This window comes from Musca autumnalis, unplaced genomic scaffold, assembly GCF_047663935.1.
Source record: "Musca autumnalis isolate F117 unplaced genomic scaffold, ASM4766393v1 scaffold_2, whole genome shotgun sequence".
In the NCBI taxonomy this organism is placed as follows: domain Eukaryota; kingdom Metazoa; phylum Arthropoda; class Insecta; order Diptera; family Muscidae; genus Musca; species Musca autumnalis.
Window position 1 is genome coordinate 257,713,036 of NW_027411755.1, and position 72,089 is coordinate 257,785,124.

General features: G+C 37.4%; 6 protein-coding genes across 6 annotated transcripts; 2 read left to right on the forward strand and 4 right to left on the reverse strand.

Annotated features, from left to right (window-relative positions):
- Positions 1–8,443: 8,443 nt before the first annotated feature.
- Positions 8,444–9,311, forward strand: LOC141392577 (zinc metalloproteinase nas-14-like). The gene is made up of 2 exons (XM_073965508.1): positions 8,444–8,672; positions 8,740–9,311. Exons 1-2 carry the CDS (start codon positions 8,444–8,446, stop codon positions 9,309–9,311), a joined length of 801 nt encoding a protein of 266 aa, XP_073821609.1.
- Positions 9,312–13,794: 4,483 nt separating this feature from the next.
- On the reverse strand, positions 13,795–14,639 carry LOC141392578 (zinc metalloproteinase nas-4-like). Its single transcript, XM_073965509.1, has 2 exons — positions 14,411–14,639; positions 13,795–14,243 (listed from the first exon to the last, which is right to left on the reverse strand). Exons 1-2 carry the CDS (start codon positions 14,637–14,639, stop codon positions 13,795–13,797), a joined length of 678 nt encoding a protein of 225 aa, XP_073821610.1.
- Positions 14,640–28,895: 14,256 nt separating this feature from the next.
- Positions 28,896–29,387, reverse strand: LOC141392579 (zinc metalloproteinase nas-8-like). Its single transcript, XM_073965510.1, has 2 exons — positions 29,159–29,387; positions 28,896–29,092 (listed from the first exon to the last, which is right to left on the reverse strand). The coding sequence occupies exons 1-2, from the start codon at positions 29,385–29,387 to the stop codon at positions 28,896–28,898; spliced, it is 426 nt and encodes a 141-aa protein (XP_073821611.1).
- An 8,336-nt stretch (positions 29,388–37,723) lies between these two features.
- Positions 37,724–38,591, forward strand: LOC141392580 (zinc metalloproteinase nas-14-like). Its single transcript, XM_073965512.1, has 2 exons — positions 37,724–37,952; positions 38,020–38,591. The coding sequence occupies exons 1-2, from the start codon at positions 37,724–37,726 to the stop codon at positions 38,589–38,591; spliced, it is 801 nt and encodes a 266-aa protein (XP_073821613.1).
- A 2,550-nt stretch (positions 38,592–41,141) lies between these two features.
- Positions 41,142–41,908, reverse strand: LOC141392581 (zinc metalloproteinase nas-14-like). Its single transcript, XM_073965513.1, has 3 exons — positions 41,680–41,908; positions 41,263–41,615; positions 41,142–41,186 (listed from the first exon to the last, which is right to left on the reverse strand). The coding sequence occupies exons 1-3, from the start codon at positions 41,906–41,908 to the stop codon at positions 41,142–41,144; spliced, it is 627 nt and encodes a 208-aa protein (XP_073821614.1).
- A 29,161-nt stretch (positions 41,909–71,069) lies between these two features.
- Positions 71,070–71,474, reverse strand: LOC141392582 (zinc metalloproteinase nas-4-like). The gene has a single exon (XM_073965514.1). It carries the CDS (start codon positions 71,472–71,474, stop codon positions 71,070–71,072), a length of 405 nt encoding a protein of 134 aa, XP_073821615.1.
- Between the last annotated feature and the right edge of the window lie 615 nt (positions 71,475–72,089).

Consider the following 72,089-nt stretch of genomic DNA (forward strand, 5'->3'; position numbering starts at 1 on the left):
TTGTAAACAAGCTTAAGGCCGCAATTATGGACCGATTTTAACCAATTTTGTAACGGCTCTGTAGGTCAAAATAATAAATAACCCGCAAAATTTTAAACAAAGTTTGAGTTTATGATGAAGAAGAAGCGTACAAACCAACGTGAAGATCAGATAATACTTAGCGGGTTAAATGGGCTGAAACTTTTGTGTGAAATTGGTAAAAATTTCAATAACGTAGCGGTTAAACAACGGAAGTAGTAGTACTACATAAGTGGGTTTCATTACATTTTTCGTGAACTAAATTGTCCTTTCCTGCTACAGAAATGTCTTTGTCATGCTAGATAACTTTTTGGTTTTGGTCATAAGTATTATACATTACATCTCTGATATTTGATAATTAAATGTTCACAATCATTGAAAAGAGGTTCCGTGGAGAGCGATTGTCCAGGGATAGTGGTATAGGGTATCTCATGGTCGGCTCCGTCCGACTATAGACTTTTCTTACTTGTTAAAACATGTTTTGGCTCTATTTAAAAGTGCTTACCGCGTACTTTATTTACAAATTTTGTTCCATATAAATATTCAAATATTTGGAACGTAGCAAGTCAAATACTTTTTAATATGATGTCGTTCTTAATTATATGGCCGCCACTGTATATCAAAATGAATGTCTCGACTAGCTGAGTCGATCTGGCTATGTGTGTCCGTCCGTCTGTCCGTCCGTCCGTCCGTCTGTCCGTCTGTCCATCTAAACCTTGTAATCACGCTACAGGTCGCAATTTTGATCAGATCGTCACGAAATTTTGCATGTTGATGGGGGTCCCGGAGGGGAAGAAGCCTATTGATTTTGGTAATGGTCGGATAATATTTAGGGGTCGGAAAGGGCAAAAAACTTAGGTGGGTAAAAAGACAACGTTTTTTTCCAAAGCAAATATCTCAGCTTCTATAAGGGGTATACCAAAAGCAAAACCTGACAATGAAAGCAGAAAATATCACCTTTCTAATGATGTAAAGTAGGTGCTCGTAGGTGATCAAACAACGAAGATATCACAATAGTAGCAAATAAAACCCCAATTTTCATTTTTGCGATTTTAATTATTTTGACAAATGTCACAGCTTTGGTTGAAAATTTTCCAAAAGCAAAGCCTGACTATGAAAGTAGAAGATCCCGTCTTTGCAATGATGCAAACCAGGTCGGCGTAGATAACCAAATAACGGAGATAACGCAATAGTTGGTAATACATCCCATTTTTCTATTTTTTGGAAATCACGCCACAGGTCGCAATTTTGAATGGATCTTCACGAAAATTTGAGGGTTAATGGTGGTCTCACAGATGAAGAAACGTATTGATTTTGCTGATGGCCGGATAAAATTTAGGGGTCGGAATGGGCAAACTTTTTTTTGGAGAAAAGTCAACATTTTATTTCAAAGCCAATATCTCTGTTTGTTTAAGAGGTATATCAAAAGCAAAACCTGGCAAGGAAAGTAGAAAATATCACCTTTACAACGATGTAAAGTAGGTTGTCGTAGGTGGTCAAATAGCAGAGATATGTCAATAGTCGATAATGCATCCCATTTTCCGATTTTTTTTGTAATCACGCTACAGGTCGCAATATTAATCGGATCGTCACGAAATTTTGGGGGTTGATGGGGACCCAAAGAGAAAGAAGCCTATTTATTTTGATGATGGTCGGATAATATTCCGCGGTCGGAATGGGCAAACACTTATTTGGAGAAAGGTCAACGTTTTATTTCAAAGCCAATATCTCTGTTTCATTAATAGGTATATCAAAAGCAAAACCTGGCAAGGAAAGAAAGAAATATCACCTTTACAACGATGTAAATTAGGTTGTCGTAGGTGGTCAAATAGCAGAGATATGGCAATAGTCGATAATGCATCCCATTTTCCGATTTTTTTTGTAATCACGCCACAGATCGCAATTTTGATCGGATCGTCACGAAATTTTAGGGGTTATTGGGGGTCCCACAGAGGAAGAAGCCTACTGATTTTAATGATGGTCGGATAATATTCAGGGGTCGGAATGGCCAAAAATTTATTTGGAGAAAAGGTCTACGTTTTATTTCAAAGCCAATATCTCTGTTTCTAAAAGAGGTATATCAAAACCTGGCAAGGAAAGTAGAAAATATTACCTTTACAATGATGTAAAGTAGGTTGTCGTAGCTGCTCAAATAACAGAGATATCGCAATAGTCGGTAATGCATCCCATTTTCCGATTTGTTGGTAATCACGCTACAGGTCGCAATCGTCGGATCGTTGATTTTTGGAGTTGATGCGGGTCCCACAGAGGAAGAAGCCTATTGATTTAGGTTATAGTCGGATAATATTTAGGGGTCGGAATGGGGAAAAACTCATTTGGAGACAAATTCAAAGTTTTATTCTTTGTGAATATATTGGCTTCTAGTAGGGGTATTCCATGTCGGTAATGCATCCAATTCTTCCATTTTTCGCAATTAAGATACAGGTCGTAAATTTGATCGGATGGTCACGAAATTTTGGTTGCTTATGGGGGTGCCAGAGAGAAAGAGGCATATTATTTTTGGTGGTAGTCGGATTATATTCCCTAAAAGAAATGTTTACTAGTGAAAAGCTTATGCACAGGGGTAGTGGTGTAGGGTATCACATGGTCGGCCCCGTCTCGACTATAGCCTTTGCTCACTTGTTTATAGTATATTGTATTCTGCTTGTTGAGTCCTTTCATTTGATACCCATATGGATGGGATTGATAAAACCTACGTTATCCGCCATTTTGTAGCGGCGGCCATCTTGAATTTATAATGATAATGAATAAACATAATTGTATTGTCACCAAAATCCAAAGTGTATACAAAATTTCAGATTAATCGGTTGACAGGAAGAGGGTGAAATTTGAATTACTAAATTTGACCCAAGAATAAATAATAAATAAAACAAACGAGGTGAGCTAAATAAAACCATTTAAAAACAAATTGAGTTTTAATATATATTAAAATTTTGATTTGTATACCTTCAGTCTGTATGCTAATTGTGGTATCTACATCACGGAGCTCTTGAATCAACTTTAAATGAATGGAGCTTACACCTAGATAACTCGCGATCAAAGTTCACATGTTTAAGGAATTTTTTAAATTTTCACGATTTTGCCTGGAAACCGTAAGTCTTATCGAATTGGGATTGTACCATTTTTGAGATATATAAGTTTAAGTTGGGAAATTGCAGTCACGACATTTTTTATAAGGAGGCGATGCAGTCAGGTGTAAGCTCCTTTCATACCTCGCCAGTACCATATTTGATGTCGATTCGGTGAAAGGAGCTCCCGCGCCGAAAGCGATTTCTAAGTTTTTCTTCATACAAATTTTGATTTTATTTTTTAACATAGCAAGGTTATATTCAATATCAATCCAAATTTTTTTAAGAAAGATTTTCTGCCGTAATGAAGAAATCAAAGAATTAACTACAATGGTGTCGGAAAAAATGCAACTGCAACAAGTAAAAAAGTGTCAGTCGGAATTCCCGACAGAGATATACCCTCAGCCTGTGTGAATTCAAACTTTCTATTGACAATATCAAATCTAATAACGGCTAAGCAGACTTTAAAAGTATGAACTTGCCGGAAAAAACAGGTTTGGTTTGAAGCTCTAAAGTGTTTCGGACCACTATGTCGGGAAGCATGGACTTGCCCACGAAAAACATAATATCGCTGTACACAGGACCATAAGGAGTATAATCAGTATACATTTACAAAAGCATTTTCGAACAGATCCTAAACTGCACTTCAACAAAAATTTTGAACTTTTGTGTGTGAAGACCGCTATGGACAATTTCTGAAGTAAAACTACATTTGGACAAAGTACTAAGAGATCCAAAGTTTGGACGCTTGATCCGTTTAACAGTAGCATTTCAATTTTAGGGGGTAGGTACCAGAAGTTGCGCACCGATAGTACCTATCTTCGAACTTAAACAAAGTTTGAAAAAAATTATAACGAAAGCCAAACTTTGGACCGAATCGGCCAGCCACTATACATAATGCCATAGGGGTTTTTATAGCTTTGGGCCTATTTTCTCAAGAAGTATGGACTTGCCCCTGAAAAAACGTATACCCTCGTAATGGCGGCAGTGAATGCAAGTTGTTACAAAAAAGACAAAAGTGATTCGAGGGAAGGACTTAAACTGTTTTTTTTTCCGAAATTTCGTGTGGGAGTTATGCGAAGGAGTTGACATATATAGTCCATACTCAAACTTGATCTATGTCTTGTAGAAATATTACGACGTTCAAAGTACGGAACAAATCGGATACTTTCTTCGAGAGTTATCGTGCTCATTATTTTTGTGAACAATTTTGAACTGCAGACTTAAAGCAGTTTTGAACATTTGTGAGGAAGGCACCAAAAGGAGTGGACCGATATGATAAGATATTACGATTGTTTGCACATTTCAGGCTACTTTCCCAGGAAGTATGGTCCTGCCAATAATGAAGCTTTTACTGTCGTAAGGGCTGCAGTAAATACATGCTGCTACAACAAAAATCAAAGCGATTCCAGAGCAGGACCTAAACTGAACTATTCAGAAATTTTGTGTGGGAGTAAACGATTGAGTCATTATTGGAGCCTTATCTAAGTCTGATAGAAATTTCACGATGTGCAAAATATGGAACAAATCGGTTACTCTCTTCAAGAGTTATCGCTCACACAAATTTTCCGAATATTTTCGAACTTTTGTGGGAGAGGTACCGGAAGGAGTGGACTGATATAACCTTTCTTCGAACTTAAACTAAGTTTGGCCAAAATATGACTGAGGTCAAATTTCGTGCGCTCCAGCCAGACAGACGGACGGACATGGCTAAATCAACTCCAAATTGCCTGAACCGGATTTCGATGAGGCACATTTTGCCGGTATGAAAATGTATATACCCAGCAAACCAAATGTCGGATGTCCGACACGTCTGAACAATTTCGGAAGCAACGTCGTTCAGATTTCGTCCCGATTTCTAAACGATTTTTCGGAGGGGAAATAGTTCAGATTTTGTACCGATTTCGCTCCGATTTCGGAACGAATGTCGGAAAAAATTTCCTTTCCGAATTTCCCAAGGATTTTCTTCAGATTTCGTTAGAAATCGGACCGAAATCGATCCGATGTCGCTCCGACATTTCGTTCCGAAATTATGTCAACCACTTCATACAACTTTCGTTAAGATATCGTTACGATTTCGGATCAGACATCGGACGTATCGTCAGAATTTTGTTCCGATTTCGATACGATGTCGGTACGATTGGTTTGCTGGGTACTCTCGTTAGCATAAGTGCTGAGGGTATAAAAACCTATGAGCACCAACTTCAATTGATGTTTAAGTTAGTCCTGAATTGATCTGATCATTGCACATTATAAGTGTACATCCAAACTTACATCAAATTCGAAGATGGATTTTATCGGACTACATCTTCCGGTAGCTACTGAAAAAAGGTTCAAAGATTGAGACTTGCTCGCGGGTACATTTTAAACTTTATTTAGTATAGTTCTGTGACGTAGGGGATGAAAGATAGCAAGGAACGGCTTTAACATGGTAAAGTCCAGGATTTATCTTGGTCCCTCTTTCGTCTCAAGTGGACACTGACCTCCCCGTGGTGTCACCTGGGGAGCCGCCCTTAACACCCGTTAAAGGCAGTGAGCTAAATTGTGCAGCGCGTTTACCCATAAAAACGTTAAAAACTTGGATTTGGGCGCAGGGTTAGTAACCCTCCCCTAGAAAAAACAGCCTACTATGAAAAAAAAAAAAAAAACAAAATAAAAGAAAAACAAACCCCTTTAAAGTTGAAGCCCCTCGCAAAAGTTTTAAGGAAAATGATCGGCGAATCTGCACCTGGAATGTTCGCACTCTTTATAGAGAAGGTGCAGTTTACGCATTGGCAGATGTACTTGAAAAGTACAAGGCCGACATTACGATGGAATGGCAAAGGCGTCACAACAACACCTAAAGGTGACGCACTGTATTATAGCTGCCATGACACAAAGCATGAGTTTGGTTGCGGATTTGTAGTTGGTCGGAGGTTAAAACACCTGGTCTCCAGCTTCACACCAGTGAATGAAAGACTTGCAACAATTCGAATAAAAGCAAAATATTCAACATCAGCTTTATTTGCGCTCATGCTCCCACTGAAGACAAGGGCGAACTGACCAAAGGTATATTTTATGAGCGTATAGAATAAACATATCGCCCATTTACTCAAAGAGTGACACATTTCAAAAAACCTAGTTTCGAGAAAAATGCGTTTTAAGTTGGCGATTGAAATTTGAACTTCCAACTTAAAAAGATCATTACACAAAAAAAAATAATTACTTGGACCATATTTTGCAAACAGCTAGCCAGATATTAGTGCTAAATTTCTGTGCAAGATCAAGCATGATTTAAAGTGTTTTAGTACTTCATAAACTCAATAAACCTTTTTGTTGAATTATACCAAACTTAAATAGTAAATAAGCTGTAACTCGATGAGATATCAGCATAAAAATTTGACACAAGATAAAGTAGAAGTCGTAGAAAAAACAGAAATTGCTAACTCAGAAAACGCATTTTTTAGTTATGCCACTCTTTGAGTAAATGGGCGATATGACCGATGTCCTGCCCATGACTTTAAAATTATTCTAGGCAATTTTTATGCCAAAATTGGAAAGGAAAATATCTTTGGCCCAACAGTCGGAAAATTCAGTCTCCACAGTGAAACATCTGACAATGGTATGAGGCTGATAGACTTTGCCGCGGCAAATAACATCGTAGTCAGCAGCACCAAATTTCAACATCTCGACATGCATAAGGGCACCTGGCTGTCTCCAGATCAGAAAACAAGAAATCAAATTGATCACACTGTGATAGATGGAAGACACTCATCGAGCGTGTTGAATGTGCGTTCGTTCCGAGGGGCAAACATACACTCGGACCACTACCTTGTTGCAGCAAAGGTATGCACCCGGTTAAACAAACAAAGTACGAACAAACACAACACGAAAGTTAGACATCGGTAAGCTGCAATCACAACAGATAGCCACAGCATATTCCACTCAACTAGCTCAATTGCTTAATCAAAGCACTCCTCATCCCGATGACATATCAGCGCAATGGCAAAGTATTGCCCACTTCATGCAAACAGCCTTAAAATCCTGCTGGAAAAGGTTATACGAGAGGCAAACGTCAAAAGAAGTGGCACAATCTACACCAATAGCCACATGTTACTTGCTTATGGTGATGATATAGACATCATGGGACGATCAGTAAAGGAAGTAACTGATACCATTTTTGAAGGTCGAAGGCGAATCTGCTTAAGTGGGTCTGGCGGTAAACGGAGAGAAGACCAAGTTGATGGTGTCGACGCGCAATGCGTCCATTGAGCTCGGCCCAACTGTGGAAGGTGGTTCTTATAATTTTGAGGTATTAAAAGACTTGCCTCGTATACCTCGGCACCTCCGTAAACACAACAAACGTCATCAGTTGTGAAATAAAACGAAGAATTATATAAAACGAAGAATTGTTTAAGTAAGCAGTTTAAAAACAAAGCCACATCTCGTCAAACAAAAATAACGCTGTACAAAACACTGATACTACCCGTGCTGATCTATGGTTCCGACGTGGCAGTGCTTGGTGTGTTTGAGAGAAAAATTCTTCGAAATATCTACGGACCAATCTTCGTTGACGGTGAATATCGACGTCGCATGAACCAGAAACTGCTATATCTGTTATACAACGACAAAATTCCATTCATTCTCACTACAGGAAATAATTTTTAAGCAAAAAAAATGTCAAAAAGTCATAACCGTAGTGCACATACCATTACTCTACGATGTCAACTAGTAAAACTTGGTATTTAAAATCTTTGATATTTCCATACCAAATATCAAAGGAGTAGACTTATCAATCTACTATCTATATTGCCTTGTTTCTAAAATAATATGAAATTTTCGTTTTCAAAATCACACCACTCCCAAAACCAAATTCTGCAGATATTAAAAAAAAAAAACGGAGATGACAAAAATGGGAATTTTGGCCAACAAAATTAAAATGTTATTATCTGCATGACGTAGGCAATCAATCAATCAAGCTGGGTAGGTATCAACCAATTCACCCATCTCAATGCAGACTTCTTTGTTATTCTAATTTAATTATTTAAATAATTACATGGTCTTGACTTTTAAGATAAGATAAGAATCTTCTATTTAAAATATGCATCGATCGATAATGACTGATATATAGTAAAGATTTAGTACTGCTTGCATTCGGTATCAGCCAGTAACCGCATATAACCCCCTTTTTATTATTATGACCTATTTTATGTTGACTGCGTTTATTGTTGAGATAGCCACAATGAAATGCATTGTGGTATATAAATTGGCCAGCTTTTTCAAATTACATTTATAACAGAAACTGTTATTGAAGAGAAGAAAGCTTCCAATTTCAATTTGTTTTAAATAGAAAAAACATGTTTAGACCAATAATATTTGTCCTTTTGGCCAGTGGTCTCTTTTCACTGATCAATTGTGCTAAATTGCCTGCCAACCAAATAAGCTCCGTTTTGGATGTCGACTATGATCCCGAATTTGCCGGCGGTTACTTAGAAGGCGATATTATCCCAGATTTCATACGCAATGGCTTTCCTGGCAGAAAATGGCCACAGAATACCTTAAAATATGTGTTCTGCGACTATTTCAGTAAGTCTTTATCTTTACCCTGGATATTTTTATAATAATTTTGTATTTTTTCTTTTCATTTTAACAGCTGATGAGCAAAAGGAAATCGTACGTAGCTGTCATCGTGAAATCTCGAATAAGACCTGTGTAAAATTTCTTGAAACTGTAAAATCCGATTTCGGTTATGTCTGCATTACAAATGCCACAACAGGTTGTAATGCTCAGGTTGGCTATCAGGGAACTGAGACCCAAAAGATGAATCTATCGCCTGCCTGTTTTAATGTCCCTTTGAAGCCGTGCCATGAATTCATACACGCGTTGGGTTTTGTTCATGCCCATAGTGCCTACAATCGAGATGACTTTGTCAAAATTATTGAGGCAAATATAATCGAGGGTAAGGAGTTTGCCTTTGAGAAAAAGCCAAATTCCAAGGATTGCAGGGTAAAATACAATACGAACAGTATTATGCACTATGGACCGTATGCATTCTCTAAAAATGGTAAGGCGACAATTACAGCCCTCAATGGAAACAACGAAGGGATGGGCCAACGTACAAAGATCACTGAGGGTGATTTTAAGAAAATTAGATCAATGTATTGCTATAACAATTGTACCGTTACTACCAACACAAAGGCACCCACAATATTCAAATTAAATTAAACGAATGCTATTGTAATAAAGTGTTGTGATATATATTTAAATAGTATTTAAAATATTGAATAAATTATAGAATAACTGTAAATTTACAAAGTACTTAGCTTTTGAAGACTAATTTTAATTTTAACATTCTTCGTTTTTTGTATTGTAATGTGATTTGTATATTCCAAAATTACTACAAAAACCCACATGTGTGAACGAGTTATTGGGTATTTTAGAGGAGCCAGCAATTCGGTACGGCGACCTAGGGATCTTATGTATTCGGATATTAATTTTAAGACTCATGCCCTAGTTAAGCTGAATTGAGGCGCTCAGTGCCAAAACAGCCTAATCCACATGCCCAAAAAAATCAAACTGACTATAAAGATATATCCCGAACCTTTTGAAATGAGTACTCAAAAACTCCATATTGCATTGTACCTGCTACAATAATGCGATTAAATCTTCATAGACATTTTGATTGTTTTGGGCATGTGGGTTAGGCCGTTTTGTCACTGAACTCTTCAATGTTGGCTGATTAACCAAATACTAAGTATAGAGGTACGGTGAAACAGGGTGTGCCTCGCAACACGAGTTCTAGTATCTGCTTTGGAAAACAAGATGGGTTGTTGATGGCACAGCTTGTAGAACTTCTGTCTACAATTAAAAAAAAATACCATCACTATGGGCATTAACTTTCGAAGAACACACATTAATTAAAAAACAAGTAAAAAAGCATTAAGTTCGGCCGGGCCGAACTTTTCATACCCTCCACCATAAAATATTCATTCCTGTCCCCAACTTTAAGTGAGTACGTTAAAATGTCAGATAATGTACATAAAATGCTTTATTCGGGAGGCCTTTTTTTATGGTGCCTATATCTAACTGTTGACAATTTGTGGAGGGCTAGAAATTGGGAGGTACTGTTATATAGGGGTTATAATAAAACATGGGACTATGTTGACAGTTTTTGATGGGAGCCTTTAATGTCAAATAACTCCCAATTCGGTTAAAAAATTTAGCTAGAATCCTCAAAATATCGAAAATCGGTACATAACGTGGGAACTTCAAATGTCATTACCAGCTAGTTCGAAAGTATCTGGGCTATACGAAAATATGAACTTAAATGAACAATTTTTGTTGACTTTTAAATTTCAAATTACAGAAAGTTCGTCCAAAAAATAAAGCTAAGGTACGGGAAATCGGGAGGTTTGTTTTGGGGCTATACAAAAACATGGACCTACGTTCGGTTAAACATTTTAAGTAAAATCCTCAAAGTACCGAAAATCTGGAAGTATCGTTATATTGGGGCTATGTTGAAAATTGTCGATGCAGATGTGTGGTGACCACTACAACCTTCAAATGTCAAATTACAGTTAGTTCTGTTAAAAATTGTAGCTAAAATTGCCAAATTACTGAAAATTGGGAGGTACCGTTACATGGGAGCTATATCCGAACATGGACCTATGTTGAAAATTTTTGATGAAGAGGTGTTGTGACCACTAAGAACTTCAAATGTCAAATTACTGCTAGTTCGGTTTAATATTGTAGCTAAAATCATCAAATTACTGAAAATCGGGAGGTACCGTTATATGGGGGCTTTCTGACAATTTTTGGTGGAGAGGTGTGGTGACCACTAAGAATTTCAAATGTCAAATGTTCAAATTACAGATAATTCGGTTAAAACTTGTTGGTAAAATTCTCAAAATACCTGAAATCGGGCGGTAACGTTATATGGGGGCTATTCCAAAACATGGACCTATGTCCACTAGTTATATAAGTTTATTGACATTTAAGAACCCTAAATGTCAATTGATAGCTAAATCGGTCTGAAAATGTAGATGAAAACGTCAAAATGCCGTAAATCGGGGGTACCGTTATATGGGGGCTATACCAAAACGTGGACCTAGGTCCACAACTTTTGTTATATAAGTTTAGTTACACTTAAGAACCCTAAATGTCAAATTATAGCTATATCGGTCTGAAAATGTAGCTAAAAACGTCAAAATACCGTAAATCGGGGGGTACCGTTATATGGGGGCTATACCAAAACGTGGACCCATGTCCACAAGTTTTGTCACATAAGTTTATTGACATTTAAGAACTTCAAATTTCAAATTATAGCTTCATCGGTCTGAAAATGTAGCTAAAAACGTCAAAATACCGTAAATCGGGGGGTACCGTTATATGGGGGCTATACCAAAACGTAGACCTATGTCCACAACTTTTGTTATATAAGTTTATTGACATTTAAGAACCCTAAATGTCAAATTATAGCTAAATCGGTCTGAAAATGTAGCTAAAAACGTCAAAATACCGCAAATCGGGGGGTACCGTTATATGGGGGCTATACCAAAACGTGGACCTATGTCCACAATTTCTAATATATAAGTTCATTGATACTTAAGAACCCTAAATGTCAAATTATAGCTACATCGGTCTGATAATGTAGCTAAAAACGTCAAAATACCGCATATCGGGGGGTACCGTTATATGGGGGCTATACCAAAACGTGGACCTATGTCCACAAGTTTTGTCACATAAGTTTATTGACATTTGAGAACTTCAAATTTCAAATTATAGCTTCATCGGTCTGAAAATGTAGCTAAAAACGTCAAAATACCGTAAATCGGGGGGTACCGTTATATGGGGGCTATACCAAAACGTGGACCTATGTCCACAACTTTTGTTATATAAGTTTATTGATACTTAAGAACCCTAAATGTCAAATTATAGCTTAATCGGTCTGAAAATGTAGATAAAACCGTCAATATACCGTAAATCGGGGGGTACCGTTATATGGGGGCTATACCAAAACGTGGACCTATGTCCACAACTTTTGTTATATAAGTTTATTGACATTTAAGAACCCTAAATGTCAAATTATAGCCAAATCGGTCTTAAAATGTTGGTAAAAACGTCAAAATACCGTAAATCGGGGGGTACCGTTATATGGGGGCTATACCAAAACGTGGACCGATATAGCCCATCATCGAACTTGACCTGCCTGCAAACAAAAGACGCATTTTCCCAAAATTTCAGCGTCCTATCTCCATTTTTGTGGATGCTAGAGTGATTACCACAGACGGACGGACGGACGGACGGACGGACTTAGAATTTTACCCTGATCAAGAATATATATACTTTATAGGGTCGCAAATGAGTATTTCAATGCGTTACAAACGGAAAAACAAACTTAATATACCCTCCATACTATGGTGGAGGGTATAATAAGAAAAAGTACTTCTTCTAAGAACATAGGAGTAAGATTTAAAAACTTGTTTATTATCAACAGGTTCAGACATCAGCCATCTATTAAACCATTTTATTTAAAAGGTGTGTATACTTTAGAACAAATTTCAGACAGCATACTTTAATAATCGTGTTAATTTACACCTTTTCGTCCTGTTTTTTTTTTTTTTTTTCCTTTTTTGCAAATGCATGCTTCCTCACACTAATCTTATCGAAAGGAATGTGTGATTTTGGTCCAAACTTTGCACATCATAATATTTCTCTCAAATTTAAATCTAGATCGAAGTTGGACTATATTAGACAATTTCTTCCGGTTGTTGTTGTTTAAGGGCTGTTGGAGGATTGTTTTGAAATTTGTAGCGAAGGTAGTCCTTCTGGTTCTGAATAAAACGATATAATTATCTTCCAGGGCAAATGCATTCGTCCTAACGTAATGACCCCAAAATCGCTCAAAAATGCACTTAAAGGGGTTACATACACACACACTCACGGATTTTAAAGTACAAAAAAAATAGATTATGTTGAAAAAACTTTGGAGTCTATCGGAAAAAATTGATTGAGATACGAGCGCTGAAATGGAAAAATTTATTGTGATTCGTATAACAAAGAAGTTTTAAGCGCACATAAATACACATAAGAGGTTCGCCATTAAGCGAGAGACTTAAAAAAATTTTTGTTAGCTAAAATCGAAATATTGACTTTTTTAAGAATGCATATTTATTATTCGTTTTCGAGTTACAGTGGGCGTACCAATTAGCTTAAGTAAAAACTGTGTTTCGTAAGAATTTGTCAGAAAACAAAGCAATATGTTTCTCCAAAAAAAGAAATGCGAAAATAGATCAATGTGAGACCTTTCAGATTATATAACATATCTTCTAAAAAAGTTTGGTTGATTTCTTGTAAAAAAAAAAACTTAAAAAACACTGACTTTTTTGGAGTGATTATTACCCTTTAAAGCTACCACTCAGATCATTTATATAATATTAAGTGGTAGTCGTGACCATAGCTTCAAGAGTATACATTTATTTTTGCTAAGAGACGACAATGCTTTCTACGATATAGCCCCTGAAATGTTTACCATCTCTCGCTCTTAAGTTTTTAGTATATTTTGGGCCGCTTAATCAAAAAATGCCGCCCAATTGGTATTCTTGCAATATAAGAAAAAAATATATTTTTTTCTTTTGGTATATCCTCACAGTCCATACCCAAAAAATATTTTTTATTTCGTTATTTATTTTATTAGAATCGTGTTCGTTTAATTTAATTTGAATATTGTTGGTGCCTTTGTGTTGGTGGTAACGGTGCAATTGTTATAGCAATACATTGATCTGATTTTTTTAAAATCACCCTCAGTGATCTTTGTACGTTGGCCCATCCCTTCGTTGTTTCCATTCAGGGCTGTAATTGTCGCCTTACCATTTTTAGAGAATGCATACGGTCCATAGTGCATAATACTGTTCGTATTGTATTTTACCCTGCAATCCTTGGAATTTGGCTTTTTCTCAAAGGCAGACTCCTTACCCTCGATTATATTTGCCTCAATAATTTTGACAAAGTCATCTCGATTGTAGGCACTATGGGCATGAACAAAACCCAAGGCGTGTATGAATTCATGGCACGGCTTCAAAGGGACATTAAAACAGGCAGGCGATAGATTCATCTTTTGGGTCTTAGTTCCCTGATAGCCAACCTGAGCATTGCAACCTGTTGTGGCATTTGTAATGCAGACATAACCGAAATCGGATTTTACAGTTTCAACAAACTTCACACAGGTTTTATTCGAAATCTCACGATGACAGCTACGTACGATTTCCTTTTGCTCATCAGCAAAATTATTATAAAAATACTCCAGGGTAAACATTAAGACTTACTGAAATAGTCGCAGAACACATATTTCACTGTATTCTGTGGCCACTTTCTGCCAGGAAAACCATCGCGTATAAAATCTGGGATAATATCGCCTTCTAAGTAACCGCCAGCAAATTCGGGATCATAGTCGACATCCAAAACGGAGCTTATTTGGTTGGCAGGCAATTTAGCACAATAGATCAGTGAGAAGAGACCACTGGCCAAAAGGACAAATATTATTGGTCTAAACATGTTATTTTCTATTTAAAACAAATTGAAATTGGATGCTGTCTTCTCTTCAATAACGGTTTCAGTTATAAATATAATTTGAAAATGCTTGCCAATTTATATACCAAAATGCATTTCATTGTGGCTATCTCAACAATAAACGCATTCAACAAAAAATAGGTCATAATAATAAAGGGGGTTATATGCGGTTACTGGCTGATACCGAATGCAAGCAGTACTAAATCTTTCCTATATATCAGTCATTATCGATCGATGCATATTTTGAAAAGAAGATTCTAATCTTATCTTAAACGTCAAGGCCATGTAATTATTTAAATAATTAAATTAGAGTAATCAAGCTATTAAAACATATGTTTGTTCGTATGTACATGCCCAAAACAACAAAGAAGTCTGCATTTAGACGGGTGAATTGGTTGATACCTATCCAGCTTGATTGATTCAATGAACTAGACAGAATTTGTTGCCTATGTCATACAGAGAATAAAGTTAAAAAAAATTCCCATTTTTGTTATCGCCTAAAAAATCAGTTTTACTAAATATACAAATTTCTATACCTTCAGTCTGTAGGCTAATTGTGGTATCTACACCACGGAGCTCTTGAACCAACTTTAAATGAATGGAGCTTACACCTAGAATCGCCGGAGCGCTTTTTAGATACCTCGCGAAACCGCCTGGAAACCGTAAGTCCTATCGAAATGGGAGTGTACCATTTTTGAGAAATATAAGTTTAAGTTGGGAAATTGCAGTCATGACATTGTTTTATAAGGAGGCGATACAGTCAGTTGTAAGCTCCTTTCATACCTCGGCAGTACCATGTTTGATGTCGATTTGGTGAAGAGAGCTCCCGCACCGAAAGCGATTTCTAATTTGTTCTTTATACAAATCTTGATTTTAATGTTTTGAACAAAGCATGGTTATATTCAATATCAATCCAAATTATTTTTTAAGAAAGATTTTCTGCCGTAATGAAAAAATCAAAGAATTAACTATAATGGAAAATTTGCATGTTATCGGTGTAACTGTAACAAGTAAAAAAGTACTCTCGTTAGGATAAGTGCTGAGGGTATAAAAACCTATGAGCACCAACTTCAATTGATGTTAAAGTTAGTCCTGAATTGATCAGATCCTTGCACATCCTAAATGTTCATCCAAACTTACATCATTTTAAACTTTATTTATCCCTCTAAAGTTGGCGACCGCCGCAAACGTTTTAAGGACCGTGATCTGCGAATCTCCACCTGGAATGTTCGCACTCTTTATAGAGACGGTGCAGTTTACGCATTGGCAGATGTACTTGAAAAGAAAAAGGCCGCCATTACTGCCATACAGGAAATACGATGGAATGGGAAAGGCGTCACTACAACACCTAAAGGTGACGCACTGTATTATAGCTGTCAGGACATAAAGCATGAGTTTGGTTGCGGATTTGTAGTTGGTCGGAGGTTAAAACACCTGGTCTCCAGCTTCACACCAGTGAATGAAAGACTTGCAACAATTTGAATAAAAGCAAAATTCTTCAACATCAGCTTTATTTGCGCTCATGCTCCCACTGAAGACAAGGACGAACTGACCAAAGATATACTTTATGAGCGTTTAGAAGAAACATATGACCGTTGTCCTGCCCATGACATTAAAATTATTCTAGGCGATTTTAATGCCAAAATTGGAAATGAAAATATCTTTGGTCCAACAGTCGGAAAATTCAGTATCCACAGTGAAACATCTGACAATGGTATGAGGCTGATAGACTTCGCAGCGGCAAAAAACATGGTAGTCAGCAGCACCAGATTTCAACATCTCGACATGCATAAGGGCACCTGGCTGTCTCCAGATCAGACAACAAGAAATCAAATTGATCATGTTGCGATCGAAGGAAGACATTCATCGAGCGTGTTGGATGTGCGTTCGTTCCGAGGGTCAAACATAGACTCGGACCCCTACCTTGTTGCAGCAAAGGTATGCACCCGGTTAAATGTAGCAAAGAAAGTACGAACAAACACAACACGAAAGTTAGACATCGGTAAGCTGCAATTAAAACAGATAGCCACAGCATATTCCACTCAACTAGCTAAATTGCTTAATCAAAGCTCTCCTCATCCCGATAACATATCAGTGCAATGGCAAAGTATTGCCCACTTCATGCAAACAGACGCAAAATCCATACTTGTATACCAAAGACCTCCACCAAGGAATCCATGGTATGATCAGGAGTGTCGTGCTGCTACCGAAGAGAAAAATGCGGCATATAGGGCTACTTTACAATCCGTAGAAAAGGAGAGAGGAGCAACGTCTTTTCCCCAGGAAAAAGAGAGAGAGAGAGATGGAAAAGCGGGAGTGTGAAAAAATCGAGATGTACAGGAGCCAGAATGTAGTCCGAAAATTCCACCAAAGAGTCAAGCATCAAACTGATGGCTTTGGAACTGGCACATCCTCCTGTAGAAACCAGTAAGGTAATTTGGTAACTGATACAGGTAATGTGCTCAGGATATGGAAAGATCATTTTTCAAAACTGTTGGTATCTAATAGAAGCGGAGACGACGAAGATACAACTGACCCAATCCCAGAAGATTGTATTGAATGTATACCGCCCAGCCAAGATGAGGTAAAGACAGCAATAAATCGGCTGAAAAATAATAAGGCAGCAGGAGCCGATGGCTTACCATCCGTGCTGTTCAAAACCGGAGGCTACACGCTGATAAGGTGTATTCATCAGCTAGTTAGCACCATCTTTCAGGAAGAACGAGTACCCGACGATTGGAACCTGAGTATCCTATGCCCCGTCCACAAGAAGGGAGATAAGACTGTATGCTCTAACTATAGGGGCATAAGTCTACTCCCTATTGCCTACAAGATCGTGTCAGGGATATTGTGCTAACGACTAAAGCCTATGGTCAACGAGATAATTGGACCATAATTGGACCTCGCAAGTCCACCATTGACCAGATATTTACCCTGCGGCAAATCCTAGAGAAGACCCAAGAGATTCAGATCGACACCTACCACCTTTTTGTCGATTATAAAGCAGCCTTCGACTGCCCGCTGCGTTCAAAGGTATTCCAAGCCATGTCTGAATTTGGTATCCCCGAAAGACTCATCCGGCTTTGTAAAATGACTTTAACTGACACAAGATCTTCAGTTAAAATAGGAAATAACCTCTCCGAATAGTTTTGTATCAAAAGAGATTTCAGACAAGGAGACAGTATTTCGTTTGATCTCTTTAACATCCTGCTGGAAAAGGTTATACGAGAGGCAAACGTCAAAAGAAGTGGCACAATCTACACCAATAGCCACATGTCACTTGCTTATGCTGATGATATAGACATCATGGTACGATCAATAAAGGAAGTAACTGATACCTTTATGAAGGTCGAAGGCGAATCTGCTTAAGTGGGTCTGGCGGTAAACGGAGAGAAGACCAAGTTGATGGTGTCGACGCGTAATGCGTCCATTGAGCTCGGCCCACAGTGGAAGTTGGTTCTTATAATTTTGAGGTAGTAAAAGACTTACCTCGTATATTTCGGCACCTCCGTAAGGGGTCATTTAGTCAGGGCTATATCTTCCAAACCATTAGGAAATTTGAATTTATATCCGATGCAAAGTTGTAGCTCTGGTCTTAGAGAACAAAAATTGTGAACACATATAATCCATCAAACTTCATATGTAAGGTCAAAATCGCCATAGTCAAATGTCTTTTGAATTTTTTTTCTCAAGTTTTCTTATAAGCTATCAAACCGATCAAATTTGAAGCAAACAACCAACTACAAAAATATACGCCAGATCTCAGTAGACACCTTTCTAGAATATACGAACTCTGTAGAAACGGATCTTAATGGCAAAATAGCAAAATAATTTCGATTTTTATGCTATTTTCTCGGCTTCTGTTCCATAGATACTAAAACGTTCAAAAATCAAGAAAACAATCAACCACAATATTGTAGCAAAGGCATTAATAAACAACTTTTTGGAACATACGAAATGTCTATGAAAGGTTCTTAATGGTAAAAATAGCAAAAATCTTTTGAAAATACCCAATCTTTATACTTTTTTCTCCGACTCTGCTCAAAAGATACGCAACTGCCCAAAAATTAAGGATACAGTCAACTACAAAAATATACTAAGATTTCAGTAAAAACTTTTTAGAACATATGAAGATTCTAGGAATGATTCTTAGGGCTGAAATTCACGAACAATTAAATTATTTTTAACATTCCCCTTGCTCAAGTTTGGAAATAACAAACTGTTAAAAACACAAGGAAATTTGAAAGGTTTGTTATTTACGGACCTGAATAGAAAAGAATGATCTAAAATAATCGAATTTTGAGCTTGAAGAATCGTTCCTAGAATCTTCATTTATTCAAGAAACTTGTTTGTTGAAATCTAAGGTACATTTGAGTAGTTGAATATATGTATCCTTAATTTATGGGAGGTTGCGTATCTTTGGACCAGAGTCGGAGAAAAAAGTATAAAAATTGGATATTTTCAAAAGATTTTTGCCATTTTTACCATTAAGAACCGTTCAAAGATATTTCGTATGTTTCAGAAAGTTGTGTATTGATGCGTTTGCAACAATATTGTGGTTGATTGTTTTCTTGAATTTTGAACGTTTTAGTATCTATGGAGCAGAAGCCGAGAAAAGAGCATAAAAATCGAAATTGGTTTGCTATTTTGACCATTAAGATCCGTTTCTACAGAGTTCGTATATTCTAGAAAGATGTTTATAGAGATCTGAGGAATATTTTTGTAGTTGGTTGTTTGCTTCAAATTTGATCGGTTTGATAGCTGTATAACAAAACTTGAGAAAAAATTTAAAAGAAATTTGAGCTTGGTGATTTTGACCTTGCAGATGAAGTTTGATGGATTATATGTGTTCACAATTTTTGTTCTCAAGGACAAGAGCTACAACTTTGCCTCTGAGATAAATTCAAATTTCCTAACGGTTTGGAAGATATAGCCCTGACTAAATTACCCTTTTTACATCAAAGCCTCAAACCTTTGGAGGCCTATAACCGCGAAAGTGGATGAGATAGGGAAAAACGGCGAGACACGTGCCTTCTCGTTTTTTGTGTTCTATCACACTGTGGAGTCAGAATATGGTTAATAAAACATGACTCAAAAAATTACACACAGTGTAAGCAGTTTAAAAACAAAGCCACGTCAAAAAAAAATAACGCTGTACGAAACACTGATACTAACTGTGCTGATCTATGGTTCCAAAACCAGGGTACTTGCGTAAGCAGACGTGGCAGTGCTTGGTGTGTTTGAGAGAGAAATTCTTCGAAAGATCTACGGACCAATCTTCGTTGACGGTGAATATCGACGTCGCATGAACCACGAGCTATATCTGCTATACAACGACATCAATATTGTTAAACGTATCGAAATGCAGCGATTGCGTTGGCTAGGCCATGTCATAAGAATGGGCGAAGATGAACCCGCTAAAAAGGCCTATAAATACGAACCGCTTGGCGGCGCAGGCAGAATTGGCAGGCCAAGGAATAGATGGCGCAAACAAGTGGATGAATAAATGAAAAGCCGCGGTATTCCAGAGTGCGAAGCAACAAATAGGGAGGAATGGAGATCTTTTCTTAGTTCGGCCTATGGAACAAATATTCGGTAACGGGCCAGCTAAGTAAGTAAGTATTTTTTTAAGAAATTTGTATGGGAAAGCAATTTTTGACAATTTGCTCATTTTTCTAACATTACCACTAAAATAGTACGGGAACACAATGAAAAATAGCATTGTAACAAAGTAATTTAATATTTTATCACGTTGTTTGCAAATTTTGATACTAAATTTTTTTTGCAGCAATTGGCCATCTACATTGTTTATTGTTCTACATGAAAAGTGTTGCAACTTTTGGTCCTTTTTTTGGCAAAAACAGGGTTGTATATCATGAGTACAGTGATTTCGATGTTGAAATAACGAAATGAGATGATTTCATTTATGTATGCAAAATCATGAAAAATTTTGATTGAATCCGCGCGAAATCACGAAACGACGGCGAATGTAAACCAAGCATTATTCTTTTTTTAAGTTTTTTGCTTCTCCCGTAAAATGTTGGTTTTGTTAGTTACGTCTTTGGGCATTTATGGTATAAAGAAAAAATTTAGAAATTGCTTTCGGTGCTGAAACTCTTTTCACCAAATCGATTTAAAACCCGTTCTCAGTATAAGTGCAATATTCCCAACATGGTCTCGGGTGGTTGTTGTTTTTTTTTTTTTTTGCTTATGGCCCTAGCGCCAATGCCCTAGTTAGCCTTCAAACTGAAGGTATACACATCAAAATATATACAATAACTAATTTATCAGTTTGTGCACACAAACACTCCACATGGAACCTACTGTTTATCCCTGTGTTCGAACGTCGTGTTTTATGACACTAATTGTAGAGAAATCTTGTTTGAAATACTCAGAAAATGCGGTCACCGTAACTCTGATGGGTGTTTTTGCCCCATAGAAAATATGAAATTGTATTATCTGGGAATGAAACCGAGCACTCATTGTGCAAGACGGGTGTAGATACTAGAGGTGGGCGCGTGTCGTGCCGTGATTAGTGCGTGTTCGTGCCTTCTCGAAAATCGCAGTGTTTTTGCGTGTCGTGCCGGAATAAATTTTTAGACGTGCGCGATCGTGCTTTTTTTCAAGGTACGATTTTGCACGACACGACTAAACACGACCTGCAGTATGTGTCACGATCGTGTACTACATACCATTACTCTACGATGTCAACTAGTAAAACTTGTTATTTGACATCTTTGATATGTCCATACCGAATATCAAAGGAGTAGAATTATCGGTCTTCTATCTACATAGACTTGTTTCTAAAATAATATGAAATATTTGTTTTCAGAATCACATCACTCCCAAAACCAAATTTTGCACATATTAAAAAAACGGCAAAAATGGGAATTTTTTTTAAAATGTTATTCTCTGCATGACGTAGGCAACAAATTCTGTATAGTTTATTAAATCAATCAAACTGGATAGGTATCAACCAATTCCCCCCATTTCAATGAGGACTTCTTTGTTGTTTTGGGCATGTACATACGATAAAACATATGTTTTAATAGCTTGATTACTCTAATTTAATTATTTAAATAATTACATGGCCTTGACGTTTAAGATAAGATTAGAATCTTCTTTTCAAAATATGCATCGATCGATAATGACTGATATATAGAAACGATTTAGTACTGCTTGCATTCGGTATCAGTCAGTAACCGCATATAACCCCCTTTTTATTATTATGACCTATTTTATGTTGACTGCGTTTATTGTTGAGATAGCCACAATGAAATGCATTTTGGTATATAAATTGGCCAGCATTTTCAAATTACATTTATAACAGAAACCGTTACTGAAGAGAAGAAAGATTCCAATTTCAATTTCTTTTAAATACAAAAAAACATGTTCAGACCAATAATATTCGTCCTTTTGGCTAATGGCCTGCTTTCACTGATCTATTGTGCTAAATTGCCTGCCAACCAAATAAGCTCCGTTTCGGATGTCGACTATGATCCCGAATTTGCTGGCGGTTACTTAGAAGGCGATATTATCCCAGATTTTATACGCAATGGCTTTCCTGGCAGAAAATGGCCACAGAATACCTTAAAATATGTGTTCTGCGACTATTTCAGTAAGTCTTTATCTTTACCCTGGAATATTTTTATAATAATTTTGTATTTTTTTCTTTTCATTTTAACAGCTGATTGAAAATTTCGAATAAAACCTGTGTGAAGTTTGTTGAAACTGTAAAATCCGATTTCGGATATGTGTGCATTACAAATGCCACAACAGGTTGTAATGCTCAGGTTGGCTATCAGGGAACCGAGACCCAAAAGATGAATCTATCGCCTGTCTGTTTTAATGTCCCTTTGAAGCCGTGCCATGAATTCATACACGCGTTGGGTTTTGTTCATGCCCATAGTGCCTACAATCGAGATGACTTTGTCAAAATTATTGAGGCAAATATAATCGAGGGTAAGGAGTCTGCCTTTGAGAAAAAGCCAAATTCCAAGGATTGCAGGGTAAAATACAATACGAACAGTATTATGCACTATGGACCATATGCATTCTCTAAAAATGGTAAGGCGACAATTACAGCCCTGAATGGAAACAACGAAGGGATGGGCCAACGTACAAAGATCACTGAGGGTGATTTTAAAAAAAATCAGATCAATGTATTGCTATAACAATTGCACCGTTACCACCAACACAAAGGCACCAACAATATTCAAATTAAATTAAACGAATGCTATTGCAATAAAATGCTGTGATATATATTTAAATAGTATTAAAAAATATTGAATAAAATATAGAATAACTGTAAATTTACAAAGTACTCAGCTTTTGAAGACTAATCTTTATACCCTCAGCCTTTAGGCTAAAGAGGGTATTTACACTTTGATACGGTCAAAAATGTGCCTCATCGAAATAATGGTTTTAGACCCCAAGTATGTTTGTACGATATCCGTTTCAGACAATTTTAAGTCGATCTAGCAATGTCCGTCCGTCTGTCTGTCTGTCTGTCCGTCTGTCTGTCTGGCTGGCTGGTGCGCACGATAACTCTCGAACGGATCAATCGATTCGGTTCAAATTTTGGGTATCGAAATATTTTGTCCAGATTTGATTTAAGTTCGAAGATGGGCCATATCGGTCCACTCCTTCAGGTACCTCCCCCACAAAAGTTCAAAAATGTTCGGAAAAATTGTCCGCACGATAACTCTTAAAGGGAGTGACCGAATTAGTCCATACTTTGCACATCGTGACATTTCTACCAGACATAGATGAGGTTCCAATATGGACCCTATTGGTTCACTCTTTCGGGTACCTCCCACACAAAATGTTGCTTAAGTGCAGTTTAAGGCCTGCTCTCGAATCGCTTTGATTTTTGTTGCAGCCACTTGTATTCACTACCCCCATTACGACGATATAATTTTTTTCAGGAGCAAGTCCATATATCCTCAGAAATCAGCACGAAAACTGCAAACAACCCATATGTGTCGTAGTTTAAGTGCACGATAACTCTCGAACGGATCAACATATTTGGTTAAAATTTTGGGTCTTTCAATATTTTGTCCAAACTTAGTTTAAATTCGAAGATAGACCATATCGGTCCACTCCTTCCGGTACCTCCCCCACAAAGGTTCAAAATTTTTCGCCAAGATTGTGGGCATGATATCTCTAGGAGGGAATAACCGAATTGAGCCAAACTTTGCTATTGGTAATATTACTTTCAGGCATAGATCGAGTTCTAATATGGACTATATCGGTCCACTCATTTGAGTACCTCCCACACAAAATTTGGAAAAAGTATAGTTTAACAACTCCTCTCTGATCTTATTAATTTGTGACGCAGCAGGTTGCACTTGCGGCCCCTGTTACGACGTTGTAATTTTTTTTGAGATAATGACCCAAAAAGGTCCAGAAATCCTACCGACACCACCTAAACTGGCTAATGTGTAAAATAACCCTTTAAGAGAGAAATCGATTTAGCTCAAACTTTGTAAATTGAAAAGTAAAATTGTAATATATTTAAATTCAGAAAATTAAGAACAACATATTTAATTATATAGTCTGTAAGGAAAATATCCATAGACTAATAAAGAAAAAAATATCTCCTACAGATTTGTATTAGGTCCGAATATGTACTACATCAGATTACTCCTATGGGTACAACCTACCCAAAGTTTGGAAAAAATGCACTCGTCTTAGATCATTCTGAATTTTGTTCCAACATGTAGTTTTTTGCGGCCCTTTCCATCCTTGAAAATTTTCCCAACAGCTAAAAAACCTACAGAAGTATTGTGTTAACTTTTTTTCTTCGGGTACGTGGCTGAGGGTATATCTCTGTCGGCTCAGCTGACTGATACTTTTTTACTTGTTTATTTTAACATTCTTCGTTTTTTGTATTGTAATGTGATTTGTATATTCCAAGATTACTACAAAAACCCTCATGGGCGAACGAGTTATTGGATAGTTTAGCGGAGCCAACAATTCGGTACTGCGTTCTAGGGATCATATGTACTCGGATATTAACTCTAAGACTCATTCCCTAGTTAAGCTAAATTCAGGCGCTCAGTGCCAAAACAGCCTAACCCACATGCCCAAAAAAATCAAACTGACTATAAAGATCTATCCCGAACCTTTTGAAATAAGTACTCAAAAACTCCATATTGTATTGTACCTGCTAAAATAATGCGATTAAATCTTCATACACATTTTGATTGTTTTGGGCTTGTGGGTTAGGCCCTTTTGTCACTGAACTTCTCAATGGTCGCCTGATTAACCAAATAAATAAAACAAAATAATGCAAACAAATGAACTTTTGTATAACTAGTGGTTTAAATAGAATGTGTGTTAATTAGTCTTTAATTTACAATGCACACTAACTTATTTACATGTTACTAAATATAGAGCTACGGTGAAACGGGGTGTGCCCCGCAGCCCGAGTTTGAGTATCTGCCTTGGAAAACAAGATGGGTTGTTGATGGCACAGCTTGTAGAACTTCTGTCTACAATTTTGAAAAAAAAAAAACAAGTAAAAAAGTATCAGTCGGCTTTGCCGACAGAGATATTCCCTCAGCCTGGTTTCAAAATTTTGGTTGTATGAACCTACAAAAATGTTGATTAGGATTAAAGTTCAAAATTTTTGCGGAAAACGAACTTAAAGGAATGGGCCGACATAGACCATGGGGGCGCCAAAGGGGGTCTTCACAACCTTTCGGGCTGTTTTCACAAGAAGTATGGACTTGCCCCTGAAACAACTTTTACCACCGTAATTGAGGCAGCGAATGTAAATAGCTTCAACAAAAATCAAAGTGATTCAATAGCAGGTCTTAAAGTGAACATATCCACAATTTTGTGTGGGAGGTACGGGATGGAGTGGACAAATATAGTCCACATTCGAACCTGATCTATATCTGGTAGATATTATGAGAATGTGTAAAGTATGAACCAAATCGGTCACTCCCATCAAGAGTTATCGTGCGCATAATTTTTTCGAATATTTTTGAACTTTTGTGGGGTAGGTACCTGAAGGAGGGGACCGATATGGCTTATCTACGAACTTAAACTAAGTTTGGAAAAAATATTATGAAGGCCAAATTTTGGCCGGAATCGGCTGTTCGAGAATTATCTTGCGCTTCCACCCATGCATAGGGTTTGTTTTTCAACTTTCAGGCTATTTTTCAGGAAGTATGGACTTGCCCCTGAGGAAACTTGTACCTTCGTATAGGGGACGGTGAATACAAGATGTTACAACAAAAACCAAGGGGATTCGTGAGCAGGTCCTAAACTGAACTTTTCCGAAATTTTGTGTGGGAGGAACTCGAAGGAGTTTACCGATTGAGCCCATATTGGAGCCTCATCTAAGTCTGGTAGAAACTTCATAATGTGCAAAGTAATTACCAAATCGGTAACTTCCTTCAAGAGTTATCGTACGCACAAATTTTCCGAACATTTTCGAACTTTTGTGGGGGAGGTACCGGAAGGAGTGGACCGATATAATCCATCTTTGAACTTGAACTAAGTTTGGACAAAATATTACGAAAGCCAAATTTTGGACCGAATCGGCAGATCCGTTCGAGAGTTATCTTGCGCTCCAACCACTACACACGGTGTCATAGGGTTTTTTCTAACTTTCAGGATATTTCCTCAGGAAGTATGGACTTGCCCCTAATGAAACTTACAGCGTCGTATAGAGGACAGTGAATACAACTTGCGTAAACAAAAATCATAGCGATTCGAGACCAGGTCCTAAACTGAACTTTTCCGAAATTTTGTGTGGGAGGTACCCGAAGGAGTGGACCGATGGAGTCCATATTGAAACCTCATCTAAGATTGGTAGAAATTAAACGATGTGCAAAGTATGGACCAAATCGGTTATTCCCTACAAGAGTTATCGTGCGCACAAGCTTTGCGACAATTTTTGAGCATTTGTGGGGGAGGTACCTGAAGGAGTGGACCTATATGGCCCATCTTCGAACTTAAATCGAATCTGGACAAAATAATTCGATACCCAAAATTTGAACCGAATCGATTGATCCGTTCGAGAGTTATCGTGCGCACCAGCCAGCCAGACAGACGGACAGACAGACGGACGTACATTGCTAGATCTACTCAAAATTGTCTGAAACGGATATCGTACAAACATACTTGGGGTCTAAAATCATTATTTCGATGAGGCACATTTTTGGTCGTATCAAAGTGTAAATACTTTCTTTAGCCTAAAGGCTGAGGTTATAAAAAATACCATCACTATGGGCATTAACTTTCGAAGAATACACATTAATTAAAAAAAGTACTTCTTCTAAGAACATAGGAGTAAGATTTAAAAACTTGTTTATTATCAACAGGTTCAGACATCAGCCATCTATTAAACCATTTTATTTAAAAGGTGTGTATACTTTAGAATAAATTTCAGACGGCATACTTTAATAATCGTATTAATTTACACCTTGTCGTCCTTTTTTTCCTTTTTTTGCAAATTCATGCTTCCTCACACTAATCCTATCGAAAGGAATGTGTGATTTTGGTCCAAACTTTGCACATCATAATATTTCTCTCAAATTTAAATCTTGATCTAAGTTGGACTATATTCGACAATTTCTTCCGGCTCCTTCCTCAGAAAAGTTTAAGGGCTGTTGGAGGATTGTTTTGAAATTTGTTGCGAAGGTAGTCCTTCTGGTTCTGAATAAAAGATATAATTATCTTCCTGGGCAAGTGCATTCGTCCTAACGTAATGGCCCCAAAATCGCTAAAAAATTCACTTAAAGGGGTTACGTACGCTCACAAATTTACAAAGAAAGGAAATATTTTTTCTTCGTTTATTCGTTCATAGATTATGTTGCAAACATTTTGGAATCTATCGGAAAAAAATTTAAAAAAACTGAAATGGAAAAATTCATAGTGATTTGTATAACAAAGAAGTTTTAAGCGCGGTTTTCTCGATTTTCTAGGGTTATTATACACATAAGAGGTTTGCCCTTATGCGAGAGACTTAAAAAAATTGTTTGTTCGTTAAAATCGAAATATTGATTTTTTAAGAATGCATATTTATTATTCGTTTTCGAGTTACAGTGGGCGCCCCAATTGGCTTTAGTAGTGTTTCGTAAACATTTGTCAGAAAACAAAGCAATATTTTTCTCAAAAAAAACGAAAGTAGATCAAGGTCAGACCTTTCAGATTATATAACATATCTTCTTAAAAAGTTTCGTTGATTTCTTGTAAAAAATCTTTAAAAAATTACTTTTTTGGAGCTTAATATGTGATTATTACCCCTTAAAGCCACCACTCAGATCGTGTTGAAATTATAATAATATGTGGGTTTGCCCTTAGGCGACAGACTTAAAAAAAGAATGCATATTTATTATTCGCTTTGTAGTTACTGTGGGCGCCCCAATTGGCTTTAGTAAAAACTGTGTTTCGTAAGCATTTGTCAGAAAACAAAGCAATATTTTTCTCGAAAAAAAATGCGAAAGTAGGTCAAGGTCAAACCTTTCAGATTATATAACATATCTTCTAAAAAAGTTTGGTTGATTTCTTGTAAAAAATCTTTACAAAAATTACTTTTTTGGAGCTTAGTAAGTGATTATTACCCCTTAAAGCCACCACTCAACTCGTAATGAAATTATAATATTAAGTGGTCGTTGTGATCATAGCTTCAAGAGTATACATTTTTTTTTGCTAAGAGACGACAATACTTTCTACGATATAGCCCCTGAAATGTTTACCATCTCTCGCTCTGAAGTTTTTAGTATATTTTGGCCCGATTGTTCAAAAAATTCCGCCCAATTGGTATTCTTGCGATATAAGAAAAAAATATTTTTTTCTTCACAGTCCAAAATATTTGTTATTTATTTTATTAAAATCGTGTTCGTTTAATTTAATTTGAATATTGTTGGTGCCTTTGTATTGGTGGTAACGGTGCAATTGTTATAGCAATACATTGAACTAATTTTTTTAAAATCACCCTCAGTGATCTTTGTACGTTGGCCCATCCCTTCGTTGTTTCCATTTCGGGCTGTAATTGTCGCATTACCATTTTTAGAGAATGCATACGGTCCATAGTGCATAATACTGTTTGTATCGTATTTTATTCTGCAATCCTTGGAATTTGGCTTTTTCTCAAAGTTAGACTCGTTACCCTCGATTATATTTGCCTTAATAATTTTGACAAAATCATCTCGATTGTAGGCACTATGGGCATGAACAAAACCCAAGGCGTGTATGAATTCATGGCACGGCTTCAAAGGGACATTAAAACAGGCAGGCAGGCGATAGATTCATCTTTTGGGTCTTGGTTCCCTGATAGCCCACCTGAGCATTGCAACCTGTGGTAGCATTTGTAATGCACACATATCCGAAATCGGATTTTACAGTTTCAACAAACTTCACACAGGTTTTATTCGAAATCTCACGATGACAGCTACGTACGATTTCCTTTTGCTCATCAGCTGTAAAAATAAAAAAAAAATACAAAATTATTATAAAAACATTCCAGGGTAAAGAAAAAGACTTACTGAAATAGTCGCAGAACACATATTTCACGGTATTCTGTGGCCATTTTCTGCCAGGAAAACCATTGCGTATAAAATCTGGGATAATATCGCCTTCTAAGTAACCGCCAGCAAATTCGGGATCATAGTCGACATCCAAAACGGAGCTTATTTGGTTGGCAGGCAATTTAGCACAATAGATCAGTGAAAAGAGACCACTAGCCAAAAGGACAAATATTATTGGTCTGAACATGTTTTTTGTATTTAAACAAATTAAAATTGGAAGCTTTCTTCTCTTCAATATCGGTTTCAGTTATAAATGTAATTTGAAAATGCTTGCCAATTTATATACCAACATGCATTTCATTGTGGCTACCTCAACAATAAACGCTTTCAACAAAAAATACGTCATAATAATAAAAAGGGGGTTATATGCGGTTACTGACTGATACCGAATGCAAGCAGTACTAAATCTTTCCTATATATCAGTCATTATCGATCGATGCATATTTTAAATAGAAGATCCCAATCTTATCTTAAATGTCAAGGTCATGTAATTCTTTTAATAATTAAATTAGAGTAATCAATTCAATTAAAACATATGTTTGTTCGTATGTACATGCGAAAAACAACAAAGAAGTCTGCATTGAGATGGGTGAATTGGTTGATACCTAACCAGTTTGATTGATTCAATGAACTAGATAGAATTTGTTGCCTAGGTCATGTTATCGCCGTTTTTTTAATATGTGGAAAATTTGGTTTTGTTAGTGATGTGATTCTGAAAACAAATATTTCATATTGTTTTAGAAACAAGTCTATGTAGATAGTCAATAGACAGCTGAGTCGTACTGGTTATGTGTGTCCGTCCGTCCATCCGTCTGTCCATCTTACTTACTTACTTACTTAGCTGGCCCATTACAGAACATTTGTTCTATAGGCCGAACTAAGAAGAGATCTCCATTCCTCTCTATTTGTTGCTTTGCTCTCTGGAATACCGCGCCTTTTCATCTCAACATCCACTTGTTTGCGCCATCTATTCCTTGGCCTGCCAATTCTGCGTGCACCGCCATGTGGCATGTATTCATACGCCTTTTTAGCGGGTTCATCATCGCTCATTCTTATGATATGGCCTAGCCAACGCAATCGCTGCATCTCGATACGTTTAACAATATTCATGTCGTTGTATAGCAGATACAGCTCGTGGTTCATGCGACGTCGATATTCACCGTCAACGCAGATTGGTCCGTAGATCTTTCGAAGAATTTTTCTCTCAAACACACCAAGCACTGCCATGTCTGCTTGCGCAAGTACCCAGGCTTCGGAGCCATACATCAGCACGGGTAGTATCAGTGTTTTGTAGAGCGTTATTTTTGTTTGACGAGATGTGGCTTTGTTTTTAAACTGCTTACTTAATCCAAAGTAGCATCTGTTGGCCAATACAATTCTTCTTTTTATTTCACAACTGATGTCGTTTGTTGTGTTGACGGAGGTGCCGAGGTAGACGAAGTCTTTTACTACCTCAATATTATAGGAACCAACTTCCACAGTCGGTCCGAGCTCAATGGACGCATTGCGCGTCGACACCATCAACTTGGTCTTCTCACCGTTTACCGCCAGACCCACTTTAGCAGATTCTCCTTCGACCTTTATAAAGGTATCAGTTACTTCTTTTACTGATCGACCCATGATGTCTATATCATCAGCATAAGCAAGTAACATGTGACTATTGGTGTAGATTGTGCCACTTCTTTTGACGTTTGCCTCTCGTATAACCTTTTCTAGCAGGATGTTGAAGAGGTCACACGAAAGGCTGTCTCCTTGTCTGAAACCTCTTTTGGTACCAAACTCTTCGGAGAGGTTCTTTCCTATTTTAACTGAGGACCTCGTGTCAGTTAAAGTCATTTTACAAAGCCGGATGAGCTTTGCGGGAATACCAAATTCAGACATGGCTTGGAATACCTTTGAGCGCAGCGGACTGTCGAAGGCTGCTTTATAATCGACAAAAAGGTGGTAGGTGTCGATCTGCATCTCTTGGGTCTTCTCCAGGATTTGCCGCAGGGTAAATATCTGGTCAATGGTGGACTTGCCAGGTCTAAAGCCGCATTGGTATGGTCCAATAATCTCGTTGACCATTGGCTTTAGTCGTTCGCACAATATCCCTGACACGATCTTGTAGGCAATAGGGAGTAGACTTATGCCCCTATAGTTAGAGCATACAGTCTTATCTCCCTTCTTGTGGACGGGGCACAGGATACTCAGGTTCCAATCGTCGGGTACTCGTTCTTCCTGCCAGATGGTGCTAACTAGCTGATAAATACACCTTATCAGCGTGTCGCCTCCGGTTTTGAACAGCTCGGCTGGTAAGCCATCGGCCCCTGCTGCCTTATTATTCTTCAGCCGATTTATTGCTGTCTTTACCTCATCTTGGCTGGGCAGTATACATTCAATACCATCTTCTGGGATTGGGACTGTGGTATCTTCGTCTTCTTCGCTGCTATTGGATACCAACAGATTTGAAAAATGTTCTTTCCATATCCTGAGTATACTATCTGTATCAGTTACCAAATTACCTTGCTGGTCTCTACAGGAGGATGTGCCTGTACCAAAGCCATCAGTTTGATGCTTGACTCTTTGGTAGAATTTTCGGACTTCATTCTGGCTCCTGTACATCTCGATTTTTTCACACTCCCGCTTTTCCATCTCTCTCTTTTTCCTGCGGAAAAGACGTTTCTCCTCTCTCCTTTTCTCCCTGTATCTCTCTCGTGCGCTACGCGTTGCTACGGATTGTAAAGTAGCCTTATATGCCGCATTTTTCTCTTCGGTGGCAGCACGACACTCCTCATCATACCATGGATTCCTTGGTGGAGGTCTCTGGTATCCAAGTATGGATTTTGCGGCTGTTTGCATGGAGTGGGCAATGCTTTGCCATTGCGCTGATATGTTATCGGGATGAGGAGGGCTTTGATTAAGCAATTGGGCTAGTTGAGTGGAATATGCTGTGGCTATCTGTTGTGATTGCAGCTTACCGATGTCTAACTTTCGTGTTGTGTCTGCTCGTACTTTGTTTGCTACGTTTAAGCGGGTGCGTACCTTTGCTGCAACAAGGTAGTGGTCCGAATCAATGTTTGCGCCTCGGAACGATCGTACATCCAACACGCTCGATGAATGTCTTCCATCTATCACAACATGATCAATTTGGTTTCTTGTTTTCTGATCTGGAGACAGCCAGGTGCCCTTATGAATATCGAGATGATTAAATCTGGTACTGCTAACTACCATGTTTTTTGCAGCTGCAAAGTCTATCAGTCTCATACCATTGTCAGATGTTTCACTGTGGAGACTGAATTTCCCGACTGTTGGGCCAAAGATATTCTCCTTTCCAATTTTGGCATTAAAATCGCCTAGAATGATTTTAATGTCATGGGCAGGGCAACGGTCATATGTTTCTTCTAAGCACTCGTAAAATATATCTTTGGTCTGTTCGTCCTTTTCTTCAGTGGGAGCATGAGCGCAAATAAAGCTGATGTTGAAGAATTTAGCTTTTATTCGAATTGCAGCAAGTCTTTCATTCACTGGAGTGAAGCTGGATACAAGATGTTTTAGTCTCCGACTAACTACGAATCCACAACCAAACTCATGCTTTACGTCATGGCAGCTATAATACAGTGCGTCACCTTTAGGTGTTGTTGTGACGCCTTTCCCAATCCATCGTATTTCCTGTATGGCAGTAATATCGGTCTTGTACTTTTCAAGTACGTCTGCCAATGCGAAGACTGCACCTTCTCTATAAAGAGTGCGAACATTCCAGGTGCAGATTCGCAGATCATGGTCCTTAAAACGTTTGCGGGGTTCGTCAACTTTAGAGGGGTTTGTTTTTCTTTTCTTTCGTTTTTTCATAGTAGGCTGTTTTTTCTAGGGGAGGGTTACTAACCCGACGCCCAAACCCAAGTTTTTAACGTTCTTATGGGTGAACGCGCGGCACATGTTAGCTCACTACCTTTAACGGGTGTTAAAGGCAGTTCCCCAGGTGACACCACGGGGAGGTCAGTGTCCACTTGGGATGAAAGAGGGACCAAGATAAATCCTGGGCTTTGCCATGTTAAAACCGGTCAGGACCGTTCCTTGGTATCTTCCATCCCCTACGTCACCCCCGTCTGTCCATCTAAACCTTGTAATCGCGCTACAGGTCGCAATTTTGATCGGATCGTCACCAAATTTTGGGTGTTGATGAGGGTCCCGGAGGGGAAGATTGATTTTGGTGATGGTCGGGTAATATTCAGGGGTCGGAATGGGCAAAAAACCTACTTGGAGAAAAAGTCAATGTTTTATTTCAAAGCGCGAATCTCCGCATCTATAAGGGGTATATCAAAAGCAAAACCTGCTAATGAAAGTAGAAAATATACAACGATGTATAGACTTGGTTCAGAATTAAACTATGTTTTGTTTTTCTGTATATTCGTTATTTGTTATGTACGAGTATAGGTATGTAGATATAACCATTGGTTATTGTTTATGTAGAGTTCTTGGGTGCTTCCGAAATATTTACGACAATAGCTCTTGTAATGACGAACACGTTAATAACAAATTTTCTTGGAGGATAGATCCGGTTATCTCAATTTTTGAACCGGATATTCCGACATTAAAACCGATTTTTGAACCGGTTTTAAGTAACCGATTAAAAAGCTTATAGAGTTTTTAATCAAATTCAATTAATTCGCTTATGAAAACTTTGTTAGTTGCAGTTCTAGAACAAAACAAGTAAAAAAGTATCAGTCGGCTTTGCCGACAGAGATATACCCTCAGCCTGTGTATATTGAAACAAATTTTTCCCAAAAAACCTAAGTAGTTAGGGGGTTTCAAAAATGTTGGGCGTTTGAACCGACCAAAATGTTGATTAGGATTAAAGATCAAAAGTTTTGCGGAGGAGATACTAAAAGGAATGGATCGAAATTGACCACTATGGAAGTGGATCTCCTGTCATTACATATGGTACCTATGGGGTTTTTGCACACTTCGGGCTGTTTGCTCAAGAAGTATGGACTTGTCCCTGAAAAAAACTTTTACCATCGTAGTTGAGGCAGCGAATGCAAGTTGCTTCAACAAAAATCAAAGTGATTCGATGTCAGGTCTTAAAGTGAACTTATCCGAAATTTTGTGTGGGAGGTACCGGATGGAGTGGACAAATATAGTCCATATTTGAACCTGATCTATATCTGTTGGATGTGTAAAGTATGGACCAATTCGGCCACTCCCTTCAAAAGTTACCGTACGGACAATTTTTCCGAACATTTTTGAACTTTTGTGGGAGAGGTACCTGAAGGAGTGGACCCGTATGGCTTATCTTCAAACTTAAACTATGTTTGGACAAAATATTACTAAGGCCAAATGTTGGACCGAATCGGCAGATCCGTTCTAGAGTAATCTAGCGCTCCAACCACCTCACACGGTTTCATAGGGTTTTTTGCAACTTTCATGCTATTTTCTCAGGAAGTATGGACTTGCCCCTGATGAAACTTGTACCGTCGTATGGGGGACAGTAAACACAAGTTGCTTAAACAAAAATCAAAGCGATTCGAGAGATGGTTCTATACTGAACTTTTCCGAAATTTTGTGTGGGAGGTACCCGAAGGAGTGGACCGATTGAGTTAACTCTCGAACGGATCTGTCGACTCGGTCCAAAAGTTGGCCTCCGTAATATTTTGTCCAAACGTAGTTTAGGTTCGAAGGTAAGTTATATCGGTCCACTCCTTCCGGTACCTCCCCCACAAGAGTTCAAAAATGTTCGGAAAACTTCTGCGCACGATAACTCTGGAGGAGAACATCGTAATATTTCTACAAGACATAGATCAGGTTCGAATATGAACTGCATATGTCAACTCCTTGGGGTACATCCTACACAAAATTTCAAAAAAAAAATCAGTTTACGGCCTTCTCTCGAATCAGTTTGATCTTTGTTGTAATAAATTGCATTCGCTGCCAGCATTACGACGGTACAAGTTTTTTAGGGCGCAAATCCATTCGTCCTGAGAAATTAGCCCTAAAATCAAAAAAAAAAAACATAGAACCATGTAAAGTGGTTAAATGAAGCGCACGATAACTCTCGATCGGATCAGCCGATTCGGTCCAAAATTTGGCTTCCGTAATATTTTCCAAGCATTGTTTAATTTCGAAGATGGGCACTATCGATGCGCAACTTCCGGTACCTCCCCCACCCAAACAAACAGTACAAACTTTGGATCTCCTAACATTTTGTCCAAAATTAGTTTACTTCAGAAATGGTATATATCGGTCTTCATCCACAAAAGTTCAACATTTTTAAAGGGCAGTTTAGGATCTGTTCGAAGATCCTTTGGAAATGTACAGCCGGTATTATATTTGATATTGTGAACAGATGAAAGTTTCTATTCACACAGACTGAGGGTATATCTCTGTCGGCAAGGCCGACTGATACTTTTTTACTTGTTTTCCTTAAAAACGGTTTAAGAAAACGGGGTTTTTTTGCTCTAAAACTGCAACTAACAACGTTTTCATAAGCGAATTAATTTAATTTGATTGAAAACTCTTTAATCTTTTTAATCGGTTACTTAAAACCGGTTCAAAAATCGGTTTTAATGTCAGAATATCCGGTTCAAAAATTGAGATAACCGGATCTATCCTCCAAGAAAATTTGTTATTAACGTGTTCGTCATTACAAGAGCTATTGTCGTAAATATTTCAGAAGCACCCAAGATCTCTACATAAGCAGTAACCAATGGTTATGCCTATATACTCGTACCACCTATACATAACAAATAACGAATATACAGAAAAACAAAACATAGTTTAATTCTGAACCAAGTCCGAATAAATGTCAAAAATGACAATGAAAACGGGACAAAATCGATTAGTTGTCAAAGAGAACGGTAGCTAAAATCTTCTGAGCAAAATTTTTGTAGAATATTTGGATGCTGAAAAATCTCATCTTGTGCTATTTCCACTACGGTTCAAGAAATAAAGGACGAAAAGGGCATCAAATGCATTGAGTTAGAAGAATGAAATGTTCTATAAAAGATTCGCCAATCGATTTCATTAAAAACATGTCCCCTCAAAAAGAAGCTACAACAACGCTAAGCAGAGATATGGAGCTATTTTCCCAAGTATTATAGGGAAAAAATCAAAAATTTCATCGCGGGGCATCTCAGAAACTTGACCTATGGCGAAAATTTCCTTTTGGGTTCTTAGTATACTCCAAAAGAAAATTTCCACCCCCCAAAAATGCTGCTGCACAGTGTAATCAGACGGAGCCTATGCATAAGATTTTCACTTGTAAACATTTTTTAGGGAATATAATCCGACTACCAACAAACATAGTATGCCTCTTTCTCTCTGGGACCCCCATAAGCAACCAAAATTTCATGATCATCCGATCAAAATTACAACCTGTAGCGTGATTGCAAACAATGGAAGAATTGGATGCATTACCGACTATTGTGGTATCTACCTTGTTTGACCACCTTCGCCAAATATTGCCAATGTAAAGGTAATATTTTCTTCCTTCATTGACAGGCTTTGCCTACTAGAAGCCGATATATTCACAAAGAATAAAACTTTGAATTTGGCATTCCAAAATCAATAGGTTTCTTCCGACATTTCGTGACTATCCGATCAAAATTTCAACCTGTAGCATGATTACAAAAAAATGGAAAAATTGGATATATTGCTGACGTTTGCGATATCTCGGTTGTTTGCCAACTTACGCCAACATACTTTGAATCAGTATAAAGGAGATCGGTTCTTCTTCCATTGACAGGCTTTCCTTTTGGAATACTCCTACCAGTAGAGGAGATATTCGCATAAGAAACAAAAGTTGACTTTTCTCCACATAAGCTTTTGACTTATTCCGACTCCTGAATATTATCCGACTATCACCAAACTTAATAGGCCTCTTCCTCTGAGGGACTCGCAACAACTCCAAAAAAATCGTGACGATCCGATCACAATTGCGACCTGTAGCGTGATTACAAAACAATCGGAAAATGGGATGCATTACCGACTATTGCGATATCTATATCTATCTATATCTATATTAAAAAAACGGCGATAACAAAAATGGGAATTTTATTAAATGTTATTCTCTGCATGACCTAGGCAACAAATTCTGTCTAATTTATTGAATCAATCACACTGGATAGGTATCAACCAATTCCGCCAATTCAATGAGGATTTCTTTGTTGTTTTGGGCATGTACATACGATAAAACATTTGTTTTAATAGCTTTGTTACTCTAATTTAATTATTTAAATAATTACATGACCTTGACGTTTAAGATAAGATTAGAATCTTCTTTTCAAAATATGCATCGATCTATAATGACTGATATATAGAAACGATTTAGTACTGCTTGCATTCGGTATCAGTCAGTAACCGCATATAACCCCCTTTTTATTATTATGACCTATTTTATGTTGACTGCGTTTATTGTTGAGATAGCCACAATGAAATGCATTTTGGTATATAAATTGGCCAGCATTTTCAAATTACATTTATAACAGAAACCGATATTGAAGAGAAGAAAGATTCCAATTTCAATTTCTTTTAAATACAAAAAACATGTTCAGACCAATAATATTCGTCCTTTTGGCTAATGGCCTGCTTTCACTGATCTATTGTGCTAAATTGCCTGCCCATCAAATAAGCTCCGTTTTGGATGTCGACTATGATCCCGAATTTGCTGGCGGTTACTTAGAAGGCGATATTATCCCAGATTTTATACGCAATGGCTTTCCTGGCAGAAAATGGCCACAGAATACCTTAAAATATGTGTTCTGCGACTATTTCAGTAAGTCTTTATCTTTACTCTGGAATATTTTTATAATAATTTTGTATTTTTTTTTTAATTTTTATAGCTGATGAGCAAAAGGAAATTGTGCGTAGCTGTCATCGTGAAATTTCGAATAAAACCTGTGTGAAGTTTGTTGAAACTGTAAAATCCGATTTCGGTTATGTCTGCATTACAAATGCCACAACAGGTTGTAATGCTCAGGTTGGTTATCAGGGAACCGAGACCCAAAAGATGAATCTATCGCCTGCCTGTTTTAATGTCCCTTTGAAGCCGTGCCATGAATTCATACACGCGTTGGGTTTTGTTCATGCCCATAGTGCCTACAATCGAGATGACTTTGTCAAAATTATTGAGGCAAATATAATCGAGGGTAAGGAGTCTGCCTTTGAGAAAAAGCCAAATTCCAAGGATTGCAGGGTAAAATACAATACGAACAGTATTATGCACTATGGACCGTATGCATTCTCTAAAAATGGTAAGGCGACAATTACAGCCCTGAATGGAAACAACGAAGGGATGGGCCAACGTACAAAGATCACTGAGGGTGATTTTAAAAAAATCAGATCAATGTATTGCTATAACAATTGCACCGTTACCACCAATACAAAGGCACCAACAATATTCAAATTAAATTAAACGAAAGCTATTGTAATAAAATGTTGTGATATATATTTAAATAGTATTTAAAATGTTGAATAAATTATAGAATAACTGTAAATTTACAAAGTACTTAGCTTTTGAAGACTAATCTTTAATTTTAACACTCTTCGTTTTTTGTATTGTAATGTGATTTGTATATTCCAAAATTACTACAAAAATACTCATGGGTGAACGAGTTATTGGGTGAACGAGTTATTCGGTGCGACGATCTAGGGATCATATGTACTCGGATATTAATTTTAAGACTCATTCCCTAGTTAAGCTGAATTGAGGCGCTCAGTTCCAAAACAGCCTAACCCACATGAACAAAAAATCAAACTGACTATAAAGATCTATCCCGAACCTTTTGAAATAGGTACTCAAAAACTCCATATTGCATTGTACACTACACTACCTGCTACAGTACCTGCTAAAATAATGCAATATGAAGTTTTTCTTAGTATTTATTTCTAAAAGTTCCGGTTAAATCTTCATAGACATTTTGATTGATTGATGCCCAAACATGAGGGTTAGGCCCTTTTGTCACTGAACTCCTCAATGGTCGGCTGATTAACCAAATAAAAAATAAAACACAGTAATGCAAACAAATGAACTTTTGAATAACTAGTGGTTTAAATAGAATGTGTGTTAATTAGTCTTTAATTTACAATGCACACTTACTTATTTACATATTACTATGTATAGAGCTACGGTGAAACAGGGTGTGCCCCGCAACCCGAGTTTGAGTATCTGCCTTGGAAAACAAGATTGGTTGTTGATGGCACAGCTTGTAGAACTTCTGTCTACAATTTTGAAACAAAAAATAACATCACTATGAGCATTAACTTTCGAAGAATACACATTAATAAAAAAGTGCTTCTTCTAAGAACATAGAAATAAGATTTAAAAACTTATTTATTATCAACAGGTTCAGACATCAGCCATCTATTAAACCATTTTATTTAAAAGGTGTGTATACTTTAGAATAAACTTCAGACATCATACTTTAATAATCGTGTTAATTTACACCTTGTCGTCCTGTTTTTTTCTTTTTTTTATAAATTCATGCTTCCTCACACTAATCCTATCGAAAGGAATGTGTGATTTTGGTCCAAACTTTGCACATAATAATATTTCTCTCAAATTAAAATCTAGATCGAAGTTGGACTATATTAGACAATTTCTTCCGGTACCTTCCTCACAAAAGATTAAGGGCTGTTGGAGGATTGTTTTGTAATTTGTAGCGAAGGTAGTCCTTCTGGTTCTGAATAAAACGATATAATTATCTTCCTGGGCAAGTGCATTCGTCCTAACGTAATGACCCGAAAATCGCTAAAAAATGCACTCACAAATTAAAAAAAAAAAATTCTTCGTTTATTCGTTCATAGATTATGTTGCAAAAACTTTGGAATCTATCGGAAAAAAATTGATTTAGATACGAGAACTGAAATGGAAAAATTCATTGTGATTTGTATAACAAAGAAGTTTTAAGAGCGGTTTTCTCGATTTTCTAGGGTTATTATACACATAAGAGGTTTGCCCTTAAGCGAGAGACTTAAAAAAATTGTTTGTTCGTTAAAATCGAAATATTGATTTTTGAGTTACACTGGGCGCCCCAATTGGCTTTAGTAGTGTTTCGTAAACATTTGTCAGAAAACAAAGCAATATTTTTCTCTAAAAAAATAAAAAGAAACGAAAGTAGATCAAGGTCAGACCTTTCAGATTATATAACATATCTTCTTAAAAAGTTTCGTTGATTTCTTGTAAAAAATCTTTAAAAAAAATTACTTTTTTGGAGCTTAATATGTGATTATTACCCCTTAAAGCCACCACTCAGATCGTGTTGAAATTATAATAATATGTGGGTTTGCACTTAGGCGACAGACTTAAAAAAATTTGTTCCTTTAAATCGAAATATTGATTTTTTAAGAATGCATATTTATTATTCGCTTTCGAGTTACTGTGAGCGCCCCAATTGGCTTTAGTAAAAACTGTGTTTCGTAAGCATTTGTCAGAAAACAAAGCAATATTTTTCCCAAAAAAAGCGAAAGTAGGTCAAGATCAAACCTTTCAGATTATATAACATATCTTCTAAAAAAGTTTGGTTGAATTCTTGTAAAAAATCTTTACAAAAATTACTTTTTTGGAGCTTAGTAAGTGATTATTACCCCTTAAAGCCACCACTCAGATCGTGTTGAAATTATAATATTAAGTGGTCGTTGTGATCATAGCTTTAAAAGTATACATTTAGTTTTGCTAAGAGACGACAATACTTTCTACGATATAGCCCCTGAAATGTTTACCATCTCTCGCTCTGAAGTTTTTAGTATCTTTTGGCCCAATTGTTCCAAAAATGCCGCCCAATTGGTATTCTTGCAATATAAAAAAAATATTTTTTTGGTATGGACTGTGCTGATTTGGTTATTCATTTTATTAGAATCGTGTTCGTTTAATTTAATTTGAATATTGTTGGTGCCTTTGTGTTGGTGGTAACGGTGCAATTGTTATAGCAATACATTGATCTAATTTTCTTAAAATCTCCCTCAGTTATAATTGTACGTTGTCCCATCCCTTCGTTGTTTCCATTTCGGGCTGTAATTGTCGCATTACCATTTTTAGTGAATGCATACGGTCCATAGTGCATAATACTGTTCGTATCGTATTTTACCCTGCAATCCTTGGAATTTGGCTTTTTCTCAAAGTTAGACTCGTTACCCTCGATTATATTTGCCTTAATAATTTTGACAAAGTCATCTCGATTGTAGGCACTATGTGCATGAACAAAACCCAAGGCGTGTATGAATTCATGGCACGGCTTCAAAGGGACATTAAAACAGGCAGGCGATAGATTCATCTTTTGGGTCTTGGTTCCCTGATAGCCCACCTGAGCATTACAACCTGTGGTAGCATTTGTAATGCACACATATCCGAAATCGGATTTTACAGTTTCAACAAACTTCACACAGGTTTTATTCGAAATTTCACGATGACAACTACGTACGATTTCCTTTTGCTCATCAGCTATAAAAATGAAAAAAATACAAAATTATTATAAAAATACTCCAGGGTAAACATATAGACTTACTGAAATAGTCGCAGAACACATATTTCACTGTATTCTGTGGCCACTTTCTGCCAGGAAAACCATTGCGTATAATATCTGGGATAATATCGCCTTCTAAGTAACCGCCAGCAAATTCGGGATCATAGTCGACATCCAAAACAGAGCTTATTTGGTTGGCAGGCAATTTAGCACAATAGATCAGTGAAAAGAGACCACTGGCCAAAAGGACAAATATTATTGGTCTAAACATGTTTTTTCTATTTAAAACCAATTGAAATTGGAAGCTTTCTTCTCTTCAATAACGGTTTCAGTTATAAATATAGTTTGAAAATGCTTGCCAATTTATATACCAAAATGCATTTCATTGTGGCTACCTCAACAATAAACGCAGTCAACAAAAAATAGGTCATAACAATAAAAAAGGGGGTTATATGCGGTTACTGACTGATACCGAATGCAAGCAGTACTAAATCTTTTCTATATATCAGTCGTTATAGATCGATGCATATTTTAAATAGAAGATTCTAATCTTATCTTAAACGTCAAGGCCATGTAATTATTTAAATTATTAAATTAGAGTAATCAAGCTATTAAAACCGATGTTTGTTCGTATGTACATGCCCAAAACAACAAAGAAGTCTGCATTGAGATGGGTGAATTGGTTGATTCCTATCCATCGATGCAATGATCTAGACAGAATTTGTTGCCAACGTCATGCAGATAATAACATTTAAAAAAATCCCATTTTTGTTATCGCCGTCTTTTTAATATGTGCAAAATTTGGTTTTGAAAGTGATGTGATTCTGGAAACAAATATTTCATACTTTTTTTTGTTTTGCCTTTTTAAGGCGAAGGTAATTTTTAGAGTGATATTTGAACTAATTCTCTTTCGAGTTGAGCTATTTTGACCTAAGAGGTACATTGAAAAATTAGGAATCCACCAAAGCCTCACACATTCAACCACTATGCTAAGTTTCACGGGTGGTTAGACCGATCATCAGGCACATTGAATGGTGTTTTAGTGGGTGGAAGAAGGCTAAGCTTGGAAATAATTCGAATATACAAATTTCGAATGATTTGTGATATAAAAAAAATATAGTTTCCAAGCTTAGCCTTCGTCCACCCACTAAAAAACACCATTCAATATGCCTGATGATCGGTCTAACCACCCGTGAAACGTAGCATAGTGGTTGAATGTGTGGGGCTTCGGTGGATTCCTAATTTTTCAATGTACCTCTTAGGTCAAAATAGCTCAACTCGAAAGAGAATTAATTCAATTTTCATATTATTTTAGAAGAAAGTCTAGGTAGATAGTCGATAGATAGTTCTACTCCATTGATATTTGGTATGGAAATATCAAAGATTTCAAGTACCAATTTTTACTAGGTGACATGGTAGAGTAATGTTATGTGCACCCGTCTTGCAAAATTAACAGGAAACTAGACCAACTATTGGATTTTCTTTTAAAGTTTTTTTTAATGGAAAACAAAAAAGTGTTTTAGTCAGTCTGTAGGCTAATTGTGGTATCTACACCACGGAGCTCTTGAACCAACTTTAAATGAATGGATCTTACACCTAGATGAGAAAATTAAAAAAACAAAACGCCTAAGCGCTTTTTAGATAACTCGCGATCAAAGTTCACATGTTTAGGGATTTTTTAGATTTTCACGATTTTGCCTGGAAACCGTAAGTCCTATCGAAATGGGATTGTAGCATTTTTGAGATATATAAGTTTAAGTTGGGAAATTGCAGTCATGACATTGTTTTATAAGGAGGCGATACAGTCAGCTGTAAGCTCCTTTCATACCTCTCCAGTACCATGTTTGCTGTCGATTCGGTGAAGAGAGCTCCCGCACCGAAATCCATTTCTAATTATTTCTTTATAGAAATTTTGATTTTAAATTTTTGAACAAAGCAATGTGATATTCAATATCAATCCAAATTAGTTTATTAAGAAAAACTTTCAGCCGTAATGAAAAAATCAAAGAACTAACTACAATAGAAAATTTGCATGCTATTGGTGTCGGAAAAAAAATATAACTGTAACAAGTAAAAAAGTGTCAGTCGGCTTTTCCGACAGCGTGTGTGAATTGAAACTTTCATCTATTGACAATATCAAATCTAATAACGGCTAAGCAGACTTTAAAAGTATGAACTTGCCGAAAAAGCAAGTAAAAGAGACATATACCCTCAGCCTGTGTGGATTGAAATACTTTTTTTTCAAAAAAAAAAAGAAATGTGTGGGCGTATGAACCGACAGAAATATGAATTGGATTAAAGCTCAAAAATTTGCGGGGGATATCGATAGATAGGGCTTTTGTACCATACTAGCCTACGAAAAGGATAATATCGGGCCACTAGGGAAACCTTCAGTAAAAATGTCCAAAGGATCCTCGAACAGACCCTCAACTACAAAAATGTGTTGAACATTTGTATGAGTGGTACCCCAAGTATTGGACCGATAGCGCCCAAATTTGAACATAAAATAAGCTTGAACAAAAAATTTCGAGATCGAAAATTTGGACCAAATCGGTTGCTATGTTTGTGAGATATTGCGCGTATCATTTTAGCAAATATTTTCAAACATTTGTGGGAGAGATACCGGAAGCAGTGGACCTATAAGCACTACCATCGAATTTCATCTAATATTCATACATACATATGGTGCCACAGAGGTTTTTTACAACTTTCGGGCTGTTTTTTCAAGAAGTATGGACTCACCCAAGAAACAACAAGTTTCTTGTTGAAGAAGTTATTGAAAAATAACTTCGGTGGAGAATATCCACAAACAAGAAACAAGGGAATTGATGAGATCCAGTGGCGTGGATCGAAACTATAGTATTCCCTGCCTTACCCCTTGGCGAACAATGCCAAATCTTTTCCACTAATAAAATAGTTGTTTTAAAATATTAAAACAACAACAATGGGATTAAGCCAGACTATTTTGAAAAACAAAATAGTATATAGTCCATATTAAAACCTGATCTATGTCTTGTAGAAATATTACGATGTTCAAATTACAGACCAACTCGGATACTTTTTTCGAGTGTTATCTTGCTCATTATTTTTGTGAAAATTTTTGAACTGCAGACTTAAAGCAATCAAAAGTTTTGAACTTTTGTGGGGAAGACACATAAAGGAGTGGACCGATATGGCTAATCTTCGAAATCAAACTAAGTTAGGATAAGATATTACGATTTTTTGCACATTTCAGGCTACTTTCTCAGGAAGTATGGACTTGCCCCTGATGAAACTTTTCTGTCGTTAGGGCCGCAGTGAATACATGCTGCTACAACAGAAATCAAAACGATTCGAAGGCAGATCCTAAACTGAACTTTTCCGAAATTTTGTGTGGGAGGTACCCGAAGGAGTAAGCGAAATTTCACGAGGTGCAAGCTATGGAGCAAATCGGTTACTCCCTTCAAGAGTTATCGTGCGCACAAATTTTCTGAATATTTTCGAACTTTTGTGGGGGAGGTACCGGAAGGAGTGGACTGATATAACCCATCTTCGAACTTAAACTAAGCTTGGCCAAAATATTACTGAGGTCTAATTTCGTGCGCTCCAGCCAGACAGACGGACAGACGACAGACGGACATGCCTAAATCAACTCCAAATTCTCTGAACCGGATTGTCCACACATACTTTGGACTTTCGATGATTTCGATGAGGCACAAGTGCTGAGGGTATAAAAACCTATGAGCACCAACTTCAATTGCTGTTAAAGTTAGTCCTGATTCGATCCGATCATTGCACATCGTCAACGTTCATCCAAACTTACATCAAATTCGAAGATGGGTTTTATCGGACTACATCTTCCAATGGCTACTGAAAAAAGGTTCAAAGATTTAGACGTAAGAAAAGATTGAGACCTGTTCGCGGATAAATTGTAAACTTTATTTAGTATATTGTTTTTATTTAGTATAGTTCTTGAAGTTTATATTATAAGGGTAATGTTTTGGGAGATGCAATCCATATGGGGTTTGGTAATTTTCTTTATGTTACAGGTTGAGGGTATATTTCTGTCAGCAAATTCCACGCCTAATTTTTATTTGTTTTAACTGCAGTTAAATTAATTGCTGCAAAAAGAAGACCATTACTAAGTAAAACACCGCCTAGTTTGGCTGTTCCTAACGTCCGTAACCCTTCACTATAAGAGAGTCCGAAAAATTCGACAATTCTAAAAGATTCTTTAAAACCACGTAAATTAAAATATATATAAATTACCACTACACCCAAACGCCTATCTATGTCCCCATGTTTTCAAGAGAAGTTTTGAAAAGACCACAAAATAGGAGTTACCGTTATATGTCGGTCTGCCAAAACAGTTCTGTCTATCCATATTAATCAAGTAATCACGCAAAAGATCTAATTTTTTTATCGGATCGTCAGAAAGGAATAATCCTACTGATTTTGTTGCTCTTCAAATAATTTTCAGGACCAAAATGGACAAAAAACGTCTGTGGGGTTTGGCCAGTAAATACAACGTGAACATACAACAATGTTGTTTATTCCAGATAATTTGTCAAAGTTAAGAGGTACTAAGCAATTTAGCCAATTAAATTAAGACTTCTTTGTTGTTTTAGGCATGTTTGTATTTATGTTTCAAAAACTTGCCAATTATTAGGTTTTTCTCTCATTTTATTATTTGATTAATTACAAGACCTTGACATTAAAGATAAGACTGCAATCATTTATTTAAAATATGCACCGATCGATAATGATTGACAAAAAAGTGCTAGTATCGATTGCATTTGTTATCAGTCAGTAACCGTATCTAACCCCCTTTTTATGACCAATTTTCTATCGACTGCGTTTATTGTTGAGGTAGTCCCATCGATATGCAATTGTGTATATAAGATGACAAATATTTGTACAATACCTCATTAGCTCAAACGATTCCGAAGTAAAAAAGTCTCACTTGCAATTTGTTTAAAATATTCAAAAACGTTGAGACCACTAATGTTCAACCTTATTGGCCTATTTGCCATGGCATGGTCCAGAATTGAGTGGTGGTTATCCAGAAGGGTACATTATTCCAGACTTCACGCGCAATGAGTTTCCTGGCAAAAAGTGGCCCCCAAAACTCTGAAGTATGTGTTTGGAGCAATTTCAGTAAGTTTTTTGGCATAAGACGGGAATACATGCGCACACCCGATTCTTTTGAAATTTTTCAAAAAATAGGGCCTGCGCTTGTATACCCGTCTTGTTCCAGTTTTTTTTTTTTTTTTTTTTCTTTTTATCAAGGAATATTTTAATAATGCATTTTTGTTTCTTTTAGCTGAAGAACAGAAGGAAACGATGCGGGAATGTCATCGTATGCTTGCTAACAGAACCTGTGTAAAGTTCGTTGAAACTGTTAAATCCGACTTCGGTTATGTTTGCGTAACAAATGACAGGTTCCAGTACACAACTTGGTTATCAGGCTATCAGAACCCAAAGAATTAACATTGGACCAGCCTGTTTGAAGAACGTTTATGTGGTATGTCACGAATTTATATATGCCTTGTGTTTTACCCATGAATAGAATTCCTTTAATCGAGATGACAATGTACTTTTTAATTGTGAAAGCAAAATGTAAGAGAGACACCAAATATTGAATGCATTGGATTTTGCAATGTGGAGTATCCACCAGAAAGTGAAGTTTGGTTGTATTACACGGGCAATAAATGAAAAAATAAGGCTTTTAGCCCACGATTAATTGAAGTCAATTTGTAGTTAAAAGTAAAAAAAAAAAACATTTGTATTACATCAAATCTAGACGTGCAAGTATGTGATAATGCCATTTTGCTGAAAATTAAAAAGAAACAATAGAAATTATTATTTTAGGTATGTACGTACATTTGGGTAACAAAAAAAAAAAAAACAAAAATATCTTTTTTGATTTCCTACCCCTAATTTTTATAACCTCCACCATAATATGGAGGGTATAATTAAATTTGTCATTCCATTTGTAACACATCGAAATATTCATCGGAGACCCTACAAAGTATATATATTCTTGATCAGGGTAAAATTCTAAGTCGATATAACCAAGTCCGTCTGTAGAAATCAAGATACAGCTCGCAATTTTTAAGATAGAGCTTTATAATTTGGTGTAGAAGTTTCTATTACTCCTAGCCCCCATATAACGGTACCACCCGATTTTCGGTATTTTTAAGGTTTTAGCTTCATTGTCACATCGAAATGACTGAAATTTGGTACTTAGTCTTCGTTGCGAGTATACAACTTTCTCCCAGAATTTTGTCGGTATAGGTCCACGTCTTCATATAGCACCCAATGGGGCCTCAATATCAAAAAAAATTTCTAAAATTTGGCATTTAGTCTTCGTTGGAGTTATAAAACTTTCCACCTGAAATTTGACGGTATAGGCCCACGTCTTCATATAGCCCCCATAGAATGGCACATCCCGATTTGCGCTATTTCGAAGGTTATGGCCTCAATATTCCTCCGAAATAGCTAAAATTTGGTATTAAGTTTTTGCTGGAGGTATAAAACTTTCCCCCGTAATTTTGTCGGTATAGGTCCTCGCCTTTATATAGCCCCCATAGAACGGTACTTCCCCAATTTCGGTATTTTGAAGGTTGTTGCCTCAATATTCCACCGAATTGGCTAAAATTTGTTGTTTAGTCTTTATTTGGGGTATAACAATTTCCATATAAAAATTTTCGGTATAGGTCCTTGCCATTATATATCCCCCATAGAACGGTACCTCCCGATTTTCGTAATTCTAAAGGTTGTGACGTCAATATCCCACCGAAATGACTTGTTTTTGGTATTTTTTAGGTTTTAGCCACAGTATCTTACGGAAATATCGAAAATTTGGTATTTAGTCTTCTTTCAGTCAAAAAACTTTCCCCAGGAATTTGTCGGTATAGATCGACGAAATTTGCTGAAATTTGGAAATTAGTCTTCTTCATAAACGAAGGGAAACTAATTGTTCCATTTTACTTCAATATAACTCGTGGTGGAGGGTATAACAAATTCGGCCCGGCCGAACTTAACACCGTTCTTACTTGTTTCCATTTATATATGAAATTTCATGGCGATCGGCCACAATTATGGTCCGATTGATGAAAAAACTTTACCAGTTCATTATTTTCGATTTCTACGAACAATTTTGAAAATCGGATCGAATTTTGCATATTAGAGCTATATCAAAATCCGAGCCCATTTTCCAATTTTTTGTAGAAATCATTTTTTTTACAATATGAACTGGTAAAGTTTTTTCATCGATTGGACCATAATTGTGGCATTTAAAACAATTTTTTGTGAAAATGCGCCTTTGACCACGTACAAGGTACTATTGAAATTACAAATGTTAACAATTTGGTGGCATGAAATAGAAAAAATATAAATTTTATTATTATTATTATTATTATTTTTTTTTTGGACATCTTAATGAACTTATATTGAACTAATAACTACACGCTTCAAAACGGTATGGAATGTACCAAAGGTATATTTTATGTAATAGACAAAAAAATATATTTTAAATAAATTTTTATACGTTCGTCTGTTATAATCATTCAGTTGAGACAAAGTCAACTTTGGAAATGGTCTGCATCGGTCCACGTTTCAATATAGGACCAAATGTCACAGTTCTTTCCGATTGACTGACAAAATAACTTGTAACTTGACATTTAAGGTCCCGAGTAGTCGCAAAGCCAATGTTAAAAAAATAAGAAAGTATCAGTCAGCTGTGCTGACAGAGATATACCCTCAATCACTGACCGAAGAAAAAAAAACAACAAAACCAAACCGTATAGAATAACCTACCGAAAAAAAGAATCAAAACTATGCAAGAGGAGTTCTTAAACTGCACTTTGTTCGAATTTTGTGTGGGAGGTACCCGAAAGAGTGGACAGATATAGTCCATTTTCTAGCCTGATACATGACATGATGAAATAATACGATGAGTAAAGTCTGTACCAATCAGAAACATCTTGCGAGAATTATCATGCAATTTACCATTTTTAGTTGGTGCCGTAAGGGTTTCATGGAGCTTTTAGGCTAATATCACAAGAAATATGGACTTTAGCAAGAAAAAAAATTGTACCGACGTAAAGCGAGCTTTAAGGATAACCTACTGGAAAAAAATACAACAAGATCCGAGTGGTGCTCTTAAAATTCACTTTATCCGAATTTTGTGTGTTAGGTACCAGAAGGAGTGGACAGATATAGTCCATATTCGAGTCCGATATATATCTCGAAATTTTGAACTTTTGTGGGGGAGGTACCCGAAGGTGTGTACCGATATAGCCCCTCTTCGAACTTAAACTAAGTTTGGTGCACCAGCCAGCCAAGTTCTATAACCGTTATTTCGATGAGGCACATTTTTCGTCGTATCAAGGTGTGTATACCCTTTCTAGCCTAAAGGCTGAAGGTATAAATACAAAATAATAAAAAAAAAAAACAAAATGTGTTAACGGATTTAAGAAGATAATGTCTTATTTTAAAGATAAACTTTTAAAGAAAGAAGATAATTACATTAATTCGTTGTGAGGAGTAAAAAGGTTTAAAGTTGAAATTCTAAGAAACTCAATTTTCCCTACATTTACTGTTATCTATATATATAAAAATGGTGTAAAAAATGTATAGTAATTCATAAAATTAGAACGGCTAGGCCGATTTCTGTAAAATTTTTTGTCAGTTATTCATATTTTCGAGGAGAAGGTCTTTACGGAAGAAAATTTTGGAAAATCTCTCTGGAAAAGTCGGAAAATTGGAAAAATCGAAAATTGAGTTTTTGTATGAAATTTTATTCCTTAATAGCGAGACGAAGTTCGCCGGGTCCGCTAGTAAAAACAATAAATGAAGTTGCCCAAAGAAACCAAAGTAAATTTCGTCTTCCATGGACACCATCAAAACCGAATTGGTGCATTAGAACTCCAGCAAATTTTTTTTTTCAAGTTTTTAGAATATTCAACTTCCAATATCATTATTGATTAAGCACACTTTTAGACGAAAAACCTCATATAGGTAAAATGAACGTTCGAACTTTGCATGAATGGCAATTATATTGATACATATAGTCAAATTTCAAGTCGATCGGAGCGAAATTGGTTGAGATATGACAGTTCAAAGTGAAGAAACCATTGTGTTTTGTGTGTACACGCGCAACGTATACCCTATATAGACGCCATCGTTAATTTTCATTAACTGCCTTAATTCAAATTAATTCGTGCATTATCCACATTCTTAATGCACAATATCAAACTGAATTTAATGTACATTTAGGTGTTTCAATATGGCAACACCGTAAAAAAGAATCCATATTCATATGAGGGAGAGAGCATATGCATGCTCTGAGACACAAGGAAAACAAAAAATTACAGTGCAAACAACAACAAAACAGGAATAAGCTGTTTCGTAAATGCAGAAACTGTCGTCTGTCAGGCAAAAAGTAAATGCAGATCTTAATGCAAATTAACGCTGTCGTCTGTCTAGGGCAGCGTCACCCATAATAGTTCCATCAATACTAAGGCATGTGTATACATGGGTGAAAAAAACAACAACCACATGATGTTCATCGTTTGTTTATGTACACGCACACTGTACGTGAGAGGAGAAGCAAATGAAAAAACAACTGAGTGGGCGCCCTCACTGTACAAAGAAGCCCGTCCCTAGACCATAGCCGACCAAGAAGAGCGAGCGCTTAAATTGTTTATGTGTGGGTAAAATTACACTGACAGAACAGAACAGGGTGATGATTTTCATATTGAGTATGAAATGAAAAACACAGGAAAAAGTTGTCACGGCGTGTTAGCGTTCAGAGCCAAACATATTGGTGGGTGTGTGGGTTCGAATCGTCGGCTTTCCTTTTTCATTTGCATTATAGATCATAAAAAAGCTCGATTAATAAATTAAAAAAAAAATTAATACTAAAAATGATCTTCGCCTAAAAAGGCAACATTTTCAAATAGAAAAAATATATTGTTGGCGAGTTCGCTTTGTATGACTAAAATTAAAAAAATAATATATAGTGAATCACAGCCAAAAGTATCCACTTCAATTTCTTTTATTAAAACTGCGATTGCTAAGAGTTAATTAATGATAGCGATTTCGTTCTTTTTTATATTTTTACGTTAAATTATCTTTCAAAAGTCTATTTCTTGACAAAAGTATAAATTTTTCGTTATAATCGAAATTTTGATTTTGAGTGTTCACAATTTTTTTCAAAAATATTTTTTTAAATGTGTTTAGCTTAAAGGCAAGGTCATTAATTTATTAAAACGCCCACAAATATATATGAAGATCGACAAATTCGTTTTTGAGCTATCAATGGTACAGCATGATTCTTAAACAAAAATGGGTTTGCAGGTAGTCATTTACCACAAATATGTGCAATATATTTTGTAAAGGCATTCTCCTTACCATTTAATTTTAATCTCGAATATAGGAATCTCGAATATAGGAATTGTGTACATGAGTAAATTCCAAGGCATGTACATATAAATTCGGGACACATCAGACAGGCTGATCCAAGGTTCCTATTTTGGGTTTGTATACCCTGTTAAGCAAATATAACCAAAATCGGCTTTAACGGTTTCAACGAACTTTACAAAGGTTCTACTTGCCCACATATAATGTGCACTCTTGTGCCGTTTCTTTTTGTTCTTCGGCTGAAAGGAACTAAAATGGATTGTTAACATTTCCTTTGTTAAAAGGAAGCCACTTTCTGCCAGGAAAAAAATCTGTTATAATATCACATTCTAGAAAGCCTCAGCCAATTCTGGACCATAGTCGACCTTGTCATAATCAGGAATAAATGTGGTACCATTAATTGGTAATTTAGCACAATGGATCGCAGCAAATAGACCAATAACGATAAAAATCAATGATCTCGACATATCGTCGGTGTCATGCTTAAGTGTTCCATACGCCATTTGCCCGTTTTGAGATAATCGCATTTTAATGTTTTGCGTCACAACTGTGTGGAGCTGACTAAAGCAAATATTTATATTTTTGACTTGAAATATTAATAATAGTATATAGAACATATTTGCAAAAATGTAGAGGAATATGTATTGGAATATAAAAGTTATAGAGATTTTTTTAAAAAAAGAATTTTTGTCGATTTGTTCCATATCCGCACTTATGACACAAATGTGAAATTCTGTAAATCACATGGAACAAAGTGACAAAAAAATTTTCCATATTTGCCTCAATAAATTAAATACTTCTAAATTGAAAATTAAAATTCTGATTTTTTAAATGTGTGTTTAAAGTTGTAAGTTTTTAAAATATTAATTTCATAACTGAAAAAAGTTTATGCTTTTCCGTCGAGGCGTGGATATCTCGGAAACTAAAGCAGATAGGAGAAAGCCGACTAGAAATTCAGAAAGAGCATACCGGAAAACCCTAGAAACCACCTGTATCTCAAAAAGTCAAAAATGGCGTATGGAACACTTAAGCATGACACCGACGATATGGGCAAATCCCAGAAACAGTCTACCAGCCAAAATTTTTTTATTTTATCCAAATTAATTTATTTGCTCACAAAAGATTAGACTGGATATCTAATTTTAGACGAAAATTATTACAAAATTCTACCCTACCTCAGTTTTTTTTTTTAATTTTATACAAAAATTGTACATTTTTTACATGTTCATATTATTACTTTAGTGTTAACATAAGTGGTGAACTCGAAAGCCATATTGTTATTCACTCAATTCTCTTAGATTTTGACAAAAAATATAATCTTTTTATATTATTTTGGAAAAAGTGAAATTAGGTATGAAAAGACAGATCCAAGTGGTGTAGCGTTCGTCACAAAAAATTATGTTTTTTTTTTTTTATACTGAGGGCAGAAATTTTTTTTAATTCATCTATAAATTTAAATTAAATTAATATCCCGTTTTTAAGGAAATAGAAAAAAAACTACAATAATAATAAAAAAAATTACAGTGCATTAATTTCTGTAGCGTTCGTCGAGATTTGAGTTCTCCCAAAAAATAAAAAAAAATGCCTTTTAATTCTGTTTTCACTTTCTCTTGTATTCCATTTTTTGTTTTATTCTATTTTCGTCACGATTTGAGTTCAGTTAATTGTTAAGAAACTTAAAAAAGAAATTATATTTATATTTATTTTCTGATGGATGTGCAAGTCAATTTAAAAATAAAAAATAATTTAAAAAAATTAAGTTTCAGTGTTTTATTTAGAAATGCACTTAAAACTAAAAAATAATTTATCGCTTAGCATCAATAAATATATACATTCTTATGATGGAATCTCTCAAATAAAACGCTTGTCGTTTAATTTTGCCACCATTTATAATTTAAATGCAAGCTTTATATTTGAGAGATTCCATCATAAGAATGTATATATTTATTGAGGCTAAGCGACAAATTATTTTCTAGTTTTAAGTGCATTTCTAAATAAAACACTGAAACTTAATTTTTTTTAAATTATTTTTTATTTTTAACTTTTTAGTAAATACATTTTTTTGACACTGAGAACAAAATTATAGTCAATTTAGGCCGAACATTTAGATAAAAACTTAAAAATGCCTGAAATCGTGTAGTACCGTTATATAAAGGCTATACCAAAACCTGGACTTATGTTCCTAATTTTTGGTGGGGAAGTTTCTGTACCATTCGGAATTTCAAATGCCAAGTTACAGCCAATTCTGGCTAAAAATGAAGATAAAATCCTTAAAACACTTGAAATCGGGTGGTACCACTATGTGGGGGCTATACCAAAACCTGGACCTATGTCCACAATGGGTACGTTTCTGTACCATTGGAAACCCTGGTTGTCAAAAAACCAGCCAATACGGGCTTAAAATGACGATAAAATACCGCTGGATGGGAGCTACAGGAAAAAATGGACCCATATTGGTTTTGTTTTCATATTCATGTATTGTCATCCAAATCTGAAAAGTGTACAAAGTTTTAGTTCGATTGGTCAACTACAACTGTGTGAAAAATGAGTTACCATATTTGAAAAGCAAATTAGATAAAAAAAACTGTTAAACAGTGTAAAAATGGACCAATATTGGTTTTGATTTCATATTCCTGTATTGTCATCCGAATCTGAAAAGTGTGCAAAGTTTTAGTTCGATTGGTCAACTGCAACCGTGTTAAAAATAAGTTACCAAATTTGAACTAAACACACACCAAAGCAAGTTAAATAAAACACTGTAATAATAATAACAAGTTCATTTTAAGTAGTATACCCTTTTTCAAAGAAGAATTTGAGTGGAATTTTTTGCAACTGCTCACGGAAAGGGTGCAGTAGACGGAATCGGAGCTGTCGTAAAGAAAAAAATTGGCAAATGGTGAAAGCTCAGAATATTGTTCTTAATAATGCCCATGATTTTTTTAAATTTGCAAAAATGAATATAAATGGTATTTTCATTTTATATGTAAGCAGTAGTTATATACAAAAATCAGCTGGAATTCTTTCGGAGAGATGGGCTAACGTTAAGAGCATTCCCGGAATTAATAGCAAACATTATTTTTCGTCATATAACGAAAATGCGCTCGAAATCGCACTAACGTCAGATTCATTAAAACATAAAATTTATTTATAAACATATACGCATTGATAAACTTATTTATGAAATAAAATATGATTAACGTAACGTTATTTACAAGAAATATACATTGTTTCGTTAAAATAAATACACTGGTTTTTATTTAGTATATACTGGAAAAAATGTAGCGTGCATCACGTAGCGTGCGTCACATTAGGTTCGCTGATTTAAAAAAAAAAATACAAAATTGTTTGCCTAAAAATTAATTGTTTTAGAATTCTCTTATATTCATCTTTCTTTTAAAATTTTCATTTTGTGTGCTTTATTATGCAAAATTTGCTAAAAATTATGAAAACATACCACAACGTCGGAAGCTACTTCCACTTTTTGTAGCGCGCTTCTCAATAACTTTTAATAAATTTTTTCCGCTAATTATACTTGTTAAATTTTTTTATAGCATTCGAAAGTGCTCTCAAATTCTATTAAATACCATGTATAGATTCAATGCATCTATCTGGAAACTTCAAAAAATTTTAATATTTATGCTCGAAAACGCGTACAAATGTAGCGTTCGTCACGCAAGATTTACCCATATATGAATATTCTGAAGAAATTACAGAAAATTGCAAGTTGTGATGACGAAAGTCAATGCATTCGTTTTCGTCCACACATTCTATTGAATTGTTATTATAAAATATTAAATGATTGAATTTCTTAAATAAACATGGATTACATGATGTAATCGTCTACCCCTGTCGTACGTTAGGGTCACTGGCCGACAAAAACCAAGGTTACGAAGGAGTAATAGGTGGTACCTATTACCAGAAGATAATAGGTTCCCTAAGAACCAGAACACAAATTTAATTAAAGGAGTGGTAGTTATCACCGGATTTTCCTATAAAAGGACGGCAGGAATTTGAAGAGGGATCAGTCGTGAAGTGGACAGTGAAGCAAACAAGTACCCACACAAAGTACCCCAGGTGAGTTAGAGTGGTGTTACCCCTTAGTTTCTAGTATTGCCCTCGCGCCTAACCCTCTGTGGCGTCCGTAGCCCTTGGGTCTCCCACGTAGAACTCTGCCCTCGCGCCTGACCCTCTGTGGCGTCCGTAGCCCTTGGGTCTCCCACGTAGAATTCTGCCCTCGCTCGTGACCCTCTGTGGTGTCCGTAGCCCTTGGGTCTCCCACGTAGAGCTCTGCCGTCGCGCCTAATCCTCTGTGGCGTCCGTAGCCCTTGGGTCTCCCACGTAGAACTCTGCCCTCGCGCCTAACGCTCTGTGGCGTCCGTAGCCCTTGGGTCTCCCACGTAGAACTCTGCCCTCGCGCCTTACCCTCTGTGGCGTCCGTAGCCCTTGGATCTCCCACGTAGAACTCTGCCCTCGCGCCTAACCCTCTGTGGCGTCCGTAGCCCTTGGGTCTCCCACGTAGAACTCTGCCCTTGCGCCTGACCCTCTGTGGCGTCCGTAGCCCTTGGGTCTCCCACGTAGAACTCTGCCCTAGCGCCTAACCCTCTGTGGTGTCCGTAGCCCTTGGGTCTCCCACGTAGAACTCTGCCCTCGCGCCTAACCCTCTGTGGTGTCCGTAGCCCATGGGTCTCCCACGTAGAAATCTGCCCTCGTGCCTAACCCTCTGTGGCGTCCGTAGCCCTTGGGTCTCCCACGTAGAACTCTGCCTCGCGCCTAACCCTCTGTGGCGTCCGTAGCTCTTGAGTCTCCCACGTAGAACTCCGCTCTCGCGACTAACCCTCTGAGGTGTCCGTAACCCTTGGGTCCTCGGCGTAGAATCGCGTCCCGTGACTAACCCTCTGAGGTGTCCGTAACCCTTGGGTCCTCGGTTAGTATTGCGGTTAGTGTTTAACCCTCTGTGGTGTCCGTAACCCCTTGGTCCCTAATCTAGATCTCGGCCCACGCCTAACCCTATGAGTTGTTCGCAGACCTACCCGTTCAACCCCTCTTAAGAAGCTGCCCCGTTAAGTCCCTTAAGTTCAACCTCTTCCATTACCCCTGATACCTGACCATTGCCACCACACGGGCGTCCCAGTGGAGTACTTATCCAGGTCTCCGCTAACGACCGACAGTAAGGAGTACTTATGCAGGTCTCCGCTAACGACCGACAGTAAGGGGTACTTATCGAGGTCTCCGTGAGCCATCGTATGACGAGGAGGACTTAGCCTAGCCTCCCTCGAATTTCACTAAGGATCTAACGTCAGATCTTGAAGGAGGCAAACCAGCCGGGTCACCCGATTAGAACACCGCCGTTAGTCCAAGGAGCGTGGCCGACACCGAGTAACCAATTAAGTTCCGATCCCTGTCAGAAACAAACTAGAAACAAACCTCTAATAAACTCGAACTTTTTGATTAAAGCCCAAATAATCGTGTGTTGTTACTCTCTCAGTCACTATAAGATAAATTCCTGTGACAGACTCTGGTCCCCCGCAAGCTATCCAAGCTATTGAGGGCGAACTTGTCGTTACAAAGTGAACACTTCCTTTAACTGGACATTGATTAAGACAATGATTCAGTTTTCTAATATTTGATACTTCATATACAAAATTGCATTTCATTGTGACTACGTCAACGATAAACGCCGTCGATAGAAAATATGTCATAAAAAGGGGGGTTAGATACGGTTACTGACTGATACCAACTGCAATCAGTATTAACTGACAGCACCAATCGATGCATACTTTAAATACAAGATTCTAATCTTATCTTAAAAGTCATTGCCACGTAATAATTTCAATAATAATTGTTCCCACAAACATTCCAGATAGGCCGGGGGGACTTATCTCATATCAACGAGTGCACCCTCAATGATATGGAACCTACTTCCTACTTTTTATTGCCAACTCAGAATGGCATGTCGGAGAGACCACTTGTAGGTTATGAACATAAGGACTTTAAATATCAACAATACCACTTTATACTCTTAGTCTTTAGGCCTACTCATCAAAATAAAAGTAGTATACCCCAAGTATGTATGTTTGAACGAAATCAGTTTCAGACAATTTTAAATCGGTTTAAGTCATGTTTCTCTGTCTGCCTGGTTGGAGAGCACAATAACTCTCGAATGGATTAAGCGATGTTGCCTAACTTTTGGTTTTCGTGACATTTTGTTCAAACTTCTTCTTTTTCGAGGAAAAGTCCATACGTCCTGAGATAATGGACACAAGGTTCTAAAAACCCGGCAACTTATGAAATCGGTTTCAGACAATTTGGAGTCAATTTAGTCATGTCCTTCCTTCTGTCTGACTGGCTGACGTCCACCATAACTCTCGAAAGGATTAATCGGTTTGAATTTGTCAAGTGCTTTATATACACGAGCAAAAATGTGTCTCATCGAAATAATGGTTTAGACCCAAGTATGTTTGGACGAAATTCGTTTCATACAATTTGGAGATTCAGTTCAAAGATGGGCCATATATGTAGGTGCTCTTCTTTGTATACCACCCCACAAAAAATTAACATTTCCCTGTGTGAACGATAACTTTCGAAGTGATCAATCGATTTGGACTATCGAATATGGACAATATCGGTCCAGCCCTTTCGAATCGGTTTGAAAATTTCTTCAACAGGTTGTCCTTGTGGCCCCTTTACCTTTTTTTCGGGGGCAAGTCCATGCTTTCTGAGTAAATAGCTCCAGAAATCCTGACGGCACCAACTAAAATGACAAATCAGCAAGATAACTCTCGCAGGGAGTTTTTGGTCCAAACTTTACACATTGGAATATTTCATCCATTCATGTATGAGGTTGGAATATAGACTATATCGGTCCAATCTTTCGAGTACCTCCCACACAACATTTGGGAAAAGTACAGTTTGAGGACCAGACTCGGATCTATTTGAATTTTTTGCAGAAGGTTGTTTTCATGGTCCTTATTACAACCGTACATTTTTTCCATAAATCCATACTGTCTTAGGCAATGGGCCAAAATCTCCAAACAAACACTTTCGGCACATACTACAATGGCTAGTGTGCAAGATAACTCTCAAACTTTTTTCAAATAAAAGTTAAGCATTTCAATATTTTTTGGGACACTTTATTGGAAAGTATGAACAAAAAGAAAGCTTTCTGTAAAATTCAATTCATTCTTTCTGGATTCCTTTGTCATTGTTTTATGTTGATATTAATAGCTTTGCTTTGTTCTTATTTAATTATTTAAATAATTACATGGCCTTGAACTTCCAGATAAGATAATGATCCTTTATTTCAAATATATATTGATTGATACTCGTTGATATTGAAAACAGTCAGTAAGAGTATTTGACACCTTTTATGACTTATTTTATTATGGCTGAAATACCATTCTTGACTTTTTTAATACATCATCGATGTAGGTTCGGTTAGATTAAATGACGCGCGGCTATCATAATAGACAGGCGCTCCAGTCGGAGACTTTATGGCCCATTGTAATCATCCTGAAAGAGACAAAAATTTATGGAAAGTGGATAGACAGATTATTTAGAGATTAGATTAAAAAAATATTAAGGTAGTTTTATGTAGAGTGGGTGTTTGCAAAGTTATTTTCCCGTTGGAGACATCCCAGGCCTTTGGTGAGGGAGAGCAGACTTGTCGGCTCGGTTTTGCAGAATGCTGTTAAGGATTGAATCGTACGTTCACCCGTGGTGAGCAATATACTAGACATAAGCATTGGACAGCGGCACAGTAAGTGCTCGATTGTCTCTATCTCCTCTTCATCTTCACACAGCCTGCACTAGTCAGCAATTTCATTTCTCTCTCATTTGCCAGTCATTGACCTGTTAGTTTTAGATCCGGTTTCACCATTGGGAGTAGCGACGCGGTTCTTGGATTTGAGTGGACTGGCCAGATTACTCTAGATACGTTACATTTTGCAAGTTTTGATGGACCTTGTCCAGATACCTTTGTTCTATCCGCCTCAAATAGTGACTCAAGGATGGCTTGATGGAGTTATCAATTGAGATTTCTGTTGACTCCAATCCTCAGCATGCCAGTTCATCCGCTTTTTCATTACCTTCGTTGTTGCAATGCCCCGGGACCCAACACAAAGTGACCTCCAAAGCATTCTTACATTCTAGAACCGCCGCAGATCTGATGGAATGGACCTAAGTGATTTGAGGGCCCCTTGACTATCGACATAAATAGTCACCGGTCCAACGATGTCCCCTTTCATATTACTTGTCAGTTCTGTTCCTGACCGCAAAGACTTCTGCCTGGAAGACCCTGCAATTTTCGTTTACTTTGCCATATACCTGTGGGGTATATGAACTTTGATTGGCTCGAAGTTCACTTGTGGTGATATATAATCAGTGATGTTCTCTGAACCTCAGTGATACTCCAACTTGTCTTAGAATTACAGTCCTACCAGACTCGGAGCTGCGCCATTAACCTAGCTCTTTGAGCCGAAGTGCACTCTTTGCTGCCAGTTCCTGTACTACAAGATCAAGTGGATGTAGATCAAGTAGCACATTTAGGGCTCCCGCGGAGTGCTCTTCAATGCACCAGTGATCAATTATGATGCTATTTTTTGGACGCTGTTCAGTTTGTTTAGGTATGTTGTGTTGCTCAGAGCATTCCCCCAAACCAGAGATTCATAGGAAAGAATTGGGCATACTATGGCCGTAAAAATCCAGTGGATGGCCTTTGGTCTCAGTCCCCAACTCTTTTCAATGGAATTTTTGCTGGAGTAAAGACCTATTAAACCTCTTTTGGTACGTTTCTCGACATTTCTTTACCATGTTAATTGATGGTCCAGGATGGTGCCGAGATACTTGCATTCCAAAGAGAGACTAAGGGTGAGCCCATCCAGCACTGGTAGGGGAAATGGTCTGCCCTTCTTCTTGTTTGTGAACAATAACAGCTCAGTCTTCGATTGGTTCACTCCAAAACCATTGATGTTTGCTCATCTCCATAGCTTGACTAGAGCTCCTTGCATATGTTCCGGGAACTTCCCGCTAAAATTAATGACGAGATCGTCAGCATAAGCGATTGTTTTAATACAAAGTTTGTCAAAATCCTTAAGTATTTCGTCTATTACTAGGAGCCACAGTAGTGGCGATAAGACACCACCTTGTGGTGTGCCCCTTGCTTCCTAATGGAACTCCCACCGATGCTTGAGTTGATAATTCGGCTGCTGAGCATACCATCAATCCAATTGATTAGTGTGGAGGAAATACCTAAGTTTATGAGGGAATTATGGATGGATTCAAGTTTGACGTTATTAAAGGCACATTCTATGTATCCAAGGCATTACGTAGCATTGCAGGTATGATACAGTCTGGTCCGGGGGATTTAAAAGGCTTGAAGGTGTTTATTATTGGATGACTTATAATAACCTCGATAACACTTATATCTCCAGTGGCAAGGATGCATTCAGTTTGTGCACCAGGGTGCTCTGGTACATACCCAACCCCCCCCCCCCCACTTACGACGACCAAAAGCATTCCTGGCTACGCACTAGGGATATAACTTTTTGCACTTTTTTGCAAATATCAAAAATACCACCACATAGCCGTGTAGAGCATGAAAAACTATTATGAAATAAGGTGTAATTTTTTCTCTATCGCGAAAAAAGTTTCCGCACCAAATGCATTGAAATTCTATAATGCATTTTTTAATTTTATCTGTTATAACAACATATTTGCTTTTCATTAAAATTTTTATTTTTCTGCAATCTAATTTAAAATCATTATCAAACCGTTCTGGACCAATTTGTTCTCAAATCGCGCCATTTCGGAGCATATTTGGTTTTTCTTTATAAATTCGTGAATTTATTATGTTTATATTTTTTGTACCTATCGGACAAGAGAATCTGGGGTCATTTGCAACGAATTCGCGAAAGTTACAGACTGTTTTTAATGATTTTGCCTGTGAGCATTGTACTTATTTTCTATAAATATTTATTCAAACAAAGCAAATTTAAAATTTTAAGTAGAAAAAATATCAAAAGGGTTTTACCCAGCAAAAAAAGTCCTCCCAAAATCATGGGTTTTGTAAGGGATTTTTGGCAGCCGTAACTACTCGCAAACACCCTTTCTTCCCCATTATTTTTACAAGGGCATGTCGCACTCAGTTTGTAGTTATTTTATGACCACTAGAATAACTAGTTATTCTGTGGCCACTAGAAGTTGAAAAGTAAGTTGAAAAAAATCTATTTTTAGAACAGTTGATGTAGAGATTTTTTTTAATTTCATCACACTTCTTACTTTTATTTTACTTTATTTTATTTCGCTTGCTGTGTGAGTTGAACACACGAACCCTCTGATTTCTAACCAAAGACACTACATATTATGCCACGCACACGAACATTAAGGGTTGCTTAAGAATTTAAATGTACAGCGCACATGTGCACAACGAACTGTTATTCTTTAATTAAAAAAAAACTCCCGTGCTGACAGTGAGCGTTGAACACACAACCCTAGGATTTATAGTCGGACACACACTCACTGTGCCACCGTCCTCATTACTTAGTGAGGAGCAAAGTAAGTAGGCTTGCCTTGTAATTTTTTTAAGAAGTATCCCATTACTTTTCAGATTACTTGTAATGGGAAAAGAAGTTTGTTTACATTACTTTGTAATGGGTTACGTAATGACTACCGGATCCGAATTTTTGCTGGGTAGTAATCACAGTCGGTGCGGAAACTTTTTTCACCGAATCGATCTTAGAAACGCGTTTTCATTATTAGGACAAAATTCCCCACATGGTACTGGTCGTGCAAATTTTTGTTCTTTTTTATACCCTCCACCATAGTTGGAGGGTATATTAAGTTTGTTTTTCTGTTTGTAACACATCGAACTAATCATTTGCGACCATATAAAGAATATATTCTTGATCAGGATAAAATTCTAAGACGATCTAGGCATGTCCGTCCGTCCGTTGTAATCACTCTTACGTCCGCAATAATTGAGATAGAGCGATAATTTCCACTCGAGTGCCTTTTTTGCATAGGCAGGTCAAGTTCGAAGATGGGCTATATCAGTCCTCGTTTTGGTATAGCCCCCATGTAATGGTTCGACTCTATTTCAAGTATCTCGAAGTTTTTTTGTATTAATTTTATTATTATTTATTTTTTATTTATTTATTTTTAATCCTAGGTGGTGCAATATATTCGTGATTTTTTCAGTATTTTTAATCTTAGGTGGGGCCACATAAAAGCATGGGTGATTTTATAGACCCTTTCTAAAAGAAAGGGTGCTTCTACATAGGAATTTTGTCCTGATAACGCAAACGAGTTTCTAAAATCGATTCGATGAAAAGAGTTTCCGCGCCGACTGCGATTATTAAAGCCATTTTCATATTTTTTCTATTTAAAAATTTAAATTTGCTTTGTTTGAAAAAAATATTTATAGAAAACAAATACGATTCTCACAGGCAAAGTCAACAAAAACAGCCTGTAACTTTCGCGAATTCGTTGCAAATGACCCCATATTCTCTTGTCCGATAGGTACAAAAAATATAAACATAAAATTCACGATTTTATAAAGAAAAAACAACAATTGCAATAGTGTCAAAAGTTCCTAAAATGCTCCGAAATGGCGCGATTTGAGAACAAATTGGTCCAGAACTGTTTGATAATGATTTTAAATTAGATTACAAAACAATAAAAATTTTAATGAAAAGCAAATATATTGTTATAACAGATAAAATTAAAAAATGCATTACTGAACTTCAATGCATTTGGTGCGGAAACTTTTTTAGCGATAGAGAAAAATTTACACCGTATTTAATAATAGTTTTTCATGCTCTACACGGCTATGTGGTGGTATTTTTTTAGTTATAGCCCTACTACGCACATGCTCTGGTATGTTCTTGCAGTTAGGGAAATGAGTGCTGGCTAAGAGATCTAGAGTCTCTATACCAGAGATAGACCATGTGCCATCCTATCTCGAAGTAAAGAATCTGTCAATTGCATTTATTGGTCTGGCCCAAAAATACTGTAATCGAATGATCATACTAAAATTAAATGGATCAAAATAAGGGGTGACAACAAGCAAGTCAAACGCAATCCCACGGCAGCGGGTTCTTTCGTACCGGATTGACCCGGAACAACACAAAACAAATGTTCCGGCCAGCGGCTGCCACCTCAGGACCAATATATCTGTGCTCAGTTTGTCACATTCGCATCTTCACCCACATCCAACCTTCGGTGAGATGCAATAGATGTCAGGAGTGGGTGCATTTAAGGGGTTGCTCTGGACTCGTCCACGTGAGGGACTACGACAGGGACTATGTTGCTGCATGCTGTGTGAACACAGTTCCCAGTGAGTCGTCGTCGGATTACGAGACTCCCTCGTCGTCTGATTACGAAACTCCCCCGCAGTCCCCTCGACAACAACCACACACGCAGCCTTTAACACCAGCCGTTGTTGTCCCAATCCCCGAAAATGCAGCCTTTTTGCAATTGAATTGCAATGGACTCCGAGGTAAGATCGAGGAGATAGTAGATTTTATGAGTCGGAAGAACATCAAGGTCGCGGCGGTGCAGGAAACCAAGCTGAACAACAACCACAGCTTAGAGCATTGCGATGGTTACAATGTTCTGAGGAAAGATCGCACCAGAAGTGGAGGTGGGGGATTGGCTTTCCTATTGCACCAGTCTGTCCAATACAGACCTATCTCGCTTGAGCCTGTCTCTAATGACCCATACATGGAATGTATGGGGGTAGCAGTCAGGTGTGGAGCTGCCGAGATAGAGTTGCTGAATGTATACATCCCGCCGAGAAATAGCTGTATCCGCTCTTGCAAGGTCATAATCGTCTGGTCCTGGGGGATTTTAATGCGCATCATGAGATGTGGCATTCGGCCCTCGGAAACGACCAGAGAGGTACAGCGCTGGCTGAGCAGATTGATAGCTCTACGTTTTGCACGGTCAATGAGGACGCCCCTACCAGAATTAGAGGAGAGTGTCACAGTTCGCCTGACATAACCATCGTGTCACCTGGTCTGACAAATGACGTTACCTGGCAACCCGTCATTTCCCTTGGATCAGACCATCTCCCCATAATTGTCTCCATTAGCAGACCACCCGACTTCATCACCTCTGAACGCCGCACGTTCGTCAATCATAAAAAAGCTGATTGGCCGAGTTTCAGAGAGTTCACCAATCACCGCTTCAGAGAATTGCCCAATCCTTCTGATGTTCGGGTTGCGGAAAGGACGTTCCGGGACATCATCACTGCTGCAGCCGCTCGCCATATCCCTGCTGGTCGAATACCCGAAGTAAGACCAAATTTCCCAGCAGAGGCGACGGGATTAGCAAACGAGCGTGATGAGCTTCGTCGTATCAACCCCAATGACCCCAGAGTCAGGGAGCTGACACTGGAAGTTAACAGGCTGGTCGGCGAGCATAAGCGGAACAAATGGTTAAATCATCTGAAGAGCTGCAACATTGGAGCCGGTATAGGTGAATTGTGGGCAACGGTTAAGTCACTCTCGAACCCTGGAAGAAGGGAAGATAGGACCTCAGTCACGTTTGGCGACGTTACGTTGACTGACCCGAAGAGGTGCGCAAGTAATTTCAATCGACAGTTTGTCGAGCATCCCGAGAGTGACAGGGCGAAGAGAAGAGTATTACGTCGCATCAGATCTCTTCCTGCCGAGGATGAACCACCACAATTTACAATGGATGATGTTGCCAGTGCGATCAGGAACGCTAAATCATCCAAAGCGTTGGGCCCTGATGGAATCTCCATGGTAATGTTGAAGCAGCTGGATGAGCCGGGAGTCGAGTATCTCACCAAAGTCTTCAACTTGTCGCTAGCCACCCTCGTTGTTCCCGAAGTCTGGAAAATGGGCAGGGTGGTCCCACTACGGAAGCCAGGCAAGGATGCCAGCAAAAGTGAATCGTACAGACCGATTTCGCTTTTGTCGCCCGTAGCAAAGACACTTGAGGCCTTGATCCTCCCCAGTATCAGAAATAGCTATCAAGTTGCCGATCATCAACATGGATTCCGTAAGCAGCACAGCACGACAACAGCGCTGCACGCCATTACCACATGTATCTGTAAAGGACTCAACCAGAGACGGCCGTGCGATAGAACAGTGATGGTGGCTCTTGACTTATCAAAAGCCTTTGATACAGTCAGGCACTCCACGCTGTTCGAGGACATTGAGCAGACAACCCTCCGGCCAAGCTTGAAACGTTGGATAGTCAACTATATGTGTGGACGCCAGTCGTACGTGGAATTCAGGAATAAGAAGTCCAAACCCCGTAGAGTGAAACAGGGAGTTCCCCAAGGTGGGGTGATATCTCCGGAACTGTTTAACCTCTACCTCTCCTGTATTCCACCCCCTCCAGACGGCATTGAGATCGTGACGTATGCGGATGATTGCACGATCTTGGCGTCGGGTACCTATCCTGGTGACATCTGTGAGAGACTGAACAACTATTTAACTGATCTTACCACCTTTTTCCATTCGAGGAATATGCAGATTTCCCCCACAAAATCTACAGCCACTCTGTTCACCACATGGACAGCGCAGTTTGGACGTGAGTTGAATGTCGTGGTCGACGGTAGCAGAATTCCGACCACAAACTGCCCTAAAATTTTAGGGGTCACATTCGACACTACATTCACGTCGTGCGCACACGCCACAGCTATCTGCGACAAGTTGAAAAGTAGGAACAAGGTCCTCAAGTCCCTGGCCGGCAGCACTTGGGGTGCAGATAAAGAAACCTTGTTGACCACATATAACGCGATAGGTCGGTCTGTGGTAAGCTATGCGGCTCCAGTCTGGTCCCCGAGATTGTGTGATTCGAACTGGAAAAAGATTCAAACTTGCCAAAATGCAGCCCTGAGAACAGCGACAGGGTGCCTCCTCAAATCTTCAGTGGACCATCTACATGAGGAGGCAAAAATTCTTCCTGTAAAGCAACACAATGAGATGCTTTCGTTGCAGTACCTGCTTGGATGTTATCGTGTGAGCCATCCCAGTCACCATCTTGTGGGTAGGCCCGGCCCATTCAGGGAGATCAGGAAGGATATCCATGCTCTAGAGGGAGAGGTCCAACGATACAGGAGAGAACCCCTAGATCAACAAGCATATCAAGCAGGATTGAATAGCATTCACACGGACGCAGTTGCCAAGGCCTTAAGCAATTATAGTGTGAATAAAGTACTTGGAGTACATCCTCCATCTATCGCAGCTGAGGAGCGTCAGCTGCCACGACAAACTAGAGTAGTTTTGGCCCAACTACGCTCGGGATATTGCAGTCGCCTAAATTCTTATTGGGCGGAAATCGATCGCACCGTGCAAAACATCTGCCCAGTATGCGGCATGGGCCCGCACGACACACAACACCTTTTTAACTGCCCCGCCAAACCTACCCATCTAACTCCAATGGATCTATGGCTACATCCCATCGAAGCAGCCACTTTTCTTGAACTGGAGATAGACCAAGAGCCAGATTGAACAGAGGAACGAACAAATAAACATAACAAAAACACTGTTAAAACAACAACAACAAGCAAGTCATTGAAAAATTAAAATACCCCTAATTTAGACCTTAATTCTTGAGTATTCCAGCCATGTAAAACTTGTCTATAAGTGGTGTCGTAAGACATATCATTCGGATCGGCTATAAAAAATAGGTCCCATATCAATGAGCTAATACGAACAGTCGTGCACTCTTTTATATGAGAGAAGTCTTCCGTGTCTCTTCGGAGATGTGCATGGGAACATGTAAGTATATGTAAGGTTCAGAGTTTGGGTTCGGGAATTCCCGCACCGGAATTTCCCGCGAATTCCCGAAATATTTTGGACGGGATTTAGCGGGAAACTTATTTAAAATTCCCGGGAATACTGGCATTTATTGCCTCATAGTTATTTATTTTGGAGATATTGTGGAATAGCGACAATTCCTGCCCCAGTAATTCGTAATTCTCTATAACTTGAAACAAACTGCGGGTCCATTGTAAAAGTCGTGATAATTCGTATAAAGTACATACATACGTTATGTTCCTCTCGATAATGAGTGTCTTTTCCGAAATTTTGTGAGAGAGGTACCCGAACGTGTATTACGATGTGCAAAGTATGAACCAAATCGGTTAATACTTTCGGGAATTATCGTGCGCATAATTTTTGAGAAAAAATTAAACTTTAAACCCGAGAGGGAAAAATATGACGAAAGCCATATTGCCTGTTACCATAAATTCTGAGGGTACAAAACGTTTCCATTACATCAATTAAATTCGTTTCATTAATTCAAAGAAACCACACATAATAAAATGTTTGGTAACATAACGTTTCATAGTATAACGAGAAGTTCCCTCTCTATTGATTGGATAGCTTGCGGGGGACCAGAGTCTGTCACACAAATTTATATTATAGTGGCCGAGAGAGTAACAACACTCGATTATTTGGACTTTAATCAAAAGTTTGAATTTTATTAGGGTTTTGTTTGTCTCTGACCGGGATCTGCGCTTAAATAGTTACTTGGCGTCGGCCATGGACTAACATCGGTGTTTCAATCGGGTAACCCGGATGGTTTGCCTTCTTCGAGGGTTGGTGGTGGATCTCTAGTGAAGTTCGACGGAGGACTGTCTAAGTACTCCTTATTGTCCTGCTGCTCGTGGATACCTGGATATGTACTCCTAGCGACGTACTGGTGAAGCTTGGCTTAATTTTTTTAAATTTGGGTTCTGGTTTTTAGAGAATAAGTACCACCTATTACTCCTTCGTGGCCTTGGCTTTGTCGGCCAGTGACCTTCACGTTCGACTTTTGAAAGAGCTAGGATGGTAGGATATTAAATAATAAAATCCATTTTTATTTATAATTCAATCATCCAATAATAATTATAATAACAATCCAATAGTATAACAGTATAATGTGTTGTGCGAAAACGAGGGCCGTTCGGAAACTTCTTAGCCTATCACAAAAAGCGCGGAATAAACAGAAAAAAAGTTAAGTGTTTTGGAAACTTTCATCTCTGTTATGAACACATGTTAAATTTTGTTTCGATCTGGCAACTCCTTCATATAGAAATGGGTGTTCAAAAAAGACAAATCCGCAATTTGTTTACAATGGAAAAATTAGAAATGCGTGCTGTCATTAAATATTTACATAAAAAAGGTTTATCGGGACAAGAAATTCATAATGATATGGTGAATGTGTTAGGTGAAAGTGCTCCTTCATATGCAACAGTAAAAAATTGGGTTGCTGAATTTAAACGTGGTCATACAAGCATTGAAGATGAACCACGTAGCGGACGTCCAAAAACAGCAACAACAACAGAAATTGTAGCCAAAGTGCATGATATGGTATTAAATGATCGACGAATAAAAGTGCGTGAAATTGCTAATATCATGGGCATCTCAAATGATCGAGTCCATTAAATATTGCATGAAGAAATACAGATGAAAAAGCTTTCTACAAGATGGGTGCCGCATTTTTTAACAGCCGATCAAAAACGCATAAGAATGAACATTTCTCAGGCTAGTTTGGATCGTTTTGAGCGAAATAAAATGGATTTTAAGCGTCGCTTCATAGCTGTTGATGAGACATGGATCCACCACTATACTCCAAAGACAAAAGAACAATCCAAACAATGGACTGAAGCTGGAGGAAGTGTCCCAAAGAAGGCAAAAACAATTCAATCGGCTGGTAAGGTTATGGCAACGGCTTTTGGAATTTCAAAGGTATTTTATTGATTGACTATCTGCAAAAGGGTAAAACAATAAATTCAGAGTACTATTGCAACCTGTTGGATCAATTAAATGTACAAATTTGAGAAAAACGTCCTGGCTTACAACACAAAAAAATAATTTTTCATCAAGACAACGCACCAGCACACAAGAGTGTTTTAACAATGGCTAAAATCAACGAATTAAAGTACTAGTTGCTTGACCTGATTTAGCTGCCAGTGACTTTTAGTTGTTCCCAAATCTAAAAAAAATCCTTGCTGGCAAGCGTTTTACCTCAAATGAGGATGCAATTACAGTTGTAAACCACTATTTTGAAGACCTTGAGGAAAACTATTTTAATCAAGGGATAGAATTGCTAAAAAAGAGTTGGACTAAGTGTATTGAAGTTTCAGGAGATTATATTGAAAAATAAAAATATTTTTGAAAAACTAACTATTCTCTTTCATTTGTCCCCCTTCTATTCCAGAAATCAATTTTTCAATATTACATTCATATTACAGCCAATGGATTTTTTTCCCATCTTAGACTGTATATGTCCTTCACATCGAAAGATTTTAAGTGGATTGTGGTTCAGCACGCTAAGACGTCGGCAACATTGTCTGTTAGTTGGCGACGACCCAGGTTCCAATCCCAGCCGGGCTCAGCTGAATTTTTATTTTTAAGTTTTTGCCTTTTTAGGGGCGAAGGCCATTATTTGTGAGATTTTTAATTAATTTAATTTATCGAGCTTCATGGCCTAAGTAGATTCCATTGAAAAATGTATATCTAGCGAAGTCCTACACACACATCAACCGCTATGCGACGATCTTTTCGTTAGCTGGTTATGCTAACATCCTCAGGCATATTTTTGAAAAATTTTTAATTTTGTAATGGTTTTCGCGGACAATTCATATCCTATTTGAGGACGGAGTAAATGCCCGAGTATCTTTGATACACGGGTCATCGGAGTGATTGGATGGCGCCCTCGACCACCCACGAGAAAGATAAAAGTCTTACATTAAACTTAGCTTACCCAAGCAATCTTAGAAAAACTACATTCCAAAAACAACGAGGAAAGACAAAACCTTTTCAAATGGTTTATTAATATGAAAAATATGCTTTGCTTTAAATAGTGTCGCAAACAACTTTGCGGGTTCTTGGCACTGTACCCATACAATTTTTTACAATGAACCTTATAGTGAATACTATGAGTGAAAAGCCGCGAATTATTTTTCAGTATTAAACATTAAATGCTGATTTTTAAATTTTTTAAAGTTATTATTTTTAAATACTACTTATGTGTAAACTTTTTTTCATTACACCTGTGTTCGTTTAATTTAATTTTAATATTGCTGGAGCCTTTGTATTGGTGGTAGCGGTACAATTGTTATAGCAATACATTGATCTAATTTTTCTAATATCACTATCAGCGATCTTTACACGTTGACCCATTATCTCGTAGTTTCCATCCAGGGGTGTTATTGTGTCATTACCATTTTTAGAGAATGCAAGCCGTCCATAGTGCATAAGGCTGCCTGTATCATATGGTTCCAAGCAATCCTTGGAATTTACCTTTATGTCAAAGGCAAACTCCTGACCCTCGATTATGTTTTCATAATTAATTATAACATAATCATCTCGGTTGTAGGAACTTTGGGCGTGAGCAAAACCCAAGGCGTGTATGAATTCGTGGCATGGCTTCAAAGGCACATTAAAACAGGCAGGCGATAGATTCATCTTTTGGGTCTTGGTTCCTTGATAACCAACCTGAGCATTGCAACCTGTTGTGGCATTTGTTATGCAGACATAACCGAAATCGAATTTTACAGTTTCAACAAACTTCACACATGTTTTATTAGAAATCTCACGATGACAACTACGTACAATTTCTTTTTGCTCCTCAGCTGTTAAAATGAAAAAAAAAACACACAGACAAAATTATTAAAAAATTATCCTAGGGTAGATAAAGACTCACTGAAATAATCGCAGAACACATATTTCACCGTATTCAGTGGCCACTTTCTGTCAGGAAACCCATTGCGTATAAAATCTGGTATAATATCGCCTTCTAGGTAACCACCAGCAAATTCAGGATCATAGTCGACATCGGCAACGGAGCTTGCTTGATTGGCAGGCAATTTGGCACAATAGACCAATGAAAACAGGCAATTGGCCAAAAATGCAATTAGTAATGGTTTGCACATGTTATATTTAAAACAATTTTTCTAACAAATTGAATTTGGAAGCTTTTTTACTTCAATATCGATTTCATTTATAAAGACAATTGGAAAATACTTGCCAATTTATATAAAAATTTGAGACTGTCTGCATCGAAACAGATATCGATAGGTT

Excerpts from the sequence above, each read along its gene's own strand:
- LOC141392577 (XM_073965508.1), top strand. The coding sequence starts at position 8,444 with ATGTTTAGACCAATAATATTTGTCCTTTTGGCCAGTGGTCTCTTTTCA. Across the intron at positions 8,673-8,739 it reads TGTGTTCTGCGACTATTTCA|CTGATGAGCAAAAGGAAATC; the intron begins GTAAGTCTTTAT and ends TCATTTTAACAG.
- LOC141392578 (XM_073965509.1), bottom strand. The coding sequence starts at position 14,639 with ATGTTTAGACCAATAATATTTGTCCTTTTGGCCAGTGGTCTCTTCTCA. Across the intron at positions 14,244-14,410 it reads TGTGTTCTGCGACTATTTCA|GTTGCAATGCTCAGGTTGGC; the intron begins GTAAGTCTTAAT and ends ATGCCACAACAG.
- LOC141392579 (XM_073965510.1), bottom strand. The coding sequence starts at position 29,387 with ATGTTCAGACCAATAATATTTGTCCTTTTGGCTAGTGGTCTCTTTTCA. Across the intron at positions 29,093-29,158 it reads TGTGTTCTGCGACTATTTCA|CTGATGAGCAAAAGGAAATC; the intron begins GTAAGTCTTTTT and ends TTATTTTTACAG.
- LOC141392580 (XM_073965512.1), top strand. The coding sequence starts at position 37,724 with ATGTTCAGACCAATAATATTCGTCCTTTTGGCTAATGGCCTGCTTTCA. Across the intron at positions 37,953-38,019 it reads TGTGTTCTGCGACTATTTCA|CTGATGAGCAAAAGGAAATT; the intron begins GTAAGTCTTTAT and ends TAATTTTTATAG.
- LOC141392581 (XM_073965513.1), bottom strand. The coding sequence starts at position 41,908 with ATGTTTAGACCAATAATATTTGTCCTTTTGGCCAGTGGTCTCTTTTCA. Across the intron at positions 41,616-41,679 it reads TGTGTTCTGCGACTATTTCA|CTGATGAGCAAAAGGAAATC; the intron begins GTAAGTCTATAT and ends TCATTTTTATAG. Across the intron at positions 41,187-41,262 it reads CAAATTCCAAGGATTGCAGG|CCCGAAATGGAAACAACGAA; the intron begins GTAAAATACGAT and ends CGACAATTACAG.
- LOC141392582 (XM_073965514.1), bottom strand. The coding sequence starts at position 71,474 with ATGAATCTATCGCCTGCCTGTTTTAATGTGCCTTTGAAGCCATGCCAC.